General features: G+C 39.8%; 1 protein-coding gene across 1 annotated transcript; it reads left to right on the top strand.

Moving 5' to 3' along the window:
• Positions 1-17,220: 17,220 nt before the first annotated feature.
• Positions 17,221-60,778, top strand: TXLNB (taxilin beta). Its single transcript, XM_024552200.3, has 10 exons — positions 17,221-17,374; positions 19,837-20,289; positions 28,709-28,800; positions 34,426-34,596; positions 41,964-42,158; positions 43,852-43,971; positions 47,828-47,902; positions 53,955-54,047; positions 56,152-56,247; positions 57,494-60,778. Exons 2-10 carry the CDS (start codon positions 19,851-19,853, stop codon positions 58,277-58,279), a joined length of 2,067 nt encoding a protein of 688 aa, XP_024407968.2. The 5' UTR covers positions 17,221-17,374; positions 19,837-19,850; the 3' UTR covers positions 58,280-60,778.
• The last annotated feature ends 11,311 nt before the right edge of the window (positions 60,779-72,089 follow it).

Raw genomic sequence — 72,089 nt, 5'->3', positions numbered from 1 at the left:
TTTTGTGGTGATTGTTATATTAATGCCCCCCAATTAATCTCACTTCCTGGTATCCATCCTTGGGTACATCCCTTCCTCACTGACTCTAGGTGTGATCATGTAACCTGTTTTGACCCTAGGACACCAGCAAGCATGATGCAGACAGAGGCTCTATTCAGTCAGGCATTTAGGGCTTTCTCCTACTGAAATATGGCCACTTCCCTGTGAAGCTGCTTGAACTGGCCTTCATGAAGATGACAGAGCACATGAAGGGAAAATGCAACCGTTCGAGTTGCCTTAGCTAAGCCTAGCTCCCTGATGATCCATCAGCGGCGTGCAACCACCTGAGTGATCCACATGACTCCAGCAGGAGTCTAGTCTACCAACAGAACTCTGATAAATGGACTGTCATTGTTTTAAACCCCAAAGTGTTGGGTTGGCTTCTTATGCTGCTGTGATTAATATTGAATCCTGTTGCACAAGAATGAATGGGAGAGGAAAAGAATGAATAGGAATAATAAGATTGTCTTGGAAACTTCTAGAAAAGCAAGAAAACTATTCCTTGGAAAAGTACGTTTCACTCTTTTATGAGAATAATTGAAAGGGCACAGTCTCTCCTGAAAATGGTACTAGAGACAATAACTACAATCTAGTTCTTCCCCTCCGTCAAATCCATGATTTAATTCACAAATATTTGTTGAATGATAATGCTGTGCTATGTGCTCTTCCCTCAATCTGTCTCACTCAATACTTTTATCAGTGACTTGGATAAAGATGTGGCAGTAAGTTTATCAAAAGTACAGATGGCAAAACCTTGAAATTTAAAACATTTAATGGTGGGGTCATCATTCCAAAATGTCTAAATCAGCCCTGGCTGGTGTGGCTCAGTGGATTGAGTGCCAGTCTGAGAACCAAAGGGTCACCAGTTCATTCCCAGTCAGGGCACAAGCCTGGGTTGAGGGCCAGGTCCCCCATAGGGGGTGCTCAAGAGGCAACCACATGTTGAGGTTTCTCTCCCTCTCTTTCTCCCCTCCTTTCCCTCTGTCTAAAAATAGATAAATAAAATCTTTTTAAAAATGTCTAAATTAAAAAATGCCTAAGTTGGAATAATGAGGCAAATCTATCAGCTTAATATAGATTCAAGTTAAATCCTTAGATTCAAAATAGCAACTTAGTTCAAAATATACAAGTACAGAATTGGAGAATCACATTTAAAACATATCACATTAAAAATAAAACAACATAGGACAAAACACAGAGACCTGAGTTGGCTGCAAGTGTGATGAGTCAAGGACTCTATAAGATTGCCAAGCAGAGAGATATCTTGGCTACAGTGGGTGTGCAGCGCCCAGAGGAGGGGTAGCAATGGTCCCCTGTTCTCTGCTTCGTTCAAGCTACAACCTGCATATTGTGCTCCTTTCTGCACTTCAAGACAATATGTAGGAGAAACATGGAAAAACTAGAAGAGGAAAACCTGGCAAAGGAAAACAACTGAAGAAAGCAGGATCATTAGGTAAAAGAATATGGATTTCAAACATTTGAAGGGTTGTCATAAGGAAGGGTTTTGAAATTTATCATCTCTCTGTCCTGATAACAAATGTTTGGTTGAGGTCTGAGAGGAAAACTGTCTCCCTGCCTCAGCCATGTAGTAGGCAGACCTTCTCACATCCTTTCACAGATAATGCAAGAGCTGGGTCCCCGGAGCATCCCTGAAGTTTGACCTTCCTGTTTGTAAACACGCTCTGGACTAAACTTCAAAAAACATCAGAGGAATCCTTTCTTCTGTTTCTACTACATTCGGAAGTGGCTGCAGGAGGGAGCCTTCGAAATGGCAGCTCAGTGTTACTGGGATGAGACAGACTCTCCCTGATCTCTCCAGACAAAGATACTGCTGAGGACCAAATCACCTACGGCCTTGAGGATCTCACTTACTCATTCATGAAAGTTTAGTGAGTACTGACTCTGGGCCAGGTACTGTGTTGGAAATGCTCAGATAAAAGACACCACCTTGTTCCCAAGGAACTCACTGTCTATTGGGTATAGAAGCAAATAGATAATTGTAATAAAACTTGATGAAATGCTACAATCATGACTAATTTCCTTGGTAGACCTTATAGTTCCCTATTTGTTACTAGTGTTAATAAATAATTTTTATTCTTTAAAAATTTTTTATATTTAATTCTAAATCTTCTGAGGATTAAAAGTTGCATACTTATTAGGAAAGATAGTTCCCTTCCTAATTAATTGAGGTTATTTGCTATTAGAGACAGATGGAGGACCTGGATACTTTCCAAGACCTGAGGATACATGCAAAGCTCTACTTGTAGTTATTACATTAATAATTCCACAACTCTGATAGAAGTTATCATCCAGCCCGCTTTCCCGGATTTACATTATACACAAGATCTAATTCTTCCACCTACTTATAGAAATCTACAGCTCCTATCCAGGGGAATGCATGTGATGTGTTTGGGATTTTTAAACTATGTAAATATCTCTTTGACTCTAAAGACTTATAAAATGATAACATCATAAAATATATAGATGCCTTTTCATTTCTTTTCAAAATTGAACTTTTTGTTCCATGATCAGTCCACAGATGTTATGACACTTTGTAAATAATTCTTAATATAGATGCTAAAAATTTAAAAATTCAGTTATATTTAAATTAGTTATAACCCATAGCAACCTTTCCAGTGACTTTCTATCATAAAGTTTGTAGGCAAATTTTTTTAATAGAGGATCTCAACTACTAGCTTTAATAAATATTGATAAGCTGTCAGACCTAATTTCCCTCCAATTTATAATTTAGAACATAACACCGCATGTTCAGAATTTTCCAATTTTCATAATCCATTAACCAAATAATAAGGACAACTGGACAACTACCACTGTAAAGAGGTTACAGATCTAATGGAACAGCTAAAAACATGGAGCAGGCATTTGTGGGAATGATTCTACTTAGAAAATAGGTTTAAAAAGGTTAATCATTTAAAATTTTTGTCACGTGGAATGCATGATTATGACTTCAAATTGCTATTTAGTTACACTTCAGACCGTAGGTTCTTAAAACTGCCCTTCTGCAGCTGAGGGAAGGTTCAGTTGACAATAAAAGACAGTATTCACTTTTTTCAAGGCATTTGAACCAAAAAAAATAGGCAGTTACCTAAACATGGAAAAATAGAATGAAGGGCGGGGTTATTTCCTTTAAAATGTCGTCCTAGAGCTACTGATGATTTGCATTGATAAAAGAATCTACACAACTACATCTGGATTAGCTAGAAGAGACAGGCGAGGACCACTGGTGAGACTTGGTATGTGATACCAATTGGACTTGACTCTCTCCAGTTTTAGTTTCTCTGGTTTCTGCAGGGGAGTCTCCTGTAGTTGCTTAGTTGCTCCCTTGACCTTTTCTCTTTTATTTGCATCTATTTTTGTCTGAAGATGTGTTCTGTCCTGTTGCCTTTCATGGCTATGTGTCAACATGCACAAGTAGGCTTGACTGACAGCCCAGCCGTCACCTCTTGAACTCTTGTTTTCCTCAACCTTCACTTGACTTGACCTCCTTTTGTGCCTCGTGATAGTGTTTGCCTTTTACATTTACCTTTAAAGACACTTGTATGCGACGCGTTTTTCCCCATCCTTGGCATCATTTAAAAACTGATACAAATACATTTTGTACACTTCTCTTGACTTTTGTCTGACTTGTCGTTACATGTTATGGAGTCTTTCTACTGACATTCCCACCTTGTGTCAGAAAATGCCTTCTAACTGATATATTTCACATTAGCTAATTTCTGTATTTTTTATAAGCACAATAAATGAGCCAATAATGCCAAATAAATAACAAGGCTCAGCAGTAATAAATTCTAGTCCCTTCATCTTCTTTTCAAAGCTTCATGTAATTTTTTTTCTTTTTGTTCATCTTTATGAAATCATGGCATTTTTTCTTTTTTATTGAATTGATAGGGGTGAGATTGGTAATAAAATTCTATGTTTCAAGTGTACAGTTCTATAACACACCATCTGTACATCATATTATGTGTCCATCACCCTAAGTCAAGTCTCCTTCCATCATCATTTATCCCCCCGATACCATCTTCTGCCTCCCCCCCGACCCCTTTCCCCTCTGGTCATCATCAGGCTGTTGCCTATAATTATGAGGGTCTTTTTGTTTATCTGTTCACCTTTTTTAATAGATTAAATGTGTTTCATTTGACTGGAGGATTCATTATAATTTTTAATGTCACAATTTTGGCCAGTAGTAGCTTTTTTTTAGAGCAGGTTCCTATGTCTTTTTTTTGATAGGACTTTATTAATCCTTGAAAGCTTTCTTGCTTTCAGGCACAAAATGATCCAGGCTGTCTTATATATTAGGCCAAGCATAGACTGAGATGTTTCTCCAAGAATCCAATGTTCTTTTAGTGAAAAAAAAATAGAGAGAACAAGAACTGGGTAACAGGGTGTCACATGGGGTAACATTGTTCCTAGGTTACTTCAGTATCAGAGCTACAGAAGTTTTCTTTAAAGTTCACATTGAGATTTCTAATTCTGTGCTAAAATTACAATGTCCCTACTTAATTTGAGGAATTCTGTCAGTGTCGTACCTTTCTTTTACACAAGCAAGAATAATTTCTTCTTTTCTGTACTTGATTCAGAGTTCCAGGAAACCCGCCCCAATATCGCTATGAGCAATAAAGTACAGTACTGAATGAAGCTCAGTATTTTTCTATGTAGTCACTTCTGTGTTGAGAAGGGGCCCTAGAAAAGGATGTGGATTCAGCTACTTGGTCCCAGGTTCGTTCTCCAGCCCTCAGTCTGTATGGCTATGTAAGTGCTTGTCGGACCGACGGTTGGTTTCACTCACATCCATTAATGAGTCGGAGGTCCTGGTCACAGCTGCCAGTTCTGCATTCTCAGAAGTGGAATGGAAGCTCTGGGTCACTCTTCCTTTTTTGGTGCCAATATTCAGTTTGGGAAGAGAGGTCAAGAGCTAGCCCAGTCTGCTCTTAGCAGATGGAAAGGGTTTTGGTAGTGTCTACTGTGACTTGCTACACAATTAAAAGCACAAATTCATTTATGCAAGTGGATGCTGGTAAAATTGATTCTTCCCAACTCCTTTTTTATGTCTCTATGACACATTCAATTAAATGTTAGCACTCCTAAATTTTGCCTTTATCTTAAAACTCTTTAAATGTGTCTTCCTTTCCTGACCCACAAGCATTTTCTTGTAAATACCATTCAACATTTCCTCATTTCCTTAGCAACCTAGTATATCATGAAATATTTTATCTGCATTTTATAACCCCAAGTGATTTGCCCAGTTAGCACCACTTCCATCCCAGTGCCAGGCCAGTTCAAAGTGTTTAGTTCTCTGCAGGAAGATCAAAGAAAGACTTTGTATGCGGATGGCATACAGGCAAATTCAGGCTTTTGAGGTTCAGACTGAAAGTCTCCTTTGACCCATGATTCAAATTTCATATATGTTGAAAAAATCATCTGGCAAATTTTTATTTTTCAAAAACTCACACATTTTTAATTTAATTACAGATGACACCAGTACAGAACTCCAATTTCTCAGGGGTCTTTTAAGAAATAAAAATATCCGTTACTTAATATTTATAAATTCAAAGTTCCAAAAACAACTTAAGAGTTTTATCAGAATATAGGCAAACGGTATCAAAATAAGATAGTTCAGTAGCAATATCATGTACCTTTACATGAGGTAATTGCATATTTTCACTTCAGTGTTTAGGCAGAAATCTAAACTTGCGTCACTTATCCTTGTAGAGATAAACACAAAATCACATGAAACTGCCCAGTTTCATTATACAATATGGGCGTGGCTACGCTTTGAAATGTAACGATTTTAATATGAAATGACTTAGTTTGGGAAAAAATATTATTGAAAACCCACCAAATTAATTTTTGTTGTTGCCCCTGTCTTTCTAGAACTGGGCTTCCATGATTAGGACAGATTTTAAATGGCCCGTTTTTATTCCTCTCAGAACTTTACTCAGGGCCAAGCTGCCTATTTCTTCCTTGGCCTTACTTCTTCTCTTATTAATACAAAACCAAATTTCTCTTTTTGAGCTAAAATCTTTGATATAAAAAAGTATTCATTTAAAACAGCTTAATTCATGTAATATTTAACTGTACATTGTCATACATTTGACTCTATACATTATCCTATTTTTTGCTAAATATACATCAATACATTCCAACAAACTATTCAAATACCAATTTTTCACATATGCTTTTAACCAATAAAACTTCATTGTTTCAATTAAGTGTTTTTTGAAATTGTTTGCTTGTTGTTGCCTCCCCCAAAGGGCACTTATTCTTTAGATACGAAGATCTCTGATTTTTAGTATGTTAGTTTAGCAGCCTGCCAAGGGCCCTTTGTTTTGTTTTGCTTTCTTGTCTTGCTCTAAGGGAGGGAACATTTGTTGTTGTTGTTAATGCACACAGAGTTTGGACGATTCTAGACTTGCGTTTAAATATGTCCTCGGGGGAAACAAGTTCACCATCCAGTGATTTGAACCTAAGGTTCAGGCAGAGAAGCACAGATTTCTGTGAATAGACTTCTCCTGGTGAGGACCCTTGTCCCCGACCAGTATGGGACATGGCAGGACAGCACTTCTTGAGTGAGGGCCCAAACCTATTGTTTCTAGGCTGTACCTTCTAATCCGTGGGAATGTAGTGATCACCTCTCATGGGCTCAATCATATTTCCAGTTAATCTATGGAAGACTTCTCGGCACCCCTAGAGAAGGAATATATGGTAGCTTGTGGGGACCGCATAGGAAGGTAGGTTTTGGGCTGAGAGCAAAAGTTTACTCAGGCAGGGTATCCCAACGGTATCCCAGGGTATCGTTACTTTTTAGTAAGTTACATTTTCCCCACAACAAAGTCCAGGAAGATGTCATCTTTTGCACTTGGTGCCACTATACAGATACCTGAGAGGATTTCCCTGTATTTTTCCTCCATGTTTTTAATGATTTTGCAACCTTTCTTGGGTATCTCTGAGGAAGGCAGTTAGAATTTGTCCTTCCCACAGACACCATGACCCTACCCAGCCAGAGCGCCAGGCTGAGTCTGGGACAGCCGTGTTACCCGAAGCCAGAGGCCTCAAGTTTACTTTGTTTGACTGGTGACCCCTGGAGTTAGGCAACAGGGCAGCCCTGATAAAATCCAACTACAATTTTGGGATCATTTCTAATTAACAAGATTAACTGAATAACAAAATCAATTCCAAATTGCTACCAAACGGGGCCCATACAATGGTCTAAAGATAAATCTAAGTGAGGAGGTGCTTCTTTCCCAGTCCTTGAACTTAAATGAAGGAGCACACATGGTAAATTACCCTAGTGGAGGGACAAACTAGTCACATAAGAGATATTCAGAGCAGGAAAGGCATTTAAAGCCTGGACAGGCAGACAGACAAATTCATTTAATGGTCTTCCTCCAAACACAGCCTAGGTATCTGTGCCCCACAGAAGAGAGGTAAAAAGGGAACATAAGGAGGATTTAAAAATAAGGTATCAGATGTCTTGGCATTTACTCATTCAGTCCTCTTTCAGGGTCTGTGTTGTTCCAGATCCTATCAAAACCACATCAAGTTATCGTGGAGAAAAATACCTCACACTTAGAATTTTAAAATATCTTTAACAAGAACTGCATTGCAAGAAGAAAGAAGAGCACTCCTCAGATCGTAACTAGGCGACTACCACACCCCTGTTTTTCAGCACAGCCAAATGACAGGCTGTCCTCCAAACAAGTTCAACCCTAGGCCCCTTTGGAGAACTTCGTAGTGATCAGCGGGGGAAGGGGGCCCCGTGACACTCGGGTAGGGAAAGAAGAGCTCAGGACCCTGAGGGAGGAGAATCAAAAGAACTTCTGATCCCAATCAGAGAAGAGAAAGGTGAAGCTTGTGGCCATTGCTTAGCAAACCTCAGGAAGTCTGTTGGAAAAAAACACTGCCTTTGTCAAACCTCTGAAAGGACGCAAGTGCTTGTGCAGTAAAACACACGGATCTACCATTTTGGTAGAATTTGTTTTTTATTTAACTCTTGGCAAGGAGTGCTAGCTTATTAGGAAGGGCTGATTTTTTTCATCCAATGTCATCTCTTTGAGGACAAGTGAGGGTGGCTCCGGACAGGACCCCTGGGTGCAAGGGAGGTGAGGGGAGAACCTGTGAGGCCCCTCCCTCTCCAAGATTCTCTGGATCCCACTGTACCCACCAAACAAAGAGGACTGAGAAGAGGGATGGGAGCAGGAAATATCCCTGACAGGGGGTCTCAGTCCAAAGCCCTGGTGGCTTGACCATCTCAATGTGGGGACCACCAGCAATGGACATTTCAGTCAATCCAAATCATCACCTTCTGGCTGTCATTAATTTTGGTATCTTGTTACCATAGTTTGTTTGTTTTTTTTTCAAATGAGACATATTTCCCAAGTTTCCTGCAGGAAACATGAGACAGAGGAAGTGGGACACCACAGAGTGACGGTGCCCCTGTTGTTCAGGAGCTTCTGCCCCTGAGGTTACGTTTTGATTATTCAAACGCCATCAGGATTTTCCTGCCATTCTGCAGCAGCAAGCAGACCCTCCCCCAAAGGACGTCCTACAACTCCACTGGGAAAACCGCTGATGACACAAGATTTAGACAGGAATGAGGGGAGGAACATCACCATGCTTCAGCCCTGTGGCCTTAGAGCCCACCTGCTGGAACTCAGAGACTAGAACAGTGAAGCCTGTTCCAGGGGAATGTCCTTGCTGAAGCCCTTAGTGGCCATGAAAAGTCAGGTGTAGCCCTGACTAGTGTGGCTCAGTGGGTTGGGTGTCATCCCGCAGGGTGAGGGGTCGCTGATTCAACTCCTGGTTGGGGCACATGCCTGGGTTGCGGGTTCAGTCCCTGGCTGGGGGCCTGCCACAGGCAGTCGATTCATGTTTCTCTCTCACATCAATGTTTCTCTCCCTCTCTTTCTCCTTTCCTTCCCCCCTCTCTAAAAATAAAAACAAATAAAACCTTTAAAAAAATATCTAAAGAAAGTGTTAAAAAAAAAAAGTCAGCTCTGTCCTCAGTGGACACATTCTAAATAAACAAGGCAACATAGTCCAGCGGTCCTCAGTCTCTACTACATTCAACAAAGTGGCAGGAAGAGGCTTTTCAAAGATGAGGGGTCCAGTATAACTACAATACAGACCTTATTCTGACCTTTCTTGAACAGAATATTGACATGAACTATATCTCTCTTGTGGAATGCATGTGGCCAAATTCTGTTAATTCAAATGAAACAGAGCATCAGGGTAAAGGAGCTTACCCTAAAATGTATCTGCATTATTTAGAAGAAATTCATGATTCTATTGTTATCATGCAAAAAGTATTTATGTGTAATTAAATAAGGCCACTTAAGATGTGGAGCTCTTTTCAAGCACACGTGTAGCACCAAGTATTTATGTAAATTTCAAGTGAGTTTATGCTGGAAAGCTAGTTCACACTGTCCTCTACCGAAGACAATCTTTGCTTGCCTAATTCTTGCTTAAAAGGAAGAAAACCAAATTCTTTGCATAGGATGTGAATCATACTTTTCACTTCTGGAGATCAACTGCACACAGCTGGTACAAATTAAAGAGGTGCCAGTTAGGAATCAAACAGTATAACTTGCTGCCCAGTTTTGTATTTAGACTAATTGAGAATAATCTGCTCAGCCACAAGCCCACATTTTCCTTTACTCTACAAACACAGAGGTGATTGCTGAGTAGGAACAGAGCACACAAAGATTTCCTCCTCACCCCAAGCCAGATCTAACCCAGATCAAGCACATGTATACCACAACTAGGAGATGATAACAATAGATTCTCAGACTTGAACCTGGTTCTAGACAGCAACAATTTCAAAACATTATGAGAGTAGAAAATATTAATTCCCATTTCACAGGCTCCACATAAACACATCATTATTGGAATTGTAACATATTATGTGTTTGTTATAGAGACCACATTTCCTGTGTTCCATAACAATCATGAGAAACAGGTAGTTTCCATTTTGTAGGGTAGAAAATTGAAGAAATTAAAATAGAGCGTAAGTAAGAGAGAGAGATCTAGAATTCATATGGAAGCTGCCTGATTTTCAACTATATAATCTTAATTATTATATGATGTCTGTTTCCCTTAAGCCCATAGTAGAAAAGTATAGAATTCATAAACTCTTGCATTTGAAAGAGATCTTAAGTGAGTCATCTAATCTGACTCTCCACCCCACCTCCCCATACAGAAAGTTCTTCTCCAGTATCACCAAGAGAAAGAACAACCAGGCTCTATTGTATATTTCTGAACCTGTAGCTTCTTACTTGGGGGACAGTTCATTTCAATACTGAACTGCTGTAATGGTTAAACAGGTCTTCATGACTCCAAGACAGCAATGTGAAGATCTTGCTAACTTCTTTCTCCTCTAAAATGCACTAGCATCTTGTTTGGGACTCTCGGGGCTTCCTGGATTTGCATGTCTATTTCCTTCACAAAATTAGGGAAGTTTTCTCTTTCTTTTTCAAACAGATTTCCAATTTTTTACCCTTCCTCTTCTCTTCAGGCACCTATATGATGCGAGTGTTGGAATACTTGAAGTTGTTGCAGAGGCTCCTTACGCTATCCTCATATTTTTGGGTTCTTTTCTCCTTTTGTTGTTCTGATTGGTTGTTTTTTTGTTTCCTTATGTTCCAGATCATTGATTTGATTCTTGACTTCATCCACTCTATTGTCGTTTCCCTGTAAATTGGTCTTTATCTCAATTAGTGTATCCTTCCTTTCTGACTGGACCTTTGTATGCTGTTGAGGGCCTCACTTGTTCCTTGAGCATCCCTATGACTAGTGCTTTGACTGCATCTGATAGATGGCTTACCTCCATTTTGTTTGGTTATTTTTCTACAGTATTGATCTGTTCTTTGATTTGGGCCATGTTTCTATGTCTCCTCATTTTGGCAGCCTCTGTGTGTTTGTTTCTATGTATTAGGTAGAGCTGCTAGACTCCCTGTCTTGGTAGTGTGGCCTAATGTAGTAGGTGTCCTGTAGGGTCCAGTGGCACAGCCTCCCCATCACCCAAGCTGGGTACACAAAGTGTACCCTTCATGTGGGCTGAGTATTCCCTCCTCGTGTGGTTGAGTCTTGGTTGCTGCTGGCCAGTCATAGGAAGAATTTACTCAGGCCAATCAGCTGCAAGGACTGGCTATGACCACTGACCACCACCCTCCACCTACCACGGAGGATCAGCTGTGTGGGGGCAGGGTAATAATGCTCCGACATGGTCTGTTGCTGTCCACTGGCAGCACAGGCCCTGGGATTTCAGGGTGGTACAGGCCAAGGTCAGCCCCTACCTGTATTTTGCCTGGGGCCACTGTGCCTGAGCTATAAAGCAATCTGAGATAGCTGCTATTTGTTTTGGTCTTAGAGATTCTGGGCAAAGACACACTGTGAACCAAAGCTAGCTGCTGCTAGTGCTGGGCCTGGGGCCACTTAGCAGAGGTATAGGGGTTGGGGACTCACTGAGTCTGGCTGTTGCTTGTTTTAGAGGATTTAGAAAGTTGTGAAGCCTGAGCCAAGACCAGCCATTCATATGGAAAAGCAGCTTGGGTGGGCAAGCAAGTTGGGTAAGACTAAGTTGGGTGGGAGGGAAATAGATGCAAAGAGGGCCACTCCAAGACACATCATAATTAAAATTCCAAACATTAAAGATAAAGAGAAAATCTTAAAAGCAGCAAGACAGAAACAGTTAGTTACCTACAGGGGAGTCCCCATAAGACTGTGAACTGAAAGTGTGCAGGCTAGAAGGGGCTGGCAAGAAATATTCAAAATCGCGAAAAGCAAGAACCTACAGCCAAGATTGCTCTACCCAGCAAAGATGTCATTTAGAATCAAAGGGCAGATAAAGAGTTTCCCAGACAATAAAAAACTAAAGGAGTTTATCATCACCAAACCATTATTATATGAAATGCTTAAGGGACATATTTAAGAAAAAGTAAAAGATCAAAACTATGAACAATAAAATGACAATAAATACGTATCTATCAACAATTGAATCTAAAAAACAAACTAAGCAAACAAGAACAGAGATGGAATCATGGATACAGAGAGCATTTTGATGGTTATCAGACAAGAGGGGGACATGGGAGAATGGGTGAAGAGGTGAGGGGACTAAGAAGTACAAATAGGTAGTTACAGAATAGCCATGGAGATGTAAAGTACAGTGTAGGAAAAGGAGTAGACAAAGAACTTATATGCATAACCCGTGGACATGAACAATGGTATGGGGATTGCCTGAGGGATTTGGGGGTGCTGGTTGGAGAAAATTGGGACAACTATAATAGCATAATCAATAAAATATAATTAAAAAATAAAATGCTCTAGAAAACCAAAGAATGAGAAACAGAAATAAAAACTCTAACATCAGGGAAACCAGAAGAATTGAATCCATAAGCCCCACACCACAATGACTGAGGACAAGACACAGTATGTATGATAAATGATCCAACAGAAGAAGTGTGCTTGACAGAAATGGGGCTGGGTGGCAGCAGAAAAGGAACCAGGAAATGGAGAGGCTTGCTAATTTGCCTGGTAGATTCTGAAAAAACTAAGACATTGGAGATGAATACTCAGCCAGTGAAGATAATATCAAAAGTAGTAGAAGGCAGGGGAAATATAGTAGTATCATTTGACAGCTAGTTTTTTGTTTTCTAATTAGGAGAGTGAACAGTTAGACCCAAAAGTCCACAATCCTACTCACAAAGTCAAATAACCTCTCCATCCTTTCAGGGTATCTGAAGATTGCTCTGTGGAGAAGCTTAAACAGAAAGGCTCTGGACTCAAGGATGTGAAGTCCAGTAAGGGCAAGGGTGAGAAACAATGATAAAGGGAGAAGGAAGTTAAAGGCATAAATCTCCAGATTAAAAACCCATTAAGCATCTAACACAATAAATGAAAGAAAAAAAAACACATCAAATTTTATCATTGTGAAACTTCACAATAACACGGTTAAAAAGAAGATTCTAAAAGGTCCCAGAGAGGAAAAAAGAAATAGATCACACAAAGGATCAGGAATAAGAATGATCTTGCACTTTTAAAGGAATAATGTCTTAACATTTCTGATGGAAATGTAAAAAAAGTTTTATCAAAAAACAATTTTTTAAAAGTTTACATCGAGCCAAACTACCAATCAAGTAAATAAAAGGATAGCAAAAAGGCATTTGAGATATACAAAGTCTACCACAAATGCTTTCTCAGAAAGCCAAAGGACAATATGTTTCACTAAAAGAGGAAGTAAACCAAGAAAGAGGAAGAATGGGAATCAGGAAACAGGAGAGAGATAAAGGGAATTTCCAGGATGACAGTGAGGGAAGTGCTAGGACTGCAGCTGTGCAGTAGGCTGAGAAAGTTACCAAATCAAACTGGAGCAGGAAGTCCAAGTTCTGAGGGTATTCGTATGTGGGGTGAGAGTGCCAAGAAAATACTAGAATATGTATCCTATTGTCTAATAGATTTGATCTCAGGGAAGATTGCATAGAGAGGCATTTTACAGAGCTCTTGTACAGTTAGGGAAGACAGAGTATTATTAATACTCAGCACATAAAAAGAAAGAAGGTGATCATTAACTCCAGGAAAAAACAAAAATTTTCAAAAGAATGGAACTACAGTCACAGTGTTCTTTCTACCTGATTTGGCACTATATTTTATTTCAATACTGAAAACAGAGAATGTAAATTACAAATAAGATGTAATTTTACTGAGAAGTGAGGGAAAAAAAAGGGGTGTCAATAATTTGCCTTCATCTATCATTACAGGAAGACAATAGGCAACGTCGAAAACTGGTGACTTGAAGAACAGCAAGGTAGGTGCATTTACAAATGAGAAAGTAAATCACAGAAGAAATATCTGCAACAGTTTAATATCATTTACTGTTTCTGGGGAGCATGGCAAGGAGAAGGTAGAGATTATTGTTTCTTGTGATGAGCTTTTTAACATCATTTGATTTTTAAACTATTTTTGTAATATTTGCATAAAATTGAAAACTTTTTTTAAAAAAAATTTACCCTTTACAGTAACACAAAGCTTGACTTTATAATAAACACGGAGCACTGTTAATTTGTCTTCATAAATTCTCTACTCTAGATCTCTGGGCCTCTAGCAGGCCATAGATGGATTCTTGGAAGCCACGGTTTGTGCAGTGGTATTAATTTAATTTATAATTAAAAATGTAGGTGGGAATGTAGACTGGTACAGCCACTTTGGAAAACAGTCTGGCAGTTCCTCAAAAAATTAAGAATAGAGTTACCATATGACCCAGCAATCCCTCTCCTGGGTATCTACCCAAAAACCTCAAAAATATTTATTCACAAAGATATATTCACCCCTACATTTATTGCAGCATTACACATAGTGGCCAAGACATGGAAACAACCGAAGTGTCCTCTGACAGACGACTGGACAAAGACGACGTGGTGCACATATACACAATGGAACACTAGTCAGCCACAGAAAAGATGAAATACTGCCATTTGTGACAACACGGATGGACCTTGAGAATAGTGTGCTAAGTGAAATGAGTCAGTCAGAAAAAGCTAAGAACCATAGGATCTCCCTCACATGTGAGATCTAAAACTGAAACTTGTGGACGCAGCATTGTGGTGACTGCCAGAGGGATGCGTGGTGGGGAAGTAGAGGAGGCCTAATATATGGTGACGGAAGATGGTTTGACTTTCGGTGGCAAAGACAGTGCAATATACAGATCAAGTACCATCGAAATGTACACTTGAAACCTACATGATCTTATTCACCACTGTCACCCCGATACATTTAATGAAATTTAATTTAAAATGTATAAGCCCATTCTGGATCATTTGGGTAGCTTCACTATCATGTGTTTGTCTAATCAAGGTAGCGAGCACCAAGTAGCACTGTATTCATAACTGCAGGAAAGTGAGAAAGAGCAGTAAATGATGCATTTGTATCAAACAAAGTCCAATTGAGATGATGGCAGGTAGCCCTGGCTGGTGTAGCTCAGTGGATTGAGCACCAGCCTACATACCAAAAGATCGCAGGTTCAATTCCCTGTCAGGGCACATGTGTGGGTTGTGGGTCAGGTCCCCATTTCAGGGCAAACAAGAGGCAACCAATTGACGTTTCTCTCCCTCTCTTCCACCCTACCTTCTTCTATCTCTGAAAATGAAAAAGAAAGAAATGACGGCAGGTAATGTGAACAAAACTTATGTAATAATTTGAGTAGACTGGTAAAGAAAATGAATCATTTTACAAAGCACACTGTCAAAGAGGTCCTTGAACTCAACAGTCAGTACCATATTCATATTTTAAGTCGCAGCTTGGGTGCAGCAAAATATTATCTGTCATATAAAAGCAATGTTGTTAATTTAAATTGCATTTATTGATGTTTTAGGGCTTTAGGTAATATGTCTTAAAAGTTTGTAATATTTAATAACAATACACATCAGAAGTTTATACTTATTTTTATATTAGTATATATGTGTATATATATACATATATAAATACTAGTACAAATAATAATGTAATAATTTAGTTAAACATGGCAAGGTCTTTTCTCCCTTTAAATGAACTTCAACATTAAGTTATTCTGTTAATATATATTACTTAAATTTGAGAATCACTCATTTATTGTTTGTATTTACTGACTGATCTCACTGGTTCACTTTGTTGCAATTCAATATAGAATATCACCCACTTGCGGCCTCACCAAGTATTCATTACTTAAAAGGAAGTACTTTTTCTCTCACCCCTTTTAATTCACCAACTTTATTATCAAATGATACAGTAAACAGTTTGATTGTCTTTATCACTGAAATTTCTTTATCTTGACCTTTACTTGTTGGGTACACTCATCTGTTTATAATTGATGCCCCCCTGAACTTGGAGAACGGGGCGGGGAAAGTCAAAGGGTAGGATATTTTAATTTCTCCTTGCTATGATAACAATTTACCACAAATCTAATGGCTTAAAACAACACAAATTTATTATTTTACAGTTTGGGAGGGTAGATATCCCAAATGAGTTTCACTGCTAACATCAGATGTCAACAGAATTACAGTCCTTCTAGAGAAAAATTCATTTTCTTGCCTTTCCAAGCTTCCAGAGACTCCTCGGTTTGCAGCCCCACACCATTCTGACCTCGGCTTGAGTCACCAAATCTGCTTTTCTGACTCTGACGCTTCTACCTCCCCCTTTCTTTCATAAGTATGGTTGTGACTCCATTGGGCCCATCCAGACAATTCTGGACATCTCCCCACCTCAGTATCCCTAACTCACATCTGCAAAGTCCCTTTCACCATGTAAAATAAGTAACATATCCACAAGTTCCTGGGATTAGGGTCTGGATGTTCTTCCAATGGCATTATCCTGCCTACCACAGGGGTGTCACAACGTCTGGCCAGTCCCAAGAGCAGAAACTCGATGGAGGAATCCACTTTGGAGAAGTGTGGAAACACATTCTCCCGAGACAGACAGAAAAGGGGGCTGGATGTAGGATTAAGAGAAGTCTTACAGTGCATGGGAAGGAGGATCATCTTCTGAGGAATTAAAGAGCGGGTTGAGGGTTTAGAAAGGGTGGGAAAAACCTGGAAACACTGTTTAGGAAGGTGGAGAAGCCTCCAACTAAAGATGAAAAAGCAACTGCTTCCCTGAGGACTCATCTGAGACATCAGGGCAGCCCCCCAACTAAGACGTGGGATCGGAGGTCACCCCAATTACCATGCACAGAAGAGGGCACTAAACCCGCCGCCGGAGAGCCGTCTAAATCCGCGTTTCGTACTTCTCAAACAAGGCAGACCATGACATCGGAATTAAAGTAGCTGCACCACCCCCTCTCTGTTTTGCCATTGTTTTTCTATTTCCATGATTCCTATAAGAAACCTGACACTCATTCAGCTAGCATACGAAGAGGAAAAAGGAGATGAATCATAGACCACGCTGGAAAGAAACCAAGAAATAGGAAAACTGATCTTGGCTCCAAAGAACAACAATGGTGAAAAACTGCACTGGCAAAGGGGCTATATACTGAGAGTTTAAGTTTCTCAAAGGGCAAAACGTGGAGTCTGATAAGATCTACCAGCTGCTTCTCCTCCGTAAGATTTTTGCCCGGGAGACAGCTACTGAAGCTGGGGTGCATTTCTCTCTTGCTGTGTCATACGGTGTTCCTCTCCCCTCCCCCTCCCGGGGCTCCTGCTGCCTGGTGTGTGCGTGTGTGTATTCGGTTTCTCTCTCCCCTGTAAGAACACAGCCGCCTTCCTTCGCCTGCTGCTGCTGCTGCTGTTCTGACTAGCTTTTTGCTGCCTCTTTGCCTCTCCTTTACTCTCTCTGCTTAGCTTCTTGCCCTCTGGTAAGTGTGACAAACACTCCCCCAAGCAGTGTGAGATGTGGGGTGCGGTTTGTAGTGTTCGAAACTTGCAGCAGTGAGATTGCCAGTGAACTGTTGAAGAACTTTCCATTGTTTTATTTATAATTACAATGTGTTGCTCAGGAAGGGATGTGTGTGTGTGATAATCTGCTGGGACTGCTGGTTCAAGGGAAAAATTGTCTCCCAGCGGAGGAAAAAGCAGGCAATGAAGTTTACAGAGGATAAAATTTAGGAATAGTTTTTTGCTGAAAAATTAATCTAGAACAAGAGGATTGAAAAGTCACAGTTCTTTGACGGGTTTTTCTCCCTTTTGTTGATTTATCTTGAGGCTACTTTTAAGAATTGAGTCGTCCTGTGGTTTACAATGACTCAGTTATTCCATTTTAAAGTAAATGTGGTGCATGAAGTTTAAAGGCTACCCGTGGGATTAACATAAAAACATCAATGATTACTGTCTCTGATCAATGAAGAATAAAGCTAATACAAACAAAATGCTCGCATTTAGACTAGCCACACTAATACTCCTACAGAGAGTCAGTTCTAAATTCATTGCTTAGAAGTTGGCTTTACTCTAGATTTTATAACATTCTAAGAAGACTTCCTAACACTTTAAAACCCACATAAGTATTTAAGCCAATAAATGTTTACTGTTTTCAATTTGTATTAAAAACTACTCTCTTCCCTTGATTTCCAAGGGTAAAGTGCTAAATGCCACAGCTCCTTTTAGAAAAGCTTAAAATAGCTTCTGGATGGACAGCAGGTGCTATGTGTCTTTCTCCAAGTTCAGGGGAGGCATAGTTATATATAGACGAGGGCGCCCAACAACTTGTGGTTGGGATAAAGACAATTCAGTGATGAAGACAAGGCAACTGTTCACTCTATCGTTAGATAATAAAGTTGGTGGATGAAACAAATCAGTGTGGGTTATGGGGCTGGGTGAAAATGGTGCAGGGATTAAGCAAAACAAAAAATCTCATAGACACAGACAACAGTATGGTGATTACCAGAAGAGGGGGTGGGAGGAGGTAGAAGAAGGTGAAGGGGGATAAGTGGTGATGGGAGGAGACTTGACTTGGGGTGGTGAACATACAAAACAATACACAGATGACGTATTATAGAATTGTACACCTGAAACCTATATAATTTTTTTAGTCAAGGTCATCCCAATAAAGTCAATAGAAAAAAAGTGTGAGAGAAAAGAGGACTTCCTTTGAAATGAATGAGCACTTGGTGAGGGCCACAAGTGGGTGGCGATGTCTGTACGTTGAATTTTCTGTTCTTGCTGGCATTCAAGCCTTTGACACCTGCTTCCCTGAGAACGGGAGGGAGGGGCCAGGTATAGAGCAGTGGGTTTCTGTTTTGCTGTCCTGTGTCCGCAGCAGCAAAACCTGTGCATGATGAGAAATTTTTGTCCTGGTCATATTTTTGTCCTGGTACTCAGCAGCTTCACCATTAAATATCATTTATAAATAAAGTGCACCACAACTTAAAGGCCTAAGCCACACCTATGCAAGCCTAGACATGGTGATAGCCAGAAGCCCTGGAATCTGTGGCACAGCTCATGCTTTTCCCCTATTTCCAAAGAGCCCAAATTATATCTGGATTATTTCTCTAGTTAATTTCCTCCCTGTTCATTACACATTGATGTTTCTTGAAAATTATTAAGTTATCCTAGAGCTTCTGGAGTGAAAAGAGAAAGTTGTAACCTGTTCTTGTTTTCTAAAGGATAGTAAGGTTTTATATTAGAACAAAAAGTATTAGAGAAATTTAAAGAATTTCTTAATTTATACCTTTTCTCACTCTCTGTCTTATTCTAAAAATGATGCTAGTTTTAAGCTCAAAAAAGCATTTTCATCCTCTGAGAAAAGGAAAATACCAGAAAAAGCATGAAAGGATGTCCTATATCCAGTATAAGAATTCATTTATATCAATATAACTCATTAATCAAATCTTCATTTATAGATTAAAATAGTTAAGAAATATTACTGTTATGAAGGATTTTAGTAAGTTCAGTGGCTCTAGTATTAAGTATTTTAACTTTGAAAAAATAACACCATTTAAAGTGTAAATATTTTAAATGTATATATCCATGTACTTCCAATAATTGTAAATCTACATAGAATTATTTAAGAGAATGGTTATACAAATTGGCTATTCTAAACAAAATGATAAATATGGCCATGAAAAACAACATCTTGAATTAATATCAATAACAGGAGATACTACTGGAATTTAAAGACCAAAACCAAAAATCTAATAGTATGACCTGATTTGGAAAAATGGCTTCCCACGATTCCTACCTATCCAATTGCAATATTGATGGTTTGTGAAAGTACATTCACTCTGTGTTAGAAACTGTAATTAGCAGGTGCTCATTTGGGGATATCCTTATCATTTACATGTAACTGGGTTAACTACAGAAAACCCGCTGCGCTTGTCACTAGGTACCGCTCGCAGTATGGAGGCTAACCACTCTGTACAGCTCTCGGGAGAACCACCGTCAACACCTCCGGGGGATGGTTCACCATCACCCAGTCAGAACGGCCTGCAGAAGCAAGGGCATCAAGACTCCTCATCCCCACTCCAAGCACCACTGAAGGAGGCAGAGGTGAAACCTGAATCAGGGGTTCATGACATCTCTGAAGAGTTGAATAGACAACTGGAAGACATCATTAACACGTATGGGTCTGCTGCCCGCACTGCAGGCAAAGAGAGCTCCACCAAGGCCAAGGAGCAGCCTGAGAACACAGAACCTGCTGACCACGAGGACGGGGACTGTGAGGAAGTCACTGAAGAGGTTGAGAGAGAACCCACCACTTCTGGAGAGCCACCCACAGCCAAAGAGCCTATCAGCAATAAAGAGCAAAAATTGGAAAAGAAAATCCTAAAAGGATTAGGCAAGTAGTTGTGTTCTATGTTACGATTTTTCTTTGAATTAGTTCAAAAGTAAAAGGATCCAACCTTTACTAAAAGACACATCTCATATTTAGATTATTACTCAGCAGCTTCCTTCAGGGCTTCCTACACACTCCTGCTATTCTTGTCCCCAGCTGCTTTCCCTCAACAGAGCTAAAGTGAACTTTCCACAGGTTACCCACTTCCCCTCTGCCCTCAATGGCTTCCCATTGTTCTTAAAACAAAGACCAGAATTCTCAACAGTCTTCCAGGCACTAATAGTCTAACCCAAACCATTCTTTCTAGCTTTATCTCACACCACTCTACCCCACAACATCCCCTTCCTGAACACTCTGTCCCTATCACCACCACTGTCACTGCTGCCTAATAACTAGTCATTCTGATCGCTTTCAGTTCTTTAAACCTGCCGCAGGGCCTGCTTACATCCTATTTTCTCTACCTCGATGTGCCTACCCATTCCCCCAGTTCAGCAATTTGGTCACTCACCTCATCATTTAGCTCACAACTCAAATGGCATTTTCTTAGCCCAACTATAGATGAAGTCTTACTCTTCTCTGTTTATGTCGGTACTATATATCTTTGCTTCCTAGCATATGTCAGCATTTAAAAGTGTGCATTTATTTTGTGATTATTTGGTTAATAGGTATCTCCCCCGCTAGCTCTTGTTTCAAGGGCAGGGACTGTGTACATACTGGGCATCATCAGAGGCCTGGCGTCTAGGACAATGGGTGGCACATGGTAGGAGCTCCGGAAATATTTGTTGTCAAGATAAATGGCTGAATAAAAGGAAAATTATTTAAAGCAAAGCTAGTGGCATTTGGATTTAAACAAAATGTGAGTGTTGGCATTGTCTTGTACATGTGCAATGATTGTCAGCTAGACCACTTAGTAGGATGTGCCATTACTGTACAAAATATTTTTTACTTAACAAAGATCTTCAGACATGCGTCAGTTTCAGAATGTCGACAATTGCAGAAAATATTCTTACTCTCATTATTTCATTGGTTCAGCAGATACTTATTAATGTCTCGTCTTTATGAGGCCCTGAGCTAAGTACACAAAGATAAATAAGTGGTTATGGCCTTTTAGTCAAGGAGCTCTAGGTATAGAGAGAAAAACCGACATGTAAACTAATTATTACATAAGCTACGTGCTAGAACAGGCAAAGGAAAATTGTTAAGAGAGGCATGAGGGAAAGGTGAGAGAATTATTAGCCTTAAATGTTGTGAAAGAAAGGTGAGAGAATTACTGTTTTAGCTAGGAATGAAAGTGTGTTACTTTGCATGTGAATGACCCTCTGCCTGTGTTCCTTGGTGAGTTTCACTCAAACACTCACTCCTAATACCACCTCCTATGTGATTCAGTCCCTGACATGCCCGGGTAGGGTCTGCATTGCCTTCTTTAGTTTTTTATTAAATTTCCTGCAGCAAACATTTGTTTACATATCTGCCTTCCAAGCTGCATGGAGAATCTAACAAGAACAGTGGTCACATCATACCTGTTTCTGAAGATCACAAGGCAGAGTAAAGAAAGATTGTGAGTGTTAGAATCAGAACTGGGTTCGGACTCCAATAACAGATTATCTATAAACTCAAAAATATGTCTGTGCTGGCACAGGACATCACACTGATGCTTAAAATCCATTCATGGCTGGCAATGCTTTCAAAAAGGGCTAAGAGACAGGTTCCAATGGCCTATTTGACCCACCCAGCAAAAAGATTAACCCAGATGACATCTAGTTGCAGTGTGCAAGGTTGGAATTACTCTGGTGGTTTAGCACTTTGGGAAGGAGAACAAAGCTGATCTGTGTTACAGAGCTGGTTTTCCTCCTTATTCCAAGGCATCTCAAGAGAGTCCCTTAACAAAAACTTCCCATAAGACAATACAAAATCATGCAGAGACGAATGGTTTCAAGTGTTCCCAGCCAAGAAAGTTCTTTCACTTTATCACTCTAAAACCACGTCTGCACAGGAATTCGTATGAGTTGTACTGAGAGGACCGATATGAAGAAAGTAAGAGTAAAGTTAAAGATGGCCAAGCTCGGTTTCTATTCTGTTTATGAATTATTTCAAGATCTACATGAACCTCTTAGTTACCAAATAATTTTTAAAACTTGAGAACAAATTCCACAGCTCTAATTCTACCACTGTCCACAAATTACCAAATTTTGATTGATAGTGTTTGGTCAGAGCCAATGTCTGTGAGTCGGACTGCACAGGTGGGGCAGCTCTAATGATAGGCGCCCACGCTGCTGACCCTCCGCACCATTCCTCTGAGTACCACCCCATGTTCTTCCAACCGCTGTACTATCCCAGCTACAACAGGAGTTAAAACAACACTTAAGGCTAATCTAAATACCTAACCACCACTTTAAATATTATTTCAGTTGTCTACAAGTGATTTTAATAGGCTTCTTGGCCATTTTTCAATTAAATGGCTCTGCACTATTATCTAAATGAGTGGTTTTCCAACTTAACTAAGCATTGGAATCAAATACACAATTTGTCAAAAATGCTACTTCTTAGCACAGAGATTCAGAATTGGTAGGTCTGGATTAGGGCCAAGGCACCCTGGGTAATTTTGACACAGATTGTAGAAGCCATGGTCCCAGTGCTTCTGAAAACGTTTCCCCTACCCTTTAGAGAAAATAGAAAGTGCCAGCTGTGATCTTCTTTTAAAATCTATCTGGACCTTCTACAGAATTTATTAAGTCATTCTACCCATACCCACATACATATCCTTAGATTTCACTTATGTATTTGATCACAGATGAGGTTTTAGTTACTGCACGTTTATCAGAAATTTTTTGCTTTATTGGTATTTTTAAGATGCCGACATGTTCTGACTTTCTAACCCGAAACTTTCCAACTTTGGGATATTTGAGATTTTAGACCAAGTTACAATTATCCTACTGCCAGAATTCTCTGACCTTTAATTTAATATACAACAACGAAAATCTCCAATAGTGATGGGCATGACTTATACTTCCTAAATTTATTGGACCAAAATACCCTTCTTTCACAGAACACCTCTGCGTATTTAGAAAATGTCTCTACAGCGCAGGCACCCAGGACTTATTTTTCCTGCATGTCCTCCCACATCCAACACTCTGCCTCCTCAGTGTGCAGAGTCCACTACCTGTCTCTTTAGGATGCACTTCCTCCTCGGCACCTGAAGTGAGAGGAACAAGAACAGACTCCCTGTTAGAGAGCACCGCGACATGTCCTGTTAACGTCTAAAGTCCCCCCTTGCTTCCCTCCCTCCATCCTCCAGGCTCACAAGTGTTTTACTAACATTCTCTGCTAATATTATCTGGGCTGCACAAGATCCACACTATAATAAGCCCAAAACTGATAAAATATAATATGCTTTCTGATATTTAGGTTGATAACTGATTGAGTAGCAAACCAGTTTGAAGCACAAGCCCGAGGGAAAAGCAGAGCTGATCCACAGGTCCACTCTGAGCTCAGGGTCTATTTAGTCAAACCACTTATCATAGATGGGAAAATTGAAGCCTAGACGGTTGGTATTTTTTTTTTCCTTTTATTGATTCTAGAGAGAGGGAAAGGAAGGAAGAGAGGGAGAAAAACATCGCTGAGAGAGAGAAACATCAATTAGCTGCCTCTTTCATGTGCCCCAGCTGGGCTTGTTCCCTGACTGGGAATCAAACCTATGACCTTTTGGTTTACAGGAAGACATTCCAACTGACTGAGCCACACTAGTCAGGGCAAATCCTAGAGGGTTTTGAGTTTTAAAGACTGAAAAAAATATATTATTCAGCTAGTTGTGTGATTGTAAGATTAGTCATAAGGAAAGAAAGGGGAAAACCTGAAGACATTAATATTGCAGAACCAAATATGTATAAAAATAAAAAAATAGTATATTAGTTCAGAAGTATTTACTTAGCTCACATAATGTGTTCCATTTTTCTAGTTCAAGAGTTTCAGTTCTACCTTCTGAAGGGTACCTTGACTAGCACACTGGGATTCTGAAATGTCTTCAGCCATTTACTTACTTTGCCTTAGAATGGTCACTTTCCCAGGTGGTCTGTTTCATCCATTTTAACTTGATTTCTGGTTTCACTTTGAGAGGCAAATAAACTGCAGCTTTGAAACAAATGCTAGATTTTCTGGAAGAGATGGTAGGAGCCCAGATACCTTCATGGAAAAGAAGAATCAGCCGAGACTAAAAGGTTCATGAGTAGATTCAGAGGGCCACTAAAACGCGGGCCAGATTCTTAAAGCAGAAGAGTGTTTAGAGAAGGAGGTGGAAGGAAAGAGAGAAATATGTCTCAAGCAAAATAATTCGTACTCCCTTCTGAGCTGAGTTGGGAAAGGATATATTCATTTCTTATTGCTCTTTCTAATGTGTTTCTTTTTTATTATAAGCTTGGCTTTATTTTATTTTTCCTGGAATAATCTTCCCAATATGACTCTTAAAGATTTTTTTCTTTTTAAGAAATTTTTCTTTATAGTTACAGCCAAGAAATTACTAGTAGTTTAAACACATCGTCAACCAACCTAATAAGAAGTCCAGGTCCACTCTCCAAATGAGTAAGAAGCCAAAGTTCCAATTACATATAAAAAGGCCACTAAAATACAAGAGAAATAAAATGTCAGCTGAATGGAAAACTATGTGACTAGAAAATACAGGGAAAGCAGTATTTGCAAAACTGATATAGTTAATGAAACCAACTAAAGCAAACAAAAACCATGACTATGAGAGGTAACAGTGAGGGGTGAGAGAATCTTTATAAATTTTAAAAGTGGACCAAAACATTTGAGGTAAACATATATGCCAGCCAAACAATGTTGCTTTTTATTGTTTTTATCTAAACCAAGCTAAAAATAGTTAAAGCTATTTCAAGAATCAAAATCTTAGAGGCCGAACTCAGAATCCATTTAGCCTACCCAATAATTTTATGCACAGGAAAAATGAGATCCAGTGAGTTTAAGAATCAGTAAAAGAAGTTACTCAACTGGGATTAACTATGCAGAGTTGGTTCTAGAACCCAGGGCCCCCAACTGGAGCCCGGTGTGAATTTTGCTCTACCGTCCTTCCTATCTACATATATACATACATATTTCCCTTAAACGATATCTACAGGCTCCCAGGAATTATTTGTATTACACTCATTATCTTTAAATTATGTTGGAAAGAAAACAAGGGTAATATTGAAATATGATTCTGAGTCTAACATTGGAAAAGAACATTCAAAGTCTGTTCCTGCTTTCAGCTTTTCCCACCCCTCTCAGAAATCGGGAAGGGAGAAGACAGGAAGGTGCACATGTGTATCCGTGACCCTATTTTAGCCCCAAAGTTCTAAAAGGTCATTTTGAAGAAAAAGCATAGTTTTGAACACTCATTAAATCTATATCATTTGTCACCAAACTTTGTATAAATAGTCATCACTATGCTAAAAGTTCAAGAAAAATCCCAGTCAACATATCTATAGCTAATTTCAATGTCTTAGTTTAAGGTTTTCAGTTTCTTTGATGTGCAAATAATTCTTTTGCATTGCAACACCCCTTCAGTCTACAACGGTGCTAAAAGCCACAGCCATTTGTGACATGGTTGTTCTTGCTGCATGGGTGGTTTTACTTTCGTGTAGACTTACAAGCAAACTGAGCATTATGCGGAGTGGGGGCCGTATGTCACCATATACCTTGCCCAGCTTTAATGAGGACTTCAGATCTGCCCCTTGCTTTCTTTATGACTAAACTCACAATCACGTTGCTTTAGAATGACACATTGGGAATAAGGCAGATGACCCCCTCTCAATAGATGTACCCGAATAAAGGAATTTGTCCTTTTGTGTCCAACACTGTCACCAAATGATGCTGTTTCTATGGAACTATAATTACACCCTTTCACAGAAGATGAGCATATCTCTCTGTCTATTCCACTGCTCTATGATAATCCCACACACCACTCCAGTCCAGCAAGATCAATGGAAGGTTAAAAACTAAGTTCTTTGGTGTCACAAGTTTATGAATTCTGCACATGCCTGTTTCCAATTTTTTGGATTTTTTTGTTGACAGGAGAAATCACTTTTGAAGGATAGATTGATGCTTCTGAATGTTAATCTTCTATACAAAATGACAGCATAGGGGAAGAGACTTCAGGGAGTGCAATGATCAAAAACAAAAACAAAAAAAACCCCTCTTCTCATAGTCAAAGAAAAAAGTAGAAAAGATACTTAATGTGGGGGAGAAAAAGAGCTATGGGACTCACTCAAGTGCTTCTATCTCCCACAAACAAGACGTGTAATGGTTTTACGTGTCAGTGTTCACACTGGGAGGTATCCCAGCATACACTAAATGTCACATGTGACAGGAAGACCATCTTTCCTCTAGTCAATTACACAGCTGTCTTCCAGACTCTGCATTTGATTGACATGCTGCTAGCGTGTACTGGTTGGCTTTGTTTTGTTCCATCATTGCCAACATTTACTGAGCACTTATCACGGACCGAACACTGTACTGGATCCTGGACCTAATCGGATAGTAGTACAGTGCCTTACCTTTAACAGACGACACTAACTCAGGACAGCAGTCTTCATGTGGGCACCTTCCACAGACTAAAGACAAGTGTGAAGGGTTGGCCTGGCCAGCACCATGCAAATTCATCCCTATGCTGGAGAAATAACTCAAGCCCACGCAGGGTGGGGGTGAAGCAGCACCGGTGATCAGTTTAAAGGCAGCATGTTACTCCAGGCCATAACTAGAGAGCTAGTGGGGCACCTCTCATGCCTACCTTCTCCCGTCTTAGGCCATGTCTCTAATGAGAACTGACTCACTGGGCAAAGATAGACAAAACCAGCTGTTAGAGATGAGGTAATTTTTTTCCCCAAAAAGCTTTCCTTTTATTTCTCTTGGTTTCCCTGGCATCAAAATTCCACATGGGAGTGAAGTGATTTAGAGCAAGTAGACAAACTTTGGATTCAAGCCTTGGCTCTGCCATAACTAATCATGTAACTCCAGGCTCTCTGGGCCTTCGGTTCTTATCTCTAAAATTAACCAGTTGTCTGTGCGCCTTTGAAGTTCTTTCTAGTGCTAAAGTGTTTTGAAGCCATTAGAGTAATCAGATTTAGCAAATAAAAACAAAGGATGCCCAGGAAATTTTTAATTTAGGATAAACAATACATAAATTTTTTAGAACAACTATATCCCATGTCCTGTATTTTATCTAGCAATCTTAATTCCATGATTTATCGACCTATCCAAGATAAAAGCAAAAATTCCAACAAACAGGAAATGCCTGTTCTTGAAGGCAAGGTTGTCTGAGTTGTTAATATCCTTACGCAGATTTATACCAGGAAACATGGGTTCTACTACGCAGCTTGACCTCCCTACTCTGATTAGACAGAGTGTTTGGCAGTCTGATCCATCCTGATCAGACTTTTGAAAAGATAGGCTCAGTGGTACAGGTAGGCCTCAGGGTCCCGCCCCTCCCTCCCAGTACTCAGCCCAATGGCTACTTAAAGACAAGATTTCTGGGCACCTCAGAAAGGCAAACTGAGCAGTTTGAGCTGAAGAAGACAAAACGAAGAACAATGAGGGGGAAAAGAAAGAATCCGAGGATTACCATCAAATAATCACGAACAGATGAGTTCTTAAACGTAGCATAAACTCCAACTGGGAACAGAAGTGAAACTGCCAACAGAGATTAAGGCCTGAGAGGAAGAAGGGGGCGCCTAGGAAGGCCAGACTAGCAACCACAGAGACACACAAAGGCCTGGACAAGATCCTGTGGGCCGTGGGTCCATTTTCTCCATCTATTGATTTTATTCTCTGTTTGGTAGGATATATGATCAGAGTTATTTCCACCTAAAACTCATGGAATGGGCTTATGCACAGAAACAAGAGAATCGGTTTCCCCTCAAAAGAGAAGAAAGGTACTAAAAGAACAGCAACACCAAAAAAATTTTTTTTCATAAAGTAAAAAGGACAGACCAAACTGTCAAGTTGCTACTTTAAAAAAATTAGTTAACATGAGGAAATGGTTGATTTATTCTTTCATAAAGTCAGTGTTTTTCATTCCTTTGAATATTTTCAAAATACTTAAAATTCTTTTGAATATTTAGACTATGGGGAGGGGAGTAACAAGAATGGGTTCTTGGGAACTACTGTTCTGTTGAGAATCTACCATGAGCCTGAGACTGTATCACATACTTTCACAAACTTCTAAACGAATCCCCACTTATTCTGTAAGGCAGGTGTCATCCCTTCTTACAGGAAAAGAAAATTATATTTAAGGCTCATATAGGTCAAGTAGCTTAGTGAGGGGTGGGTAGTAACTAGCCAATGGACAATCTGAGAGATTCTAGCCTGTATCATCTGACTTCAAATTCAACACTTTCTTTTAAAAAAATCTTTACGGTTTTTGTTTTCTTTTAAGGCAAAGAAGCCAACCTGCTAATGCAAAATCTGAACAAGTTGCAAACACCTGAAGAAAAGCTTGATTTTTTATTCAAGAAGTACGCTGAATTGGTAAGATCTTTGATTCCCTCTTTTTGTCAGAAATGTTCAGGCTCTGGTTAGAGCTGAGAAAGGAGGCTCTTAGTTTTTTGGGTACATCATTATAGACCATGACTGGTTAGTTCAGACAGGCCAAAGCTAGAATTCATAAAAGCAGAATTTTTTTTAAAGGAAAAAGAAACAGAAAAACTGAACAACAACAGAAGGGGGAAAGAGGATAGTGTTGGCGTCTACTCCACCTTCGAGTATGGGTATAATTTGGCTGATAGAATTATAGATTATTGAAAATTCTGGATATTTTAAAGTTCTTTTTGGCTTTGTAATAGAACAGATATATGCTCAACATAAACTTTCACTCCATTGTGTGCCCAGGTTTTGGAAGAAGGCAAAGGGTTGAGTTAATCTCACTCCCTCAGTTTGTGACACATTCTCATTGGGTCTTGATGCCTTTTAGTTAGATAGTTATTCATTCATTTATTTTCTTTACTCTACACCTCCTCCTCTCCCCCACATGACAAAGTGTTTGATGTGGACTGTATCGTGCCCAGTGCTGGGTCTTCCCCATTCAGTCTTCCCTCTCAATTAGTCAGGGCCGCTAGGAGGAAGGGAAGCCACTCCCAGGCATCAGAGAACACGTGATGTGCATTGTTTCCTCACCAATGGGCAAGCTGGGAGAAAGGGAGCAGTCAGTGAAGCCAGCACGTCTAGTTTCAATGAACCCTCATAAACACTTGCTAAAGGAGTGACATCAGAGGTCTGTGGACTACCCTGGGGTGTGTGAAGCCCACAGCTGAGAGGTGGCATCCTCTCAAGTGAAGCTAGGCCATGTGCTTCTCTCTGACTTCTGCTTCTTTTCTTAAAAAATTTAATTTACTTCTTCTAGAGAAGCAGTGACAGAATGAAACTTACGTCCACACATAGCTGACCAGTTCCTCCAGGCGGGAGGTTGGCCTGCATCCATGGGCAGATTTACCTGGAAGCCAAAGGAGTGGAAGAAGAGTCATGGCCTCTCACTGCCGTGGGCCCCTCTGCCCTGGACATAGTTCTCTTTTCTTGATTTTGTTGCTTTTTATTTATTTTATTTTATTTTTGTTTATTTTAAAAAGAGGGCCTCCAAAACTGAATAAGCTTCAGGCCCACAAACCCCTCAGGTCCCCAGTTACATCTTATCCCTGTTGATGGAGTAGAATTTAATGAGTGACTGGTTTTCTTCCCTTTCACTCTAACTTCAGTCTTATAATGTTTTTTCTTTTCTTTCGTTTATCTCAACGCATCCTGCTATACTAAACCATCTATTCGGTAGACCCACAGCTATTCGGAAGCCCCCAGTGACCTAACTCTGGCAACAATACTTTTTAATTGTTTTTGGTTATATTAACCACATCACAATGGTATAAGAAAAATGCTGAATACACGATGCAAGGAAAAATTTCTCTAATCCCATAATCTAAAATACAAACTTTAATTTGTCCATCTCCCTTTCAAGTTCTGCTATATATGCAGCAATACCATTTATTATAATTCCATCATGAGGTACATACACAGTTGACCCTAGAACAACACAGGGTTTAGGGCCCCAACCCCTTGCACAGTTAAAAATCTGAATACAACTTACTTGCCAAAGACTTAACTGCTAACAGCCTACTGTGGACCAGAAGCCTTACCAATAACCAACAGTCAATTAACACATATTTGTGTGTGTGTGTGTGTGTGTGTGTGTGTAATGTACTGTATTCTTACAATAACATAAGCTGGAGAAAAGAATGTTATTAAAAACTCATAAGGGTAAGAAAATACATTTATAGAACTACATATATGTATTGAAAAAAATCTATGTATAAGTGGAACCACACAATTCAAATCCATGTTCTTCAAGGGTCAACTGTAATTTGGACTCTGGTATTTTGGCTTATAGCACAGATATGTTCCCACATAGTTTATAAGTCATCATAATATTTTGTAAAAGGGTTGTCGTTTTCCATTAAGTGGCCATATCTACTGGTTCTCTAATTTGGGGGACACTTAAGATTCCTTCCACTGTTTGCTGCAGTGAACATCACCAGGCATTTGATTTGTTCCTGCTCTCTCTTTTTTATGATATTAGGGGAAAGTTCCAGAATTGGGATTACTAGACCAAACATTATGAATGCCTATTTTTTGTGGCCATATTGCTTTCCAAAAGAATGGTAGAAATTTATAAAGTAAGTATCAGTGTATCAAGTATATTGCAACTTATTGAACTTTGGCTATTAACTATCTATGAACAATTTCAATGCCATAAAATAAGTTAGGTGTCAAAAATAATATTTTTCAAAAGTATATGGCTCCCGTTCTCATCTATCCATCCTGTTCTTTTGAATATTTTCCATATCATTTCCCCTTTGCCCCTTCAAGGTACCTATTCATACTGGGCCATTCATGTTTAGTTTCTAACACTATGCCCCATACTTGGCTGGACTGGGCATCACTCTAGACCCACTCAGGAAGCCATTGATGGGGCTGCAGCCCCACGGCAATACATGGAAGAAGAATCACTTCTCCACTCCACTCACCCTGGTCTCAGGGAGCTCCCTGCACCTACTCACCCACCTACCCAAGCAGTCATCCCCACAGAAGTTCTTTTTCCAAGCATCCTACTGAGTTCAAGCCTTACTTACTAAACTTTGACATGTGTATCATGCCTAATAAACTTTAAAGCCCCAAAGATCATGCTATTTAAAAAAAAATAAGAGAAAACTGACTGAAAAAAAAAAAAACCCATTTCATGTCCTTTCCAGAAAGAAAATGTTATGAGAAATTTCAGTCTTTTACTTGGAGACAAAAACCTATTTCCCTGCTCACTGATTTGAATATTAATATAGAAACTGTCTGAAATATGTGGTAGCATAGAATAAATCATCAAATTCAAAGCTGTGAATCAGACTGCCTCTCCAGCTCACTGATCCTTACAGATTCAGAGTTTTGCAATATTACCTACTATAGTATTTATTAATAAATAAAGATAAGTGCATTAACAAATAAGGACACCTCATGACTAAATTAAGAAATGAGCTAGCAGAAATATTTTTTGCGAATGTCCTCAATTTTAATGTAGTTATGACAACATCACTAATACTATTCTAATTTAGTTCTTGGGACTAACGTTGCTTTTTTAACTTAGTAATACAAAAGAGAGAACAAGAGAACCTGCAGATAAAAACCCTCTATGCCTTTTACAATGGTGCAGTACTGTGTCTAAGTGCATTATTAAATCACAAAGCCAGCATCTGTCTAAAGTTGACGCAAATGCAACATGTTTGTTTTCATTCATTAAGAAACCCCATATGCATTCACAGAAGTCTGAAGTAATTATACAAGATTAGCCACACTCTAAAATAAGAAATTATCAGAGAGTTGAGGGTTTTTATTTAGAGCAAAGCAAGACAGACCTAGCTAAATTTCAGATATGTGTGATCTTGTATAAACTACAACATTAAATGGTTGATGAGCAAGCACAGATTCTCTCTCTTCCAACTTACGAGATACACATACAGCATCCTCCTCCTGACGCTCAGATAAATCAGATGGGGCGCTGTTTCTCCAAAGGGGGCAGTTTTGCCTACCACGGGACAACAGGCTGTATCTGTCTGGAGATATTTTGGATGTCACAATTGGGAGACGGGGAGGGGTCAGGATTGCTGCTAAACAGCCCTCAATGCACAGGACGGCCCCACAACAAAAAATCATCTGTCCCAAATGTCAATAGTGCTGAGGCTGAGAAACCGTGACATATGGTTCAATCTTCAAAAAGCAAAGTCTAAACCGTAAAGGCAATCACCATAATAACAACATATAAATTTCAAGCAAGGCCAATAGGTCTGTCAAGTCTAAACATAAGCATGAGATGTTTCACTCTATCCAATAAACATGGTACCAAATGAAAGGCCCTCATGTATCCTAGGAACAGGAGGTGAGCATGAAAAATATATAATAAAATATCATTGGCTTTCCAATTGAACATCAAGAAGGCTATCAATTTTAATCAATATTTATAGTAATATGGACCTAGTTTTTCCCAATGCTAATTCTCACTAATGATTAAAAAATTGCCTATAAATATGAAGATAGGATATCATGTATGAATATCCCCAGCTTGATATGGCAAGGGTTTATCACAGACATTTCAGCACAGCAGGAGTAAAATAACTTGTGAGCTGAGGAAAGTGTGACAGTCCTGTTCGTGGAAAGAACGCATGCCTCTTCAAGACAGGGTGACGGAGACACACATCAGGACTCACGCCGTGCATGTCCATTTGCCTCAGGCTCTGTGAGGCACCAGGAATAACTACGGCCCTGAAGCATGGGGCGGGGTGGGGAGGGGGCTTCCCAGGGCTTTCCTCTTCATTAGCCAACAAGGTCATTGTTACGACAAGTACGTACCTGGCTTACCCACCAGTCAGGCAGTAGGACTGAGCCCAGCCCAGGAAATGGCTCTGAACAAAGGGCTGCCACTTCCATGCGGCCACACTGCTTGTCAGACTGTGATCCACACCCCCGTGTGCTAGTCCCTGGTGGCTTCTGAAGACCAACCCCCAAGCTGCCCCAACCTGACTAGAATTTCATTAAAATGTTGCCAAATTTTGCAAATAAAAATATGAAATGCCCAGTTAACCTTTCAATTAAGGTAAACAAACAGCAAATTTATTTAGTAAAAGTATGTCTCATACAATACTTTGGGTATACCTTTTCTGAGAAGTTATTCCTTATTTATTTGAAATTCAAATGTAACTGGTTCTATGTTCTCTCTGGCAACCCAGCCCCAGAACTCTAGCACCCTGAGATGAGGAGTCCGGGGGTACCCTGGTTCCATGTCCCATGCCGTCCCTGATACAACTTCAGTGATGGCTGCAGGAGGAGGGTGAGAAGAAGCCCCACCTGTGCTCAGCAGAAACCACCGTCAGGACTTACTCCCCACAAGCACGAAGGGTGCACCGGTGGGCAGAGGGCAGGGCGTGTTACAGACACTGTACTACGCTGTTAAATCGTGCAGTGGCCATTTCTGAAACTTTGGTGACAAATCATCAATGCTCAGGTAGTCGAGGGGCACTTGCTCTTCTCCCCCTTTCTCACAACCCACTGATTTCACCTTCTATTTACCAGGAGGCTGCTTTTCTCTTTCCTACTTTCAAAAATAGTTGCAATAAGCATATTTTAAGAAAGTGTATTGGAAACTAAAGGTAAATCAAGCAGATACTCTGTTGACCACTGCCCCAGGGCAAAGCATTAATAATACGGCTTCTGGAAGTTTACAAGGCATGAGTCATGCCTTTCTAATGCTGACTGGCACCACTAGAGAGTCTCGAGGAAGCTAAAGCTACTTTCTAGACCATGAAAAAGAAGACAAAAGTAAGAAGAGAGCAGTAACAATGATGATGGTAAGGAAAAACGTGTAAACATTGTGCTATGAAAACGTGTCTGCAAGTGCCACAAAGGTAGCACTGGTGAGCTTCATCTGATTCCACAAGGACACTGATAACAGCAAAGAACATACTTCCAAACCATCAGAGTGATCTTTAAGCATTTCCCCCATTTGCTCCTTTCTTATTGACTCAGAGAGATTTCTGCCATTTTCTTTCACGTTTGCATGCTCCTGTCTAGCTGGATGAACATCGCACCGAGCAAAAGACGCTAAAGCTCCTGCAAAAGAAGCAGGGTCAAATCCAAAAAGAAAAGGACCAGTTACAAAGCGAACACAGCAGGGCGATCCTCGCTCGAAGCAAACTGGAGAGTCTGTGTCGGGAGCTGCAGAGACACAACAAGACACTGAAGGTATGTGTCCCCACGACCCGCACAACACATCTTCTTGCACGCTGCACAGACACAGGCCTCTGGCACTCGTGGGAAGAGCGTGAGTTTCAGAATCAGAGAGCCTTGGGCTCAAATACTAGCCCTGCCACTTGCTCTTTTGTGACCTTCAATAAATTACTTTACCTCCCCAAGCCTGTTTCCTCATCCATAAAATGGGGTTATGCTAATTCCACCATGTGGTTGGAGAAAAATTAAACGAAGGCACATACATACTGTGCCCGTGTGGTATCGGACGCAGAACAGGCCCTCAGCTAAATGTGTGCCGCTCCCCTTACCTTTCCCTTATGTCGAGCTTGTTTAGTTTTGTTTTTTAACGTAGGCCTTCATCCTACTCTTTAAATACACACTTGGAAAAATGTAGCGTTTTTATATGATAATGAAATACGCATGACATGAAATAAATTAACACAACGCCAGTTGACACAGGAAAGCAAAATTGAGAGCCAAAATGTCAATAGTCATTTGAAAAGAGAAGCTGCTTGAGAAAACACTGAAGTTCTTCAGACTTAATTATTCAATCTAAAAATAATAGACTGACCACTTCATTCGGTCTACATGGGTTTCATTAATTACAGCGTAAGCCTCTGGTTGTGTGGTTGATTTGATTACACACAGACACTAGCTCCATTCAATGAAGCAAGATGCAGGGCTCTCCAAGATAATACTGCTCGGGTTCACAATCCCCTTGCCAGCTGAAGATCCTGAAGCTTTTGACAAACAAGAATTAATTAGACACCAATATCCCTGGGAGAGAGTTATTATTACATGCGTTTAAAAGGAAATAAGTAACGAAACAGAGAGATTCAGATCATTGCCGAGTTTGTACGATTAGGAAAAAATAGAATAGGATAATATCTCCTCATATTCAAAAATTGCCTTTTAATATCTGGGAAATGGGGGGCCAGTATGATGAACTTGAACTCTAACTCTCAAATTACAAGTTGTAGGAGATGGACCTCTGGCATCTCTTCAATCATCACTCTCAGGACAATCAAAACCCAGGTTAGATGGGGGCCTGGGAAGGGAAGCATCATTCCCAACTCGAGATCTGTGTTCAAGGAATAGCACTCTGTGTTTACACACATCTCCTGGCTCTCACCGCTCCATAATAAGGAGATGAATTGAATCTGATGTAGTGGGAAGATTTATCAACAAAGAGATTTAAAGAGTGGAGTAATGTGCCGTGGTCTGTTTCGGCGGCATTCAAAGACAGAATGATGGGAGTGGCAGGGGCTGTGGGTAAACACACACCCTGAGGAACGGCTCCCGGTTACGGACAATGAAATCTAGTGCTGTTGCTATGCCAGGACTTGTGCTCACTGTGCTCCATGTGTTATTTTATTTAATCTTCAAACAGCCTTATGAAGGTTCACATCTCCCTTTTATCGAAGAAACTGAGACCCAGCCATCCAAATTAGTTGTCCAAGGTCATGCATATTTTAAGTGACAAAATCAGGGTTAAAATTTAAAAAATATATATTTCTTAACTTCTGATTTTTTGTCTGATCCATGGATTTTTTTAGAAGTCTTAATTTTTATAGCCCATCATGATGACCATACCATATGCACTTGGAAAGAATGTCAGTTCAGCTGTTAGGTGTATGTTGCATAAGTAATGTAACAATTAGCTCTAGATGATTTATGTGCTTACTGAACTTTTGTCTAGTTGTTCTATCAGTTTTTAAGGGATGGATGTTTAAAATCTCCTAATAGAATTGTGGAATTGTCTACTTCTTTTAATTATATCCATTTCTGCTTTATGTATTCTGAAGTACTAATATAATGTATACACGTAGTTATGATTATGCCTCCTTGATAACTTGACTGTTTTATCTCCATGAAATGTGCTTCAGGAATAATCTTTATCCTGATGTTATACTATACGGTATCGATACAGCCACTCAAGTTTTCTTACTCTTATTGCTGCATGGTGTATCTCTTTCCATCCACTTACTCTCAACCTGGATCTTTATATTTAAAATACATCTATTATAGACAGTATATAGTTGGACTTTGTGTTTTGAATTCTTATAATACCTGCCATTTATTTAGCATGCTAATCCATTAACATGTAATGTAATTATTGGAATGCTTAGATATACATCTACCATTTTATTATTTCTTCACTATTTGTCACCTCTGCTTTCTCTTCTGTTGTTTTGCCTGCTTTCCTTAGGATTATTTGAATATTTTTAATTCCTTTGTAATTTAAAAATCTTGGATTTTTAATTATACTTCTTTGCATTTTTAGTTGTTTCTCTATGATTACAATATACATTCTTAACTTTTCACATTCTACCTAGAGTTAATACTATACTGTTTCATAAAACATGTAGAAACAGTGCAACTAAATAGGTCCACTTACTGTCCCCAACGTTAAGCTACAATTGTTATAAGTATTACATGTACATACATTTATAAAGCCCACGAAGCAATAATTTTTACTTTGAACATATATATACATGCATATATATATAATACATATATATACACACACATATATTTCTTTAAAAACTGAAAGCAAACTGTCTTTTTTATTTACCCAGATAATTATCTCTCTGGTGCTTTTTATTCCTTCTGAAGCTTTACATTTCTGTCTAGCATCATTCCCTTTAGCCTAAAAAATTTCTGGTAGCATTTTTTTTGTATTTTTTCCATTATCATTTATCCCTTTAGTATTACTTATAGTACAGGTCTACTGGTAATTAGTTCTCTTCTTTTTCTATCCTTAAACTGTTTTTATTTTGCTTTTATTTTTGAAAGCTCTACTCATTAGGTATAGAATTCTGGGCTAACAAGGTTGTTTTCCTTTTCTTTCTTTATCTCAGCCTTTTATACATTCTGTATTCTGGCCTCCATAATTTAATAATGGAAATCAACAATAATTTGAATAGTTGTTCCCCTGTATGTAATATGTCATTTACCTCTGGATACTTTTAAGGTTTTTCTATTGATCTTTGGTTTTTAGGACATTGAATGCTTTATGCCCAGGTGTAGTTTTCTTCATATTTATCCTACTTAGGATTTGCTGAGCTTCTTGAATCTTTAATTTATCTCACTGACCCAAATCTGGGGGAGGTTTCAGCCATTACTTCTTCACATTGTTTTTGCCCCATTGTCTCTCCTTTCCTTCTAAGTTTCTAATTCCATGTGTGTTAGACCTTTGGATAGCGCCCCACAGGTCCTCAAATCTCTTCACGTTTTTCAGCAAACTTTTTCTCTTTCATTCTCAGATGAGATCATTTACATCAGTCTATCTTCATATTCACTCTTTCCTCTCTAATGTCTATTGTGCTCTAGGTCACCCCAGTGATATTTAAATTCTATATTTTATAAATTTTACCTCTACACTTTCCATCTGATTCTTTCCTATAATTTTTCTCTCCTGAGTTTTTCTACTTTTTTCATTCATCGAGACAATATTTTCCTTTATATCAATGAGCATAGTTACAATACCTGTTTTAAAATTTGAGTCTGAAGATTCCACATCTGGATTGTTATGGCCTCCTCTGATTATGTTATCTTTTTAGAAGGGGTCACATTTACTGGTTCTACTATGTCATTGCAGATTATATCCTTGATGTTGTGGCTGTTATGTTGTGGAGAGTATGGTTTCTAGCATATTCCTTGAAAACCATTGGATATTTTTTTAAGCAGGCAATAAACTCGGATAGAGTCAAACTACAAATTCTCTCTCTTGGGCAGCAACCCAAATCTCAGTTCATTTCTTTTTTTCTTACTAGGCTGCTTTGAGTCTACCATGTGTACTTGTGGTACAGGGCCAGTCAAAGATTTGGGCGGAGTTTATGCAAAGACTTTATGGTGTTCTCACTCTGACTCTCTCCTTCCTGGGAGTCCCCCTACCTTCCAGTGGCTGTGGTGACCCAGAACTCTGTAGTCTTAATGTTGAGACCAGAAAGATAGTAGGTTTTCTATGAGAGTTTTATCTATTCCATGTAGCTGCCAATTGCAGTCTTCCCTCAAGCTAAAAGCTGTAAAAATGGGAAATTTATAGTGTATACTTCCCTTTTTATAGGTGTAGACTTCCCTCCAGAATCGGCCCGATTTTGTTTGCTCCACAGCGTCATTAGGTAGTTGTTCCCTACACCTTGTCCAGAGTCTGTAGTTGTTTCTGACTCCTTTCCCAGAGTTTATAGTTGCTCTCTGCAGAAGGCTCAGCATGGTGTAAGCTCCCCTGGCCATGCCAGTGAAACAGCCCAAGTATAGCTATATGGAAAATCCAAGGGCCAGCAGCTTGGGAAGATACCGAAGGAGAATGCATAGCAGGCTCTTTCCACAACCATAAAATTTAGCTTTTACTATTCCTTATTCAAATTGACTCTTCAGTGAATCAAAAAAAAAAACCCTCCAAAAATCTCACAATTTAAAATAATTTAGAAAAAGACCAGTTAAAGTCTGAGATATGGATTCATTTAAACAAAATACTGCATATATTCAAAGCAATAAATCTGAGCCTCAAATTATACTGAAAAAGAACTGCCCTGTAAGGAATGAATGGATAAGTGTCTCAGGCAACATGATTTTAGTACAGGAATAAGTACAATTTATTATCACAGGATTTCACAGAATCTTAATGTGGAAAGGATTATAGGAATCATCTAGTTAAAGGTACTCATATGTCTATACATAAATTAATAATTCATTGATTCATTTTAAAAAATTTAATGAACACCTATGGATCATGTGCCAGGCACAGCCCCAGTTTTAAAATGAACAATGATGCTTGCAAAGATTATTTTCTTAAGTATTCAGAGTTTGTTATTCAATCTTCTCTGCATTAATTTTCACTTTGAATAATGTGCTTAATAAAGAAAATTTTATCTCAGACACCATTCAAATGATTGCATTTTTTTTACCAGTTGACTCAAATTTTATAAGATTGTGCTAGGTTCATTTTTCTCTCATTGAAAAACAATTCAGCCACTGTGGAAGGCAGTATGGAGATATCTCAAAACATTAAAAATGGAACTGCCATTTGGCCCAGTGATCCCACTTCTGGAAATATATCCAAAGAAACCTGAAACACTAGTTTGAAAGAACAAAAGCACCCATATGTTCATTGCAGCATTATATACAATTTCCAAGACATGGAAGCAGCCCAAGTGTCTGTCAATAGGTGAGTGGGTGAAACAACTAGGGGACGTTACACAATGGAGTACTACTCAGCCATAGATAAGGAGAAAATTTTACCCTTTGCAAACGATATGGATGGATCTGGAGAACATTATGCTAACTGAAATTAGCCAGTCAGAGAAAGACAAATACCATCTGATTTCACTTACATGTGCAATCTAATAAACAAACTCAAGTAACAAGCAAAATAGAGACAAACTCATAGATAGAGAGCAGGCTGACAGCTCTGGGGCCAGAGGGTAGAGGGATTGAGTAAAAAGGAGAAAGGACTCATGGACATGGACAACAGCATGGTGATTGCAGGGGCTGAGTATAAGGGGACTAAATGGTAATGGAAAAAATACAATTAAAAAAACTTCAAAAAAAAAAGAAAAACAATTCAATGTAAAATACAAGATGCCCTTTTGTGGGCCAGCAATGGATGCTCTGATGGTCTGACGTGTGTTCAATGCCCTCATAACATTTATACCTTCTTTCTGTGTCCAGTAGCCAGTGAAAAACTCAAGAGTTACTGAGTAGCACAAGATGCTTCTTCCATTGACTTACTCATTCATGGATGGAATGTTATAAATGCCAATGTCATTCGGATCGTGGTCTGTAATGCTATGACTAGGAATCTGTTGGCTTCTAAGCTAATCAGGAGCAATGACAAAACAATCACTACCATATGTATATTTAATTGTTCTTAACAAATGGCCATGATCATTTTTAGTGGAATGTGCATAATACATATTAGCATACAAAGTTCAGGGAAGTAAGATCTCAGATAGTGAATTTCTTCAGATTAGGAAGTACAACTATCTTCTACAATATCCCTAAGATACTGTCACTCAAGAAATGTTTATACCATGAACAAATTAGAATTCTGATATCAGGAGTCATATTAGAGTTAAAAACTATGTTAATACTGTAGAGAAAAGAGAATACCTAATAATAAATTAAAATATTTTCAGAGCTTATATTTTCAGCATCAGCTTTATTTTGATCACCTTGTTCTACTATTACAATAAAGATTTACACAATTACTCCTGTTTAAATCATCACTTCTTTTTCTTAAATCTTGCTACATAATTTGATAGCAGTAGGGAACTAAATGCAGTATAATTTTACTTGCCAACAATGAAGGAAGCTTTTATAACAACAATTAATCAGAACTGAAAGGAATCCTAAAATGTCTGTATCACTTGTCAGCAGCATCTCTATCTTTGGTGTGATGGAGCAAGATTAAACCCTTTTATTCTGAAAGAATGAGAGGAATAATCACAAAGCAAACAATTCTCAATATAGATATGGGAGAAATGTGGGTGCATTGTTAGTAGTTAGCAATGAAAGGAAACTTTTGATTTAGAAGAAAAGAGAACAGAAATCACATAAAACCTAATTTCTACTTCTTAAATGTTAACAAAGGGGAAGAGGGGAAATTAGATGTTTCATGTTAGAGTTAAAGAAGATTTGAAACTTCATATTGCTTTCAAATTCAAAATCTACATAGAATGTTTCAATTACCCTACATGTCACATGGGATGATTATTCTTCAGAAATAAAATATCCAGCATATTTTCTAAGGTGTCCTCTTACATTTTTGATTGCTGTAATTGATCTCTAGCTATCTTGGTTTCCTTTTCAAGCTTTTTGATTAAAGTTTTTTCTTAACAAGGAAAAGTTTATATTATAACCACTTATATTTCCAAAACTTGGGGAATACAATTATATGTTTCACATCCCGTAATTTTTATAGAGGAATATAAGAGCTATTCTTCTTTCTGTACCAACCGAAGGAACTCATGATCTGTCTCATGTATCAGTAAAACTGAGTGGCCTTTTTTCCCAGGCCACAGCCAAGGGATCAAAACTGGGTAACTGCATGTTTGTTAGAAATCCCTGCAATTCACTTACTCCACAGGAGACCCGTCATTGTTAAAACAAGCCTATTCGTCACCAGCTATCAGAGTCTAGACTCTCACTGCACCTGCTCTGAGTGACTGTGTATACACCATTGAAACCTTTGCTCACACCCTGGTTTGGGGGCTGAGCACCACAGCTCCAGAGAACTGAGAAAAACCACCCTGCTTCCCCCTGCACACGAATCTCCTTTCAAGCACCTAACCCTGAATTCTGTAAGCCCAGGGTGCATGTAAACTGGTATAACAAAAGATGTTGCTCTTTATTTGCAGGAGGAAACCCTTCAGCGGGCACGGGAGGAAGAAGAGAAAAGAAAGGAGATCACAAATCATTTCCAGAGTACCCTGACAGATATCCAGGCCCAGATTGAGCAGCAGAGTGAGCGAAATATGAAGCTGTGTCAGGAGAACACAGAGCTTGCAGAGAAACTGAAAAGTATCATTGATCAGTATGAGCTCAGAGAGGAGGTAAGAACCACATCAAAGCACTTAGAAGTCCTGGGTACGGCTCCTGATCCCGGGTTGTGAAGGTGGGGAACGCGGTTAATAAGAAAGTTATGGTCAGCCTTCTCAACTGATTAATATTTAGGATTGGATTTCTTCTACTAGCCAAAAAAAACCCAGATGGTATTGCAAAATACCTGGCTGAAAGTCATATGGAATGTCTTCAAAACTGGAATCACCGCAAAGCAAAGGCAATAAATGGAAAGTGGTAGGCTCTGAGTACAGTTATCCTTGGCCTTTTTTAAATGCTCTCTACAGAGCCAAGAAATATCATACACACCCTCTTAAGAATCAATATGTCATTGAGGATCTGTATTCTATACACCCCCACGAGTCAATACTAGTATTAATAATGTAATAATTATAATTATCATGGTATTATTCAGAGTTTAGTTTGGGCCATGTGCTAAACACTATACATATAATATGTCATTTCATTGTCTCTGCAATCTTATGCACTAGATGACATATTGTCCGTATTTTACAGATGGAAAGTTGAGACTGTGAGATTAAATCACCCATGGTTCAAAACTCAGAAGAGTTTTACTTTCAATAGTTTACATTAAGGGGACTATCAGGATTATTTCATGATTCCAAAATTATATTTTAATATTTGATATGTTTTTAAGACTCCAGAAGTCCCTTCAGGATTTTGATATATCATATTTCTTTCTTCATTACACCCAAATTTTAAATCTATTTTAAAATGTAACATAACTTAGTTGAAGTGATCTGTCGGCAACATGCTAAGAAAACTGAGCCAATGGCACATGGTGCTACCACTTAGGCACATCAAGAAACTCTTCATAATAAGCCAAAATGCCATGTGAACATTTGATCTTATCAGGAAGATCAACCCTGCTCTAGAGTGAAGGTTCGGACCAAAGTAAAAGGGAAGGCGCTAAAAAGCCATACTCTTCAGAGAGATCTCAGATGGGAATGGACTGGTAGATGGGGCTGGTACTGAGTAAGGCCCACAGGTAGAATTCCACATGTCCTCTTGCCGATGGGACCTCCTAATGACCAGGAAACTCTCCACACTGGGATAGAATTGGAAGCTCCTCTTCACCAAGCTGGTGGAGAGGTCAAGGTGTGGAGTCACACAGCAGCATAGTTGCATATCAACTCATCTGTGACCCTGGCCTTGTCTTGCCCACTAGCTTTGGACTCAGGGGGCTCTGCCTCAGTACCTGATTTGGGGCCACATGCTGGTACCCCAGAATTTCTTATGCCCTTGAAGCAAGAATGAGGAGGATGTGGAGGAGAATCCACCATGATAAATTGTGTTAATGTTGTGCTTAAAGGTGGGTTTATATCCATAGAAAGAGTCAAAATACGGAGCGATGGTGCCGTCACGATTATTGTCACTGTCTGTGTGGGCTAGCATAATGACTAGATTGTATCTCATAGTCACCAAATTTAGAAAAAAAATGTTGGGGCCTTTGGAGGGATAATTGCTGAATTCTGGCAAAATTCAGGGGACTTCACCAATTTATGGCTTTTCTACAAAGCCATAAGTGATGCCAATGTATTTATTCCCTTCTTTTTTAAATCTTAAAACCTGGAGAATATATGTTTATATGAATATTACATTTTTATTTTACATTTTTCAGCACCAATGACAAATCATGCTTGATATGTGCACTTTTTTCCTTAGCATCTGGACAAAATATTTAAACACAGAGAACTGCAGCAGAAGCTGGTGGATGCAAAACTCGAGCAGGCGCAAGAAATGATGAAGGAAGCAGAGGAGCGACACAAACGCGAAAAGGAATATGTACTTATCGTCTGAGTCAGTGTGCTTGTCTAGTCCGCCTTGGGCTCAGAGGGTCCCTGAGGAAGTTGTCTTTGAGAATGGTCACAGAGCCCTAGGCTGATGGAAAAAGAGCCTGAGCTCCCTGGAGACTAAATTGATCAGCCCAGTAGGAAGCACTGTACCTAAACTGCTTTCTATATAAAATAATCATGTATCCATTCAATAGATCTTTTCCCAGAGCCAGTCATATGCTAAGCTCCATCCTGGGTGATGGGGTATAGTGGTAAGCAAGACAGAGAAAGTCATGACCCATCACAGAAATTAGAGTCTAACTGGAAAGAGACAAGCAATTAACAAGCAAACAAACAAGAAGGGTAAGTTCAGATAATAGTAAGTGCTAGGAGGGAAATAAGCAGGAACTGAGAAGGGCAGAAGGAAGGGACCTACTTTGGACTGGGTGACCAGAGGAGATGACTTGGGCTGAGCTCTACTGGAGGAGAAGGTTGTCTGCAGCAGCAATGTCTGTAGCAGCGACAAAGGCCCTGATGCTGAAACCAACTTGACATCCTTTAGAAATAAAAGGTTAAGGTAGCAAGAGCATGTTGACCCAGTGGAAGAAAGTTTCAAAATAATGTTGGAGAGGAAAGCAGAGGCCAAGTTGTACAGCTTTGTAGGCTTGGAAAGTAATTTGGATTTTATTCTAAAAATAACGAGAAAGGACCGGGTAGTTTTTGCTAAGAAAGTGACATGAGCTGCTTGGCATCTGTAAAAGATAAATTTGGCTCCTGGATGGAAAATGAGCCAAAGGGGAAGGAGAATGCAAGAAGACAGTTAGGAGACTACTGCAGCAGTCTGGACAAGCTACGATGACGGCGTGGCTCGGGGAGGTGGCAGTGGTGACAGAGAGCTGGACACGGATAAAAGTTGTGTTTTCAATGTAAATCCACAGGCAACGCAGTGAACTGAAGATGGTTACAGGGAGAAAAGAGAGGACTCCAGGATGACTCCTGAGTTTCTGGTTTAAGAAACTGAGTGGTGGTTTTTACTGGCATCTCATGAACCCCAAATACTCCTGGACAGCAGTAGGGCCATTCTACAGATGAGAGGTTCAATGAGGATATGCAATTTGTTTAATTAAGGTCACATGCTGCTAATTGACCAAGATGTATAGTACACCCAAGTGTATCTGTCCCCAAGCCCAAGCTCTGTGGCAGTACATCACACTCACAGGCATGTTTCAGAGGCAAAGATGAAGTCTGTGCCCATTGCTGGGGAGAGAGAAAGACTTAAGACTCAGTCAATGGGCCATTCATTGGGATTTGGGCATTTAACAATTGATCTCGAGGTTCACCTTTACTGGAAATCAGATCAGAATTGCTTCAATTTGTTAGAATAGTAATGTAGACATGACTTTGGTTTACAAATGTAGCAACAAAATGTAGCAACAATGAATTTTGGAGAACATAACCTAGTAGACACTGAATAATTTCAAATCAGAAGTCCATGTGCTATTAATAAGATGTTATGAATCCATCTACAACCTAGCTCTCAAAGTAAGAACTAAAACATTTAATTATTATTCATATAAAAAAACAGATATTCCAGTGTTGGCATAATTACCCTATTAGGAGAAATTGCTTCCTATAGGATCAGTACCTTTGATCTATAACATGAGACATGACAGAGGAATATCTGGGCAAAGGTTCAAGTGCGTGGAACTAAGGGGCAGATGTGGGGTGACCCAGCCTTAGCAAGAACCCACCATGCTACCTGTTTTCCTACCCTGGTTTAGTAAAACATAGTAGGTTGTGAGTCAAAGAATAGTGGTCCCCTCAGTTCTTCAAAGCTGGCGAGCCACATACGCCGTTTCTTGCTCTGATGCTTCTTTCTGAGAGTGATGAAATGATGTCAGCACTGGGAAGTACCTTCACTCCTAATAGAACAGGCAGCCACCTGCCTCCTCTCTGCTGGGGACCACGCAGCACAACAGGGCTCTTCAACCCACTTAGGGACGCAGGGCTATGTACACGGCCACCATGCCACTCAGATGGCCAGAGGGGACACTGCAGGTCTTCTACCTCATGGCTGCCCCAGACCACTCAAATTATTTCACTTCTGTAATAGTTCATCTTCACTGCATGCTGGCAGGCATAGGGGAACATACAGAACCCATCTTACAAATGGAGAGGTCAAGCCGTAGGAAAAAAGATAAACTTGGATAGGAAAAAAATGTCTTCAGGTTTTTTAAATAATAATTTTGTTGAGTTTTCTGTCGTTGTTCTGATTACAAAAGTAATATATGAACCTCATGGACACTTTTTTATAGTAGAGACAAAGAAAAACCTTAAATCAACCTATCTTCAAATACATTAGAATCTTCTTAAACTGACAGCTGCTTGACTGACTGACCAGATTAATCCATGGCATTCACCATTCTCTCCGTACACGCACTGCTGGCGTGCCCAGGGCATGTTGAATCCCATACAAGCGCTGCTGGCGTGCTCAGGGCATGTTGAATCCCATACATGCACTGCTGGCATGCCCAGGGCATGTTGAATCCTGCGACAGGCAGGCGAGTGAGCGGCCCTGGGCAGTCTGCACATGGTTTTCCCGTTAAGTAAGATGGAGCTGACCAAGAATCAGCCCTCTGCTCCCAAACCTTTATTTCCAGTCATCCTTGTGTTCGTAGTATGTAAATCAACAGAGTCATACATTTACTAAAGAAAAAGGAGTATGAAAAGAAAATGGTTCCTATGAAAATTATGCTCAATGCTTTGAAAGACTGGATATAAGCAAAGGGCAAGAAACAATTGTCCAACTAATGTTTGTGGCTATAAAGGACTGGGAGAAAGTTGTAAATCTCCATAGAAGTTAAAAAGTCAAGCTTTTTCACAAGTGTCTTTCAGTCTTCAGGTTCCAGCACTTTTGTTTAAAAAAGAAAAAAAAATCTAAATCTTATATGGCACATTGTGGGTATGATTTTTGTAAAAACGGGACAAATTCTGCTGAATTATATGACGAAGGTCCACATCTGAAACAAACACCAGAGCCCCCATCAAAGCTGACAAATAAACGAGCATACATCTTAGGTTAAAATAGCATTTATGTCACTTTTTTATGCCTAAAACAACCTTTTCAATTTAGCCCCTCAGCTCTGAGTTCTGATCCTGTTTCTTATGAAGGCCTTGATTGTATCTGAAAGTCCACCTTATGGAAGAGGAACCTTATTCTGTAAACTTACACAGGACTTATTTTGTAAACCTTATACAGGATTTGGGACAATAGGTCAGATTTCTAACCCAGTGTTTCTCAAAATGTAATCCAGGGACCACTAATAGCCACACCATCTTGGGCATTTGCTGTAAGTATGGATTGCAATCACACACCTAAACTTCCTAACTGACGTTCTCTGAGAGGGATCAGCATTTGCACACGCTCCCTGAGAGATTCTGAGGCATGCTATGGTGCTGAACACTGGTTAGGGGACTAATTTGGGGTTTAATATAAAGGAACAGTTGCTCACAACAGTGCCCCAGGTGGGGATATTCTGAAGATGTTCAAGCAGAGGCCGAATGATGGCTAGCTAGGATTGCTAGAGAAGGTTCTAGAATTTGGCAAGAGTTCAGATTTTGTGTGATTCAAGCTTGACTTGAAAATGATTTCCCTTTTTTCCCCCAATAAAACTACTAATTTTTAGTTGAGAATCCAACTATTGAGACTAGTTATTTTCTTAAAGTTCTTAGAGTCTTTACAAAGTTCCCTAAAATTACTTGAGTGTGCTAATTAGCAAGTTACTATGTTTTATACACCAGTTATAGCCAAATGGTCATTTAAAAGACAACTTGACCATCTTTCCTTGCATTCTCTCCTCTCGCAGTTGCTGAACCAGGCAGCAGAGTGGAAACTTCAGGCCAAAATGCTGAAGGAACAAGAGACGGTCCTGCAGGCTCAGGTGACGTGGGGAAGTAATGCATGGGGTGTGCTCTCCTGCTGTTCCCAAGTAACGAGGCTGTGACCTAGAGGTGGTCTGCAGAAGGCCTGCATGTGGCCAGGGGCGGGGATAGAAACTGCAACTGAAGAATAACTTCATGTTTATTATTAAGTAAAAGTAAAATCACAATGTTATATCTAAGAAAAATAAATGCTCTGCACCAAAAACACCCAGTCAAAAGGTTTGTTGACCTGCAAATAAGGGCACCAAAATGGCCAATGAGAATAAGCTGGTAACCAGGTTCCCGCCCATCTGTGTTTGTCCTCTCTCTCTCTTCTCCCATTACCCCATCAAGGCAAGAATAAAGTGTAAACTGATCAGATGCACCATCTCTAACTGTCAATACTGCAAATGTCCTTGCCTGTTTGGTACTATTTATAATAAAAGGAAATCAGAAAAATAGAGTCAGCGCCCAAGTTTTTGTGCTCTCAGAAGTTGGCTCTGTCAGTGGCGAATGACTAAATGGCAGACAAGTCAGGAACCATTTTCATTGGGCTCTGTGATGTCCTGGGCATGTTTTGACTGGAGCATGGGAATTCATCTTTCAGACTCAAAAATAAAGCCTCATGCAACGTCTGACTCTGGGGGAAAGCCAGACCCATCCATTCTTCCTGGGCCCTGGGGGACCTGCCCCTCTGGGCAAACTTTCCCTGTCAGATTCCAGGGGAGGTGCCCTGCAGTGGGCTGCAGAGGGGCGCTGGCTCCCCTGCTGGGGGAGATGGGGGGGGGCCTACAGGTACTGTGCAGTCACTTGGAAGAAATCCACAGAAGGTGAGGAAAGCGGAGGCCTTCCCAGCTGGGCAGCATTAATTTAAGAGTTGAGCAATTCACTTGTAAATGGTTTATGCGCTGACTGCTGAATACTTGTTTACTATAAAAGAAAATAAGAAAACCAAGAAAGTTAAAATCACAAATGATACCACTGCATCAGAACTCAGACAAAAACACAGACAACAGTTTGGAGTCACAAAAACACAGACAACCATGTGGAGTCTAAGCTTTCTAAAGCATACTTTTCCAATGTATGTACTGAATGCAACAGTGGATTGTTTTCCCTGGTAATAAATATATCAAAATACTTCTAAAATACTAATTACACAGCCATTGGAGCCATAAAGGTTTTGACTATTAATAGAATTGAGGGACACGGGGTTCAAAGACTAAACTCAAAATCACCCTTTGGGCAGTCACACAGCCCATCACAGCACAGTGTGGGGTAGGTGGCAGAGGGGTGGCAGAGACAGGCAGGGGGAAGGAGATGTGACCTCACAGACTTGGGGCGGGTCAGGAGAATCAAGCCAGGGCTTCTGGCTCTGTCAGCCCCATTCACAACACAGAGCCTGGAGGGGGACAATAGACAATACTTGAAGCTATGCATTATTCACATCATGTTACAAGCAATCTCTACTCCTCTTTGCTAAATAAAGATAATGAACTTGAGAAGGGTATATTAATATCATCAGACTCCAGGCTAGAGAGTGATTCATTCACTTGGCACGAGAATCTAGGCCTTTAATGACCTATAAAATCAAAATATAAGGTGGTCTCTAATTTTCCACCTACAGCTCCTCAAACTCGAAAATGCATCTACCAGGGGTTCTAGACTCGCCAATGTCTCTCACTCATCCCTCAATACTGGACTGAGTCCAGGGACCAGGGTCAGAGCCCTAGCTCTTCTGTAGAAAAGCTGTGTGACCCTATGCAATGCATCTAAGCCTCCCTGAACTAAGTCTCCTTGTCTGTAATCTAAGGATGATGCAATGGATTCACGACCCCAAGCTGGAGCCCTATGACCACTGGGAGGCCCATTGCTTTTCATTATCTCCGAAACATAACAGCACATAAGGCAGCAGCTGCTATATGAAAAATGTACTTGTTTTTGACATCGTATCACCTCTCCATCAGCAACTACGGATGGCAACTATTCGTATGTTTAAGTTTTTAAGAGAAAAATGAGTTCGTGAATATGTAATATATACAGTTTTTTCCAAATTATGCATGCACAGCACTTGGCTCAGTGCCTAGCCCATAACAGACCTAATGAACTCAACTTATGTTTATTGAGCACCTACTAAGTGCGAGGCATGCTTCTAGGTGTTGCAGATATAGCAATCAGTAAGAGACAAAAGACTCCTGCCCAATTAAACTTACAGTCTAGTCATAACAGCAATGTTAATGAAAATGCTAACAAGCAGTATATGCACTAATATCAGTATTATTTCATAGGTGAGGACCCACAGTGGGATAAGTGAGGCTAAGGGCATCTCTGCAAAAAGTCTAAGAACCACTGGAAAGATGGCCCCAAGAACCTGTTCACCTCTAGTTCATGAATGTAACGAACGCAGCCTTTTCCTCTTTTGCCCTACTTTTCACGGCATGTGGCTCTCTCTACAGGGACTCGCCTTTGTCTATCCCTCACCTTGGAGGCACCTTCGGAACTCCAACAATTACTTAATCATCAAGAAGACTATAGAGGCCCTGAGCCCCTATGTTTAATAGTGTTCAGATAAGTTCCTCTAAAAAGTATTGACATTGTATTTTTTAAACTTTTAACACTTAAAAACTGAAGTCTGTTGCAGATGCTGCTGCATAGCCCTCAAGCACTTTCTTTGGGGTGGGAGATGGGAAGAGGAAGCCTTAGACCCTATTTCTACCATATGAGCAGGGGAAACACCAAAAGTGGATTGTGTTTTCCTCGATGGAAGTCACTTTTCAGTCAAACAGCTTGCCAGTTTGGGGCATGACTGTCACTTAGGGAAGGGATGTCTGGCTTCCAATTATACAAACCAGGGCAATAGAGTAAATGTCAGAGATGATCAATGGGATGCAATCATCACTACAAATAGAGTGTTCACTGGATCGATGAGGAGGAAGGCGGTAGTAGATGTGGAAAATCAGCAACCCCTGACAACGCAGACACAAAATACTGCCCTAGGGGAAAGAGCAGTGAGTAAATTGTTAAAGATGGGTAATCATCATCTTTCAGACCAAAAGTCCTCACCTTATTGACATAAGACGAGAGGAGATCCTCTGAAAATACTATTATAATTAGGCCAAATCTCGCAAGTTTACTGAGAAAATTCCTGGGCACAGTTTTGTTCCCTCTACACTATGAATGTTTGATTAAATTTGGTGCTCAGTTAAAAGAATGTGTGTGTCACTCAGCCCATTTAAAAGGAAATGTTGGGACGATTACTGTTATTCCTAACGCTAGAACAGTTTGTTTCTAATATTTCTGCCTCTGGCAGGAGAGGTACTGGGGATGACCTCTGGATATTGCTTCCACGTTTCTCTGAAACACCAAAGTGAGAGCAGGAATACATCAAAACAAACATGCATCGCGTTTGATAGTGAGAGGAAAAACACTAGCAAACAAATACTCCTATGGTAAACAGGAAGTGTGCCTTTTTAGTTAGTGTAAGTAGAGTGTTGGAGTTGGTTACCTGAGAGCGGTATAATCCACACAGATTTTGCCATGAATGGCAATGGGGTCAAACAGGAAGAAAAGCAAAATATTTAAAGCAGTCACCTGGAGGGGGAAATGGGGAATTGTTGTTCAAGGGTTATAGAGTTTCAGTTTTGCAAGAGGAAAAATTCTGGAGATTGGTTGCACAACAGTGTGAATATAATTAACACTCCTTAACTATACACTTAAAATGGTTAAGATGGTCAGTTTTATGTTATATGTATTTTACCAAAATTTAAAAAAAAAATTTAAGAAAAAAGTTAGGAAAAGGCCAGAAGAGGTAGTAATAAAGCAAAACATTACTTCTTGGCACTCTGGATGTGTCTGCCATCTCAATCTCCCCGACTAACACAATAAAAAGAACATTTGGCTCAAATAAAGGTGAGGGCTGGCTGGGGTGGATGTGGTTACTCCCCCTAGTACTGTTCATGTCACGGAACAAGGCTGTTCTGTGAGATGGATCACACACGCACCCACTCCTGCCCTCTCTCGTCTGCAACCTGCAACTACAGGGCTACAAGAATGGGCTTAGAAGGAACAGCTTGGGAGACCCAAGTGTCTGAGACTGCCATGCAACTCTTCTGGAATTACTGAAAAATGGGGGGCGGGGGGAGGAAGACAGAAAGTAAGAAAAAAATTAATAGGAATGCATAGCCAAGAATGTAAATAACTGATTTTGTAATAGAAGGTGAAGAGGATCTGCTGGGGGGAGTTACTCCCACCCTAAGCCGCAGGATCATGTGCAGTATTAGTAGCCAGGAACTTACAATAGGGTAGAGCCTCTTAAATTGAGAGGCTTAATCTATTCATTGGGCCCTGAAATCAATTCATTGGATCCCAACCATGTCTTTGAAAAAAATGAAACAGAATTAAATCTGCCTTGAGAATGCACTGCATTTAATAAACGTATTGTCATATACACTGTGTGTGTGTGTGTGTGTGTGAAACCTTCCTGGCCATGAATTCCCTGATTCCCCTTTCCTCAGTCTTCTCTGATCTGAATGCCACAGAATCAAATTTTAGAGCACTGGAGTCGCCCCAAACTCGGTCACATACTCGCAGTGCTGATGAATGATTTTAGAATGATAGTCAGCTGTTGTTTGACTTTTCTTTGGAAAATTTGTATTCAGTGAAAAGGGTTTATGTTATCATTTTGTTGTTCTTTACTGCAATAAAACCTCTGCTATTCTGAATCATTTATGAATGAGCCATTCTAGATAAGCAAACTTTCTGAATTCTCGAGGTTGATTCCCACACACTCCCTCTAACTCCCACCTCCAAGGCTAAGAGCTCTATATTCTACTGGCTTTCATTTGGTGCATTCTTCTCTGCTTTCAGAAGGACGGTCACACAGGTACCACCTGCTGGTCAGTTGGTGCCTGCCATCTATCTAGTCAATAACCCAACCATCCCAGTCTACAAGGGCAGCCTCAGGTGCTTGTTTGTTGCAAGATGTTGCAAACTTGCTTTTCCATACAAAAGACATTTTTGTACCCACTTGAGAATTTGGGTCTGTTCCAGGCATTCAAGGGTACCAAAGACTCATTTGAAAATGTAGGCTTTACTCACTTGAATCATCCATATTAAATCATTCATCAAAATATGCTATCCTAAAATTATTTTTAAAAGCAGAGTTTTACTATTGTACAATATCACTGTCACTAACGATCAAGTCCCCACACACTTTCCTCTCCTGTCCTGCCTCATTTCCACCCCAAAGGCAAGCTTTGGGACTGCAGACGTGGAGGTACAAAGGCTCTTCTCTGTACTCCCATGGGGAGCCACACACTCGCCAATGCCAGCCCATACAACGTGGTTTCGTGCAAATTAGAAAAAGGCATTCCTTCCACAACACTCATTATTCCCATCTGTAGAAAAGTGGTAAAAAAACAGATTTTGATGAAAAGGGACATTTAACAGCTATTGGCTACAATGCTGTATTTATAAATATACAAAACCACCTGTCTAAAATGGAAATGGCACTTGTTCAGAGTGGTACAAACTGCATTATGGCAGCGGCCCTAGTTCATGTCTGGCCCACATTCCCTTTATCACTTCTTTCAATTTGTCTACATTCTCACATCCTCCAAGACCAAGTTCAAGGTTCACCTTCTTCCCATAAACATGGCTCCTTCTCTGTGTTGGCACTTTATATTATTTAAATAAAAGCCAACTTGTCTTTTGGGATTGTCTTCCCATCAATAATGTAGGTCCCTCAAAAGCAGGAGTCGAAAGTCAAATACTTTCGTACATTCAGTCCATGATATGTTCAGAGCTCAAAAAATCCTTGTTAGTATAAGTTATGATATAATGAAGTGGTAATGACATATTTTATTATTTCACTTTTCTTTACAGAACTACTTCAATCATAGTCCCTGACCTAGGTTGATCTTGTAGTACATAAAACAACTGAACATATTACTAACACTGTATTGAGAATTCCCTTAAATCATTTTTCTTAACAAATAATGAACAATGACATGCTGTTTTGTTCTGGAAACATTCTGCAAGCAGCCCTAAAATAGATCCTCTCTTTCCCATTTACAGCTCACCCTCTACTCTGGAAGGTTTGAAGAGTTCCAGAGCACACTGACAAAAAGCAATGAGGTGTTTGCCACTTTCAAACAGGAAATGGATAAAGTGAGTACTGCTTACCCCATACAAAATATTGGCATTTTCTGTTTTCACAGGCAATTCTCCTTTGGGTTCGTTTTTCTCTCGCTAAGATATTCCAGTGCATTTCACAAAATAATGAAACATGTACAGGTGCCAATGAGATCTGGGCTGTATTTTTTTATTGGTAAGTATCTAGTGAATTAATCTGAAGGACAGTCCAAAAACACGAGGACAATTTTCACTCTGAGGAAGGTATTTTTTTCTAGTCCATGGATAGTTTAAAAAAAAAAAAAAAAGACAAGAGCTAGCAATTTAACATTTTGTTGTTTATACTGAAATAAAAGAATATCTAATCTTTTAAAGATAAAAAAGCTTTCACATGTAAGAGTAAAATGTTAAGGTAGAAAATGCCATTTCATAGATCCTTCCTAGAAGATATGTAGTAAGATGTAACTGACAGAGTCTTTGAATAAGATGGAAGTTTGAATTGGATCATTCACTCAACTTCCCTCAATTTTATCTACAATTCAAAGCACTATTTCCCTTGCTTGCTTCATAAGAGTGTGGAGTTAAAATTAAATTAATATATCCTAAAAAGCTTTTCAACTTTTAAAAGTTTTGGGGTTTTTAAAATAAATATAAGGTGCTCATATTATTGTGGAATATAATGTTTCAATCTTATTCAATTCCATGATTTTCCAAAACAAAATGAGCATCAAAATTGCATTTTGAGAGCATTGGAATTAACCATTTTTAAGGGTAGAGAGCATCCTTTTCAAAACACCTTCATAAAATAGTCAGATGAATTTCCCAATTCAGTGAGCCACCTGAAGCAGACCAACATTTGTCAATGGTTACAGCTTTCCCGCTCCTGAAAGGATCGATCCATTTTTTAAAAAATTAATTATAGAGTTTTAAGATTGAAATAAATATTAAAACAGGAAAAAAGATTTTAATTCAAAATTACATAGCTTTAAGACTGGAATAAATCTTAAAGAGCCTTCTTAACCTGGAGTTCATTTATTGACTTTTAGTAGTAAACCTGAGAATTAGCCAAAAAAGTTGATATGCATATTCGCATTTCTCTGAGTGGTCCCATAGACCTCATCAAATTCTTAAAGGTGTCAATGACCTTTAAAAGTTCATAAACTACTAGCTTGGTTAAGAAATGGTCAAAGTGAAAAAAACCACTGGAGGCTCACCTAGCTTCTCTGTAGAGCCTGGGGGCCCACACCTGGGCCCGGACTCTGGCCTCAGGCAGATTGGCACAAAGTAGCAAGTGCCAGCTGTGGTAAATCCACTGTGCCTGGGTTACGTGCCTTGTCCTTTACTTCATTCAAGCAGAGAGGAGATCCTACAACCAGGAGCGTGAGCAGTTTCAGGTTCAGAAAAGGCAGGCTGTATTGCAGTCACTTCTGTATCCCCCCACACACAGCCCCAGCCCGGTGACCAGCAGACACCTGCACGTGTTGCCTTAATTGGGATGAAGTAACTCCAGCCACCTCTGGCTAACTCTCCTAAATATTACTCCACCTCCCTGAGCCTCAGTTCCCCCATTTCTAAAAGAGAAGTGAGAACAGGACCTTCCTGTGGGACTGTTTCAAGGATGAAATGGATAATGTGTGTGATCACATCCTGTGAACCTTACTGCACTCTACAGATTACAGGCTGGGAAAGCTGCCTTAGTGTGGCCACTTGTCTGATGTGCCTAGATATCATCAGCATCGGAACGGTTAAAGGGCCAGACCAACTTTCTCACTGACGGTCTCTATTCGAGAAAGTAAAAAATCTAAAGTGCAAGCTTATTAGGGGGACTCAATTAAGGTGCTTTGTTTTGTTTTAATTTTAAAAGAGAGAAAAACCACTGGCAAAACAGTGTCACCCTCAGTAGTTTCCTTTTTCCTGAATTGGCTCCAGCACAAATACACTAACTGTTCACTCCTGACCTAGATGATTCGGGAATAAATCGTGACTTTGCCCACTTGTTCTTCACTCCTTCACCTAGAACTTGTGTTTGCTTCAGCAACCTGTAACAGAAGGACTTCTCTTGACATCACATATGGAACTAATAGCTTCTTTGATAGATGAACCCTTCAGGATTAATATTAAAACACTCTAATTTCTGTAGACGACTAAGAAAATGAAGAAGCTGGAAAAGGACACAGCCACATGGAAAGCCAGGTTTGAGAACTGTAACAAAGCTCTGTTGGACATGATTGAAGAGGTGAGGAAGCTTTCCCCTTAGCTTACTTTTCCCCTGCCTAGTCAAAATATTCATACTTAGAAAATTATATCCTGATAATATAAATGATTACCTTTGGAAAAGGGCTGAATTGTTCTGGGATGTGATATATGATATCCTACTAAAAGTAATTAGAGCAAAGTAATTTGGAATCAGGTCTGGACTCCTGAAGAGCTTTGTGTCCCTCAAGTCACCTGGCTACTTGTAGATTCCAAAGCTGTCCCCCAAGTGACAGCAGGCCTGCTAGACTGTGAATTCCTTAAAGGCCGGACCAGTGTCTTACTTGTCTTTGAATTCCCCCCGAGCCTGGCATATAACAGGTACAGAATGAATTAATTCATTGATTTGAACATACTGAGAGAAGACACCAGCCCTAGCACCCAGGGTATGTGTTATTTTATAGACAGATATAGACATATGTTGTTTAATTCCTCTACCAGGCACTTAAACACTGATATTATGTCAGGCACTGAGGAGGTTTTGAGACTATAAAGGCAAAGATACATGGCCTTTGACCTGAGAGGCAGGACTTATAGGTGACAGTCTCCCCATGTAAACAAGTAAAACAAAAAAAAGTCTTAAAAGGTACAGAGTAGCACAAAGATGGGGTAAAGGAGTAAGATGATTAGGAATGATTTCATGCAAAAACTCTGGCATTTCTAGAGAAAAGGAAAAATGAACAGTTTGAACAGCCAGCATTATGAATTAGTGTGTGGTGAGTTTCTGTGGTTGTAATTACTGTTCTAACAATTCATCCCAAATTGCAACCAATTCCAAAGACATGAGCTTATTATTCATCAACATAAATCAAACAGTTGCTGGATTAGCATAGAGCAGTGTATCCATAGAGCAGATAAAGCATTACCCACTGCCAAGTCCCAGTCCACCTCATTCATTTCGCCACAAGCAGCTACTTACGCCCTCTAAGTCTTAAAAGTAGAAAATTCATCCACAATTTTAGAGGCTCTGGACTGAAGCAGAGAGAGGCTTCACCATCTTTCTTTTCTAAATACTACCAGAGTGACTAAAATTCTACCAGAGGCTAGCACACAATGCAAAAAAAAAAAATTGATTCTCTGACCAAGTATCTGTCCAGCCACTACTCAGTGGTCAAACCCCAGAGCCTGGTAGGCAAATTCCTGGACAAATGGTTTTGCTTCTCTCCAGAGAACATCCTGGCAATTTTGGTTTTTGTCATTTTATGTGAGTGTTTATTTTCAAATCGCAGAAAGCATTGAGAGCCAAAGAATATGAGTGCTTCGTGATGAAAATTGGGAGGCTAGAGAATCTCTGTCGGGCTTTACAAGAAGAGAGAAACGAACTCTACAAAAAAATCAGAGAAGCGAAAATGCCTGAGAAGGATGACCAAGGCCAGCAGACTTCTGACGAAGAACCAGAGTCAACGGTTTCTGCGGGTGAAGAGGCTGACACAGAGAACGCCAACAGTATTCACAATACTGTGGAAAACCTGGCCACAGCCTTCATGGTTATTCATCATTCAGAGCCGACCCTCGACCAGTCCAAAGAACTCCAACCAGAATTCAGCAGTCCTCAAGGGGGCGCTGACATGGCCCTCAAGGAGCCAGAACAACCCTCTCTGGGCCCTTCATGCCATTCAGAGCGTTCTCCACCACCCCCAGCTTCTCAGGCTGAGGCTGAAGGAGGCAAAGAGGCAGAACCTCCTCCAAGGGCCAGTAATCTCCCTGGGGGGTCCAGAGCAGAGCCCCAAAACCAGGATCTCCCCACTGGAGTACTGGCTGATCAGCAGCCCCTTCTGGAAGCAGAAGCTTCCGGTCAGGCCCCACAGTCCTCAGCAGAGGCCTTCCCATGGGGGACAGAGGCAAATGGTCCTAGTCTACCATCCCCAGCAGATGAGCAAGTGCCAGCTGGGGTTCCTGGATGGGAGCCCAGTAGGCAGCCTCCACCCGCAGCAGCAGAGGGCCTTCCAGAAGGGGACTCCGCTGGAGCCCAACTGCCCAAGGTGGCCGACACCAACCTGGAGGGAGTAGACTAAGCCTCATGGTGCCTCCAGAGGCTGTTCTTCCTGACTTCACGTCTTCATCATGAGAGACTGTCTTCTGAAAGAGGCATTAGGGGCTAGGGATGTCTAATGGAAGAGACTGAATTAGAATCAAAACATTTTTAAATGTTATGCAGAGCACATTCAGCCTTTGCTATTTGTTCTCAATTTATAACTGATTTGGAGCTTTTCTATTTAACACTGGTTAATAGTATAATTTTCCCGAATGGCAACAAAGCATGCTAAAAGGAAATTTATATTAATCTGCCATTAAGATGGTACTTAATTCAATTTGTTCATCAACAGTAAGATTTGGTATTTTTAAAGACTTCTACTATAATATGTGATGTTCCATCTTTATTTCCATATATAGTTTACTAAGTTCCATAGTAAGTAATGGATGTCCAGGTTCAATTTATATATTATATACATAGTATATACATAGGTACATGTGCTTAAATACACACATATGTATACATATGTGGATATATACCTGTGTGTGCTCATGCATGTATACACATGTGTGTATCATGTGTGTATATGTTTATATACATTTCCTTAATCCTTTTTTAAGTTTCTCTCATGCAAAATATTTAGATGCTAATCAAAAAAATTATCTTTTACTTGCTCTTGGGACTACAGCAGACTAATATTCTAGGAATCAGAAGTAGCTTCAGAACACAATATTTAGGCCAAGTAATGTTGGGCAAAAGTAAGTAACCCAATGATAGGCCGATAAATTCAACCAGTTGATCAAATGACAGAACAGCAGTTGGGCTAGATCGCAAGTCTGTGTAAACTGCATAGATGTGAAGATGAGCACAACCTACTCTAATCAGAAAAGGGGAGCAACCACAGGTGTAGACTGCTCACTTCTCCCAGTGTCTTCTACTCAACTCAGCCCACTGCCTTGCAACCCAGTGTACGTGTGTCTTCCTGCACAGAAGGGGCTGGAAGTGAGAAAGGGAGCCAGGGCATGGAGGGACTGAGGGTCCTCAGACTGAGAAGAAGCTATGCTCATTCATCCCCTGCCTCTTGTGCTCCCAAGGTCTTGAGACAGTATATGCACCCGGCCCTGCCACCTCCTCAGCTCCCTCCTTGTCACCTACCACTCTCTCCAGAGGGCTTCCCACCTCCTCTTCCTGTCACTGTCTCAGTCTATATTCTCAAAACATCTGCTCCTTCTTTCCAGCAGGAAATTTCCATTGCCTGCCCTCATTTCAATTATTGCTAAGTAAAAGCTATTATCTTTCCAAAACAGGGTCTCAATATGAGTGATGGGGCTTACAAACCAACACATATTCTACTTTGAGGAATTCTCTCCTGCCAGAAGTACAAAGCACAGGACAAATGGCTCCCTACTCCACATGACTGGACAAATAAGTGAGGATTCAGGAGAAGGCAAAAGCCTGAAACACCTGGGGTTGTCTACCTGAGTATTACATTATCCCTGCTCAACAGAAACCTCCAATACTAGTGACAGCATAAGTTACTCTACCTAGGGTAAAGGAGACTGCACCAAAGAAATGGGAAGAAAGAGAGGGAGGGAGGAGGGAAAGAAGTTCTAGAAGGAGGGGAAAACGAAGGAGGAAAGAAAAAAGGGATCTAACCCAGCCCTACCTTAAAAGTTGAACTCGAGTGGGAAAATGGATAGAAGCAAGATTCTCTACTACTCATGCAGGAAATCATTCTTCACTGTCACATGCGGCTGTCTGCCAAGGCACACAAAGGGCTTGTAGGCGGCAACCATATGCTACAAGAATTGTAAACTGCATAAAATTTGCTTGAAGTAGACAGTGAGGATAATAACAAAATGCTAATCAGTGGGGGGGAGCTTATTGTTATTTGAGGAACCATGTATTTTTTAAAGACCTAAGATATTATAACCACAGAGTATCCAGCCAAATTCAACATCACTTGAAGTCTTAGAGATTTAAACATTCATTTAGTTCAGAGCCAAATATTCACCATAACAATTCAGGAGGGTCTCCTTTTCCACTATTTACCAGGGCTAAACTTCCAAGCATGGAGTAAGATTAGATAATCATAGTAAAGTCTCAGTCTGGATGTTTAGCAAAGAGAAACAGGCAAGACAGGAGCCAAAATCTGGGAAATCTGATATTCTAATACTTGAAGGGGTTTTTTTTTTCCCATCCAAAAAGCTTTCATAGCAACACATTACTAACTATATATCTTGGGCAGAGTTTCAGATACAATAACTTGCCTGAAATTTGCAAAACTTAATAGAGGCTTTGGGAGAATTATTTTAATATTCAAAGAATGTTTTATTAGATAGAGCCCTTTGTGTTAGAATTTGGCCTTACTAATTATAATAACTCATAAGACCTGAAAGAATAATGTCTTTATCAGGTTCATGTAACTATTTCTACAGATGCCGAGTCTGCTTTCCAGAAGCACTAGAGTTGTTTGGTGTTTTTCAAATGAAATAACTATGATTTATGTGTCTATTAAAATGGTACTTTGTTTCCCAAATGCTCTGGCAGTGAGTTTATTTTTCAATTTTAATTTCTATTTACGTTTACTTTTGTTCCTTCTATGTTTCAACAACACCTAACAAAGATTATGGCTTTATTCTATCGTCGGTTGATATTTTGGTCTCTGAGTAGAATGTAACAGAGTGAACTTTGAAAACCTTGGGTATGTGTGTGTGAAGGAGAAAGGGAGGGAGACAGAGAGAACATGGCTGCTGGGGCTAAGAAGGGGGAAATCCCGGCTGGAGGGCAGACACCACTCGGCTAAAGTGTCTCTCCAATTGCAGTCCCCCCCATGAGACTGTTCCCACATGTGTCCTTCAAAAAGCCTCTGACTTGTGTCTGTCCTTCAGAAACACTCTGAGAAGTAAGAGAGGGAGTGTAGGAGGTGTCAGCTCATTTTGCCTTATCTGTTTCTTCTAACTGCTCTGAGAATTTTCTCTAATAAGACCCGAAAAGGCCCACCTCTTCTACCTTTTGCTTAATCTCTCACCCCAGACCATATAGATCTGAGAAGGGCTTCATGAAGGCGGCATTTCCTAGCATAGTTGAGGAAGAGGATTGCTTAGCTAGAATGGAAAAAAAGATTCACCCTTGCTCTTAAGGCTGTTTTTCCTCCCCCCCCCTTTTTTTGCCTCATATAGTTACACATTTTTAAATAGCTCTCTTTTTTGAGATAATAAAAGTATTATGCCTTCATTTCAAAACTGATGTTGCTTTTCAGTAATTTCTCCTCACAAGAGAAATCATTTCAGGAAAATTTCCTCAGCCTCTCCAGCTCTAACTAGTAGTGAAATCCAATATTTAGGAAAAATAAAAGTAATTTAAAATGTAAAGAATTCACTAAAAGAAGATATGAAATAAAAATGATGACTTTGGTCTCTAAAATTTGTTTCCATCATAAACTGGCAAGTAGGATTTAGGAAGCAAATTAGGTATATGCACTGAATTTACACACACAATTTAAATCATTTCCTTTTCTGTACTTTAGAACCTGAAAGTTATTAAATCAACCATGAGGATACTCCATTAGAATAGAAACATTCCTAAATGATAGTAATAAAGATTTTTCCCACCCTGGTAAATTGTATCCTCAGTACCTGAAGTTGAGTTTCATTGGTGGTGTCTCCTGATAGAAGTTAGTTCAATAAGTACTAGTTGCAGCTGTACGTGTGTGTGAACATACACACATGCACACACATGCACATAAGTACACATGTATGAAATCTGACCTAGATTTAATTCTGCTGCTGTAGGTGAGTCTTTACACCTGTATTTTCAAAGGATACTAAGTATAATCTTTCCTGACAAGAACAAACTTTAAAAAGAAATCATTTCCTGTGTGAATAAGGATATTTGATAGAAACATTTAACTAGCAAAATAAACCTACAAATTCACTGATCCATTGCACAAAATAACTCACAGAAGCTGTTTAACTCTACCAGGAGGTGAGAAATGAAGCACATCAATTCGACAGCATACGCAAGCTGGCGAAATCCAGGGGCAGGTCCTCCTGCTTGCTGGACTTCAGAGCCTCAGCTTTCTATTAACACCAATGTCCATCCCATTTTAACTTTGAATGTATTTTAAAGTGATATATTATAATGTAAAATTACCACACGTCATAATTAAAACATACCTAGGTGTAAAACTTATCATTTCGGAACTGACAGTTGATTTGATAACATTTTAGGTCAAAAACACAAAACCAGCATAGAAGCCAAGCAAGAAGACATATGTTCAGAGAGAGAAAGATGAAAGAGAAAAAAAAGAACTTTCATTCTGATAGCTTTTCTATGAAGAAAAAAATTAAAAATAGAATTTTAAGACGAGTAAGAGCAATAAAAGGAAGAGGCACATAAATTGGTGGGTGCTATTATGAAAGCAGGGTGGCGATGGAAGGCAAGAGCCATGGTATCAGTAACACCCTCCACAGCAGGACTGCCCCTGGGGGGCGAGGGGGGATTTTTATAAGCGTGTTTCTCAGCATTGGTGCATTACTGTATTTCTGCTTGTCTTCCTTTAAAGTAGTAAATGTACTTTATTCAGCATAAAAGTAATAAGACTATATTATAAAGCATTTAGAAAATAGAGAAAAGAGAAAAATTATCCATAATTCCGTCACCCTAACGTAACCACTGCCAGCATTCACTATATCCTAGTTTATTTTAAATTATCTAACTATCTTTTTCTATTTAACATGATGTTAACTTGTCTTTTGGGGAGGGCACGGTGGTTCCAGTGAGAGTAACAGCTATTAATAGCTGCCAGATTTCAGGGCTTCGAGTTTCATACACTTTACCATTTACTGTGAAAGCATATTGTATTATCTTTAGAATGAACGTGACTATGCAAATACAAATGCACAGCATCCTTACACGTTGTTTGAAAAAGTTATGCCTTGCATTGCACTTACATGTCCCACCCCACATATATAAGTTTCCAAGGAAACCGACTCACGTGACATTTTAGGTCAAAGACACAAAACCAGCATAGAAGCCAAGCAAGAAGAACACTGCTCATAGCTCTATCATACTGTGAGGTAAGGCAAGGCTAAGACCACCGTGAACCTGAGATTACTCTAATGCCCACCAGGCAGATGCAACCAGCCAGAGAGAGAAGTCAGAGATCCCACATGCTGCACAAGAGAATTCCAAAGGCAGAGTTCAAATTTACACAAATAGTGCAACAGAGACGACTTTCCTCACGCCCCATCATGAGGGTAAACATATGTCCTACCTAAACCAGTATAATCATTCCTCACAGACTACTGTAATGCTCTGGATAAAGAAATTCAAGTTCAATTCACTTGTTTCCTTAACATTCCTATCGAGGAATTATTCCCTGAATGAAACCAGCTAAGCCGAATCGGGGTGAAAAGTGTAGGACAGCACTAGTCTAGGAATCAGGCCCCCGCAGCCCTAGTTCTTGTTCGCTACCAAGCGGCTAGGTAAATTTGGAGGAATTAACGTCTCTGGGACTCAGTTCCCTCACCTGTAAGAGCCTTGGACTAGATGTCTGAGGGTTTTGGAGTCTCTGATTATTTGAGATTTGAAATCCTTAAGAGACTTATGAAGTTATGTAGGGCTTTCTACTCTCCAGGGAGGGTTTTATTCTAAGACATCTTTGCATGACCTTGGGCGCTTCTGCTAAAAGTCAGGCAAGTCAACATTTTTTTTAATTTTTTAATTCTAAAAATTAGATGAAGGAAGCATTGAGGGGGAAATCGCAAATTCTTGGATTTATTCAACAAATACTGAAGCGCTTCTATGTGTGAGCTTCTGTGCTAGCCCGTGGATGGCAGTGGTTACAGAGTTAAACAAAGGATGTCAGGACCACCCATCCCTTGGGCTCCATCTGCTCAGAAAAAGAGCACCTAGTCATGTGACTGGGGCCTGAGGGTCCCTTGCACTGCGTGCACCAGGGACTCGTCACCAAGGACAGGAGCTGCAAGAGATGCTGAGAGGTCCCCCCTAACCACAATGTTCAGCAAACCAAAAAGCAGAAAGGAAACCTCTATGAGCACTTTTATTACAAATGATACTCAGATTTCTAAGTGAAAAAGTTTGGGTTCCTGGTAGAGAAGGAGGGATTTATGGAACGTGTGTGTGGTTATTTGTCTGTGGCTGTAATGTGTGTAACAGCATACTTGTGTGTGAGAGTATGTATGAGTAGTTGTGTGTAATATGTGCCAGTAGAAGTATGTAGTTTTATAAGAGTGTGTTGTATGTATATAGTTCTATGTGAATGTTTATAATTGTGTGTGACTGTATTTATGCATAACAAATCGCTGTAAGCCTATGTAAATGTGTGTAGCTGTGTGCGAGTTTATGGCACGTGTGTGACGGGTTGGGGACTGAAAAACTGGAACACTGCAGATGTGGTTTCAGTCCTGTGACTAGCTTGTTTTTCACAGGATCATGTCTTGTTGCAGACTTTTGTTGGCACAACAAATCCTCTCTCTCGTACACTGCTACCGGGCTCATTATTTTTTGGTTGACAATCTGCCTTCTGAACACACAGGCAGGTGGATGAGGCTACAAGCTATTCACAAAATAATTGCACCTGCCACCAGCCCAAAGTGACAGCCACCAGTGACTCACAGCTCCCATCCCCAGACAAGGGGATGGGTATGTCTTCAGCGGTGTCTCGGTGCTATTCATCATATAGACCAGCCATGGCTTGAGCGGGAATACAAGAAGTGGTAGCAAACAGAATAACTGGATTCTGGTTTTTCTAAATGAAAGAAGAGCTTCTCACATGGCCACTGTTTCTAACAAAGTTGGCATCCCTGGAGGCAGAGTTATAGTCTGCTTTATCTCTGCTGAAACCAAAGCCCTGAATATTAAGAATGTTTCTGTGAACTAAAAGCCAAAGAGAAATTGTGCAATCTATTTACACTTTAATCAGGGAGTCAGAAGATAGCAAACCAGAGTTGACTGCAGATGCTACCAGCCAACCAGTCGGACCCATGACTCATTCTTTGTGCACAGAGATTTTTTGCTGTGATACAATTCATCTCCCAAAATATCTACTATTGACTAGCTGTGCTGTCATAGCTGGACCATCTGGCTGCTCCCTTGCCTGTTATTAGGAAACCGATCCAGAAGTCCTCTGATTCAGTCTGGGAGTAATTTAAGGCAATACCCAAAGGAAGGAGAGTGAGAGCTTTTTATAACAAATTAATTGCCTGCCATAGAAGTAAACTGATGATCTTCAAAAGTTAAAAGGAAGAAAACAACTAAACATAAATAAAATTTAAAAGACAAGAACAGAAGGGAGAAGATAATCACAATAAATACAACAAAGCATGAATGTCCAGAATACAAACAGGAATCATACAAAGCAGTAAGAAAAGACAAACATTTCAAAAGAAAGTGGGGAGGGCCTGGGGGGGCACCAGGTGCATATGAGGAAGGGTGTCAACTTCATCATTTTAAGATTCTAGAAATTCGTCATATTTCCCTTGAGCTCTAAAGTTAAATGATTCACTATGACTTTGTCTCCTTCAAGTTTCTGTTTCTTTTCAAAATCAACTATGAGGGATCTGTTTTGCTGTTTCAGCTAATATTTTGACCTTTATTATTATATAATATGATAAAAATGTTAAAGGTCAACCATGCTTAAAACCAGACAAATAAGTTTTGTCTTAGGTGCCAAAAGTCTGCTGGGCCAGCAGGAGAATGCACCATGACAAACCAATGGCCCCACCCTAGAAACAGGGGTGGCGGCAGCATGCTTCTCTGGCACATATGAGATGGTCCACATGTGAATTCATCTCTCTGTGGAGTTACTTTCTATCCTCTTAAATTTTAAAGACACACAGCTATTGCCCCTCTCTTAAGGGTGGATGAAAATTTGCTGACATGACAGATATTCATCCCATAAACTAAAAGACTAACAAAAACCAAATCCCAATGGCTCAAAATTTCCCACTTATTGGGATGAGTTTGAATTAGATGGAGAGAAGAGGCACATTGTTGGTTGTCTTAGTCCACTTGGTCTGCTACAACAAATATCATAGACGAGATGGCTTATGAACAACAGTAATTTATGTCTCATGGTTATGGAGGCCAGGAAGTCCAAGATCAAGGTGCCTAGAGTGCCAATGTTTGATGAGAACCTGTTCTCTGGTTCATATATGGCCATCTTCTCACTTGTACCCTCACAAGGGGGCAAGAAAGCTCCAGGTAGGGGGGATGGGTGGGCCTCTTTTATAAGGGCACTAATCCCATTCATGGGAGCTCTACCTGCACGACCTCATGACCTCCCTAAGGCCCCATCTCCTAATACCACCCATCACACTGGACGTTAGGATACCAACATATGAATTTTGGGAAGACACACACATTCAAACTATAACACTGGTTGAGACCCAGCTGTCAGGAGATAGAGGGAAATTGTGGTGACCGTATTTTCTAAACCCCAAGTAGAGGCTCTATCTGACAAGGGCTGGTGCTCTTCTATCAGCAACAAGACAGAGTGTTAGAAATCAAGACTGACCGGGAGAAGCCAGCATTTAGGTATAAAAAATACAATTCTGTCAGCAGTGCAAGAAATTTTAGATTTTCACTAACTTGGTTCCAAGATGGGACTTTAAAGAGTTGGCCTTTTTGATAAGCTTGTCCCAAACCAGAGTTACAGAAGAGAAGGGCCTGTGTGCCGTCTGGTCTCAGCCTCCAAGCTGCTCCCAGACTTGTCTGCAGAGAACCAGATAACTGACTCCCAACCTGCTTGTTTTAGTCAGGTGGCCTCACTTCTTCACCTCTCCACTCTCACAGTCAGATTCCAAAGGCCCTTACTTTGAAACTGCCTGCCAGGAGGGACAGACAGCAGCAGCTGCCACCACACTGATAATGGGTTTGTGCTGCAGCTTGCCCCAAAAAGCTGTCGGGAGTTGTCGGTTCGCTTTCCTGCCCGCCCAAACCCACAGCCTCTGTGCCAGCCGCCAGCTTCAGCACAGAGAGAACAGGAGTGCCACCTACTGAAGCACTAGAGATGTAGCCAGCATCTCAGCCAGCCCAGGCCTGCTTGTCACCCAGTAACAGCACTGAACATCACCTGTGTACGGTGACTAAGTAGGCTTCATCTTCTGCCAAAAATAGTGATTGTTTACCACACTTAGGCTGAAAGAGTCCCAGGGAAGTTAACTCCACTCTGAACCAATGAAACCAAATTGCAGTTGGGATCCAGGCTGTATTCCACCTAAGGAAGAAGTGCACAAGCAGCAAATGCAGAGTTTGACACGGAGCACAGTTATTAGGTACAAATTTATCCTGTACCAGACACCAGATAGGCCAGAGATAGAACTATGAATGATTAACACTGGAGAAACAATAGGAAAATGATAATTCCGTATATGTATTCCACAATTGACAAAATACACTCAAGAAACCCGGCCAAATTTATTGCACAGGAAGCACACTTAGAATTTGGGGATCTGGATTTTCCATTTTTCCCTGGGTTTTAACACCATTGTCCCTAAGCTAGGTGTAAGAAGTCATGACAAGTTTGTTAATTTGTTTGAGTCACCAATTAACAAATAATATATTTGCAGTTTTGTGCTCAAAATAGCTGCTTTGCAGATGCCCCAAGCATCCTCTTGGCCTGCCTCTCAGAAAATGTTTCCATGACAACTCTCAAAGTGCTAAATCCTTTCCCTGTATTCACAAACTCCTCTACATCTGCTAATAACACATTCCTGACCATGATCAATAAAATACCTCTTTAAATATTTTCAGTGTCTAATGACATCAGAACATCTTACTTACAATACATATGTACATACTTACATGAGTTACTAAGTAAGCACCCTATCAAGTCAAGGACCCAACACACAGTGATTTGGTCACACAGTTGCAGCTGGGCAGCAGAACCTGAACACCCCATGGGGGCCCTTCCCTACTGAGAGACGCCGGTGCTTTAGCCACTGTGCACAGCCACTATCCAAACACGTTCTAACAAGCTATACAGGTGTGCCTCCTCCTCACAGAGACCAGGAAAATACAAATGAGAAGGATTGAGCAAAGAAGTGTCATGTTGGGTACAAGATTTATAGATTGAAGGCAGAATTACATATTCACAAACCAAACTAAAACTTCACTTACTATTATGAAAATTATCTTTGAGTCTCTGCTAAAGTTTCCGGTGTTTTACTGTCATTTTACTCTTGAATACAGTCCAGGTGGGCAATAACTTAAGGATTATGCATTAAGTATTTATTTTAGCTCATATTTTCACAGATAAAGATACAATCATCACATTTCTCAGCCATCCCTGCCCCCTTCATTTTGCAAGAAATAGTTTGTGTGTATGTTTTTTATTTTATTTTTATTGTTGTTCATGTACAGTTGTCTCCATTTTCCCACCACTGCTTTCCCCCCACCCCCCCACAGCATCCTCTACCACCCACCCTCAATCCTTCCCCCTTGGCTTTGTCCATGGGTCCTTTGTACATGTTCCTTCATGACCCTTCCCCCTCTTTCCCCTGTTATCCCCCTCCACCCTCTGGTCACTGTCAGTTTGTTCATTATTTTGATGTCTCTGCTTATATTTTGCTTGCTTGTTTGTTTTGTTGATTAGGTTCCACTTATAGGTGAGATCATATTGTATTTGTCTTTCACCGCCTAGCTTACTTCACTTAGCATGGTGCTCTCCAGTTCCATCCAAGCTGTCGCAAAGGGTACAAGTTCCTTCTTTCTGCTGCACAGTATTCCATTGTGTAAATGTACCACAGTTTTTTGATCCACTCATTTACTGATGGGCACTTAGGTTGCTTCAAGCACTTAGCTATTGTAAACTATGCTGCTATGAACATTGGAGTACATAGGATCTTTTTAATCTTTTCAGGATTCTTCGGGTATAATCCCAGCAGTAGAATTGCTGGGTCAAAAGGCAGTTCCATTTTTAGTTTCCTGAGGAAATTCCATACTGTTTTCCACAATGGCCGCACCAGTCTGCATTCTCAACAATGTACTAGGGTTCCCTTTTCTCCACAACCTCACCAGCACTTACTGTTTGTTGATTTGCTTATGATGGCTATTCTGATCAGCATGAAGTGGTATCTCATTGTGGTTTTAATTTGCATTTCTCTGATGGCTAGTGATGCTGAGCATCCTTTCTTATGTCTCAGGGCCCTCTGTATGTCCCCTTTGGAGAAGTGTCTATTCAGTTCATTTGCCCATTTTTTAATTGGACTGTTTGTCTTCCTGCAGTGGAGTCATGTTATCTCATTATATATTTTGGAGATCAAACCTTTGTCCAAGATATCGTTGGCAAATACATTCTCCCACGTGGCTGGTTCCCTTTTCATTTTGCTAATGCTTTCTTTAGCCATGCAAAGTTTTTTATTTTGATGAAGTCCCATTTATTTATTCTTTCCTTTACGTCCCTTGCTCTAGGGGACATATCAGTGAAAATATTGCTGCATGGAATATCTGAGATTTTCCTGCCTATGTTCTCCTCTAGGGTTTTTATGGTATCACAACTTATATTTAAGTCTTTTATCCATATTGAGTTTATTTTTGTTTATGGTGTAAGTTGATGGTCGAGTTTCATTTTTTTGCATGTAGCTGTCCAGATCTCCCTACACCATTTTTTGAAGAGGCTATTTTAACTCCATTTTATGGTTCTGTTCCCTTTGTTGAATACTAATTAACCATAGAGATGTGGGTTTATTTCTGGGCTTTCTATTCTGTTCCATTGATCTATGCATCTGTTCTTATGCCAGTACCAGACTGATTACCGTGGCTTTGTCATATAGTTTAATGTCAGGTATTGTGATCCCTCCTACATTGTTCTTTCTCAGAATTGCTGAGGTTCTTTGGGATCATTTATGATTCCATATAAATTTTTGAAATGTTTGTTCTATATCTGTGAAATATATCATGGGTACTTTAATAGTGATTGCATTGAATCTATAAATTGTTTGGATAGTATAGATATTTTGATGATGTTAATTCTTCCAATCCATGGGCATGGTCTATGCTTCCACTTATTTGTGTCTTTTTTAATTTCTTTCTTCAGTGTTGTGTAGTTTTCTGAGTACAGGTCATTTACCTCCTTGGTTAGGTTTGTTCCTAGGTACTTTATTTTTCTTGTTGCTATAGCAAATGGGGCTTTTTTTCCTGATTTCTGTTTCTGATATTTCATTGAAGGTATACAAAAATGCCTTGAATTTCTGGATATTGACTTTGTATCCTGCTGTTTTGCCAAATTCAATTTATTAGGTCGAGTAGTTTTTTGGTGGAGTCTATAGGGTTTTCTATGTACGCTATCATGTCATCTGCAAACAATGCCAGTTTTACTTCTTCCTTTACAATTTGGATACTTTTTATTTCTTTTTCTTGTCTGATCACTGTGGCTAGGACTTCCAATACTATATTGAATAGAAGTGGTGAAAGCGGACATCCTTGTCTTGTTCCTGTCTTAGTGGGAAAACTCCAAGTTTTTCCCCATTGAGTATGATGTTGGCTGTAGGTCTCTCGTACATGGCCTTTATTAGGTTGAGGGATGCTCCCTCTAATCCCAATTTGCTGAGTGTTTTAATCATAAATGGGTGCTGTACCTTATCAAATGCTTTTTCCACATCTATTGATATGATCGTGTGATTTTTGTCTTTTCTTTTGTTTATGTGATGTATTACGTTTATTGATTTGCAAATATTGTACCATCTTTGCATCCCTGGAATAAATCCCACTTCAACATGGTGTATGATCTTTTTAATGTATTGCTGGATGCTCTTTGCCAACACTTTGTTGAGGATTTTAGCATCTATGTCCTTCAGTGATACTGGCCTGTAGTTTTCTTTTTTTGTTTTGTCTTTGTCTGGTTTTGGGATTAGGATGATCCTAGCCTCATAAAAAGAGTTTGGTAGTCTTCTTCTTCTTGGATTTTTTGGAATAGTCTGAGAGGGATAGGGGTTAGCTCTTCTTCCTTAAATGTTTTGTAAAATTATCCTGTGAAACAGTCTGGTACAGGGATTTTGTGTGATGGGAGTTTTTGATTACTGCTTCAACTTCACCAGCTGTTATCTGTCTGTTCAGGCTTTCTGCTTCTTATTGGTTCAGTTTTGGAGATTATATTTTTCTAGAAACTTGTTCATTTCATCCAGGTTTTCAAATTTCTTGGCATATAGTCGTTCATAGTAATTTCTCAGAATCCTTTGTATTTCTGTGGTATAAGTTGTAATTTCTCCTCTTTCATTTCTGACTTAATTTGGGTCCTCTCCCTTTTTTTCTTAATGAGTCTGCTTAAAGCATATCAGTTTTATCTTTTCAAAGAACCAGCTCCTGGATTCATTGATCCTTAGAATGGTGCTTTTAGTCTCTATGTCATTTAATTCTGCTCTGATCTTGATTATTTCCTTCCTTCTACTCTCTCTGGGCTTTGTCTGTTGTTGTTCCTCCAGTTCTTGTAGATGTAGGTTTAGGCTGTTTATTTGAAATGTTTCTGTCTTTTTTATGCCTGCATCACTATGAACTTCCCTCTCAAGACTGCCTTCACATAGGTTTTGGACTATTGTGTGTTCATTTTCATTTGTTTCCAGAATCTTTTTGATTTCTTCCTTGATCTCACTGTTAACTCATTCATTGTTTAATAGCATGCAATTCAGTCTGCATGAGTTTGAATGTTTTTTTAATTCTTTCCTTGAGGTTGGTTTCTAGTTTCAAGCCCTTGTAGTCCAAGAAAATGCTTGATATGATTTCAATTTTCTTGAATCTGTTGAGGCTCGTTTTGTGTCCTATCATGTGCTCTATCTTTGAAAATGTTCCATTTACATTTGAAAAGAATGTGTATTTTGCTTCTTTGG

The sequence above is a fragment of the Desmodus rotundus genome, chromosome 11 (genome assembly GCF_022682495.2).
Source record: "Desmodus rotundus isolate HL8 chromosome 11, HLdesRot8A.1, whole genome shotgun sequence".
In the NCBI taxonomy this organism is placed as follows: domain Eukaryota; kingdom Metazoa; phylum Chordata; class Mammalia; order Chiroptera; family Phyllostomidae; genus Desmodus; species Desmodus rotundus.
The sequence above is the reverse complement of the archived record's forward strand: the minus strand, read 5'-3'. Positions and strand labels throughout refer to the sequence as shown.

What these genes read in the sequence shown, in the direction of transcription:
- TXLNB (XM_024552200.3), top strand. Translation starts at nt 19,851, where the DNA reads ATGGAGGCTAACCACTCTGTACAGCTCTCGGGAGAACCACCGTCAACA. An exon ending in GAAAATCCTAAAAGGATTAG is followed by an intron (nt 20,290 to 28,708) that starts GCAAGTAGTTGT and finishes TTTTCTTTTAAG; the next exon opens with GCAAAGAAGCCAACCTGCTA. An exon ending in TCAAACAGGAAATGGATAAA is followed by an intron (nt 54,048 to 56,151) that starts GTGAGTACTGCT and finishes TAATTTCTGTAG; the next exon opens with ACGACTAAGAAAATGAAGAA.